General features: G+C 38.9%; 1 protein-coding gene and 1 long non-coding RNA gene across 3 annotated transcripts in view; both read right to left on the bottom strand.

The window, feature by feature from the left end:
• Positions 1-8,300, bottom strand: part of PRICKLE2 (prickle planar cell polarity protein 2) — a 353,317-nt gene extending 345,017 nt beyond the window's left edge. The window contains exons 1-2 of one of the 2 annotated variants that reach the window (XM_074284179.1): positions 8,014-8,300; positions 6,941-7,026 (exon numbers count right to left, since the gene is read on the bottom strand). In XM_074284179.1, coding sequence (XP_074140280.1) covers positions 6,941-7,026; positions 8,014-8,055 — 128 coding nt within the window. In that variant the 5' untranslated portion in view covers positions 8,056-8,300. The remainder of the gene's footprint in view (positions 1-6,940; positions 7,027-8,013) is intronic. The other variant, XM_074284180.1, reaches the window with a different exon arrangement.
• Positions 8,301-30,751: 22,451 nt separating this feature from the next.
• Positions 30,752-46,334, bottom strand: LOC141555874 (uncharacterized). The gene is made up of 3 exons (XR_012486374.1): positions 46,233-46,334; positions 45,470-45,612; positions 30,752-31,062 (listed from the first exon to the last, which is right to left on the bottom strand). It is a non-coding gene; the product is annotated as an uncharacterized LOC141555874 (long non-coding RNA).
• Between the last annotated feature and the right edge of the window lie 25,755 nt (positions 46,335-72,089).

Here is a 72,089-nt window from a genome sequence, read left to right as displayed (position 1 = left end):
AAAAGTGCTTTTCTGATGGCTGGGATCTTGAAAAGGCTCCAGGACCTGATTTTGTACAGGAATTCACAATGCGCTGAATTATAGATGCTGCAGGATTATGTCATAGATGAAGGGTTAGAAGGGACTGAGAAGCTACCCTCTAATCCACACATCCTCCACCCATTTAGTGGTGTCAAACCTGAGATCTAAAGAAAGTATATCTTTGCCCAAGGTCACATAGTTAGCTAATGATAGAACTAGGATAAGAAAAAAAAAAACAGGAACAGAAATAGATAGAGGAGGAGAAAGAGAGAGATAGACAGATAGAGACAGAGAAAATAAGGGAGAGGAAAAGAAAGGATCACTTTCAGGTTTATATCTATGATCTAATGAATCATACCCTACTGTCTTTCCTTCTCTTGCTTTGGAATTCCTAACTTTATTTATCATTAATTAATTAAAATAAATTACAAATGTATTATAATTTTATAATTATTTGAATTCATAAATTTTATTTATTTACATTTATATTTCCCTTTAGGGAAGTTGCTTTTTTTTTTTAATGCTTCCCTCACCAGCCTTCCCTTGGGCGGGTATCAACCTCCCTACCTTGGATCTGACATTTATTCCATAACCTCACATTGAGCAGTACTGATAACTTCTCTTGGTCCATAGGATCCTTAACAACAAAAGCAGTATCTCCTCTTAAGTCTCAAATAGCACTTAATATCATGCTCTGTATACAGTAGACAATTAATATATGTCCAGTATGTTATAGCAGAGGAGGTGAGGACAAATGTATAGATTGAACAACACAAAGAAAGTTATTTTCCCCCCTGATTTAATTTCTAATGTAGTGTATTTCCTAGAAATATCTTTTTTTCCCTCAGCAACCTGGCTACTGGTAAATAGATGATGGCTAATTAAGAACTTTTACTGTTGTGAACAAAACAGTGACCAGTCATTTCCCAGGGACTCATGATGAATCGTGCTTCCAATTATGAATAAGTGTTACAATGGTTTCTTTTTCTGATGGCAAGATATATGGGAGAGAAAACCAACTTATGTTAATCTATAAAATATTTTTCACTCTTCCCAAAATTTCAGAACAATTACGATGGGGATTGATCTTGTAAACTGAACAATGTGGTAGAAGGAGAGCTGAGCTTAGATTTGGTGGAGAGCAGGTATTAAGACTTGATTCTGCCACCGCCTCCTTGGTCTTGGATAAGCCAGCTCAGCTGCTTCATTGGTACAATGAGGATAATGAGACAGGTTAAACCTATCTCCAAGGATGATCAAGGGAGACAGTGGTCATAAAGTCCTTTGCCAGACTTACCCATCTCTACCCAAGTGAGTTTTTGTTGCATAATCTTGAGTGAGTCAGTAAACTTCTAAGTCGATTCCTCATGGGCAAAATGAAGAGCTTCAACTATAAAGATGATCTCTAAGGAGATTTGCCTGTGACTAATCCTAGCACCAATCTCTTTCAGACAGAAGCAAAGCAGTTAGAGATGGGCCATCCCATGGTGATTTTTTATGGAACCTCAAGAACAGTAATCCTATTCCCTCTCATTATTCTTTTTAAATTTTTTTCAATTTTTTACTTTTTTTCATTCATTATTCTTTTTATGATTCTCATTCATTTGAAAGTTAAACTATCATGGTAGCAATTTTATAGACCATTTCTTTCAAACAAGTCACATTTTAACAGCCCAACTGTCCAAAGCGATCTCACTGAGAAGTCTGATATACTGAAGAGCCCATAGATTTTGCGAGGCATTATGGACCGGTTGGAGGGCCTGCCTTGAAGACAGGCAGAGCTGGTTCAAACCCTACCTCTAACACACAAGATCATAGATTTAGAATTGGCAAGGATCCATTTTACAGATAAGGAAAGCCCAAATTAAAGAGTCTGACTTGCTCAAAGCTATAAAAGTCAAGCTTTCCAAAGTCTTGTTTCAAATAAACGTATACATTTAAACAAAAACTTATATATTTAAAAAGGAGAATTGGAGGGAGAATAAAATAGCACACAAGATAGGGGGGCTGGGGGAGAAAAATTAGCTAGCCAGTCCATTTTTTCCAAATATGCAAATTAGCTTGAGCTAAACAAACCCCAGAAACTTTCTTTGCTGTTACTAGCTTTCTAGAAACTCTGAGATCCCTGGCATAAATCAGTTTCCACTTTCGCCAGTCTATACATCTCCCTGTTTTTCCTTCTCGCGGGCACACTGGCTGCCTGACAATGAGCGACTTCATTCCCAAATCAAACTAATCGGTGGGAACCCATTTCTTAGCCAAGCTGCAGTTGACTCAAGGAAACAGAGACAGCCTTGCCCAGTTTACAATCTCAACCGTCAATGCACACAATTGCTAAGGAGACTCAGGAAAGATGCCTTTTGAGTCAGTCAATTCTGTAGCAATCTTGGCTGACCCAGGAAAAAGAAAAAAAAAAAAAAAAAAAAAAAACACAGCTTGGGCAGCGACTGAAACACAGCCCAACTCCCCTGCCTGCAAATGCAATTAAGGGGCAAATAAACATCCCTGCATAATTATAACTTCCCTACGAGGCTGCCAACAGCAATTGCGTTCCTTCAGCTTTGCGTGATTAAAAAAAAAATGGTGATATGTTCTCAAATCTCAGCTTTTAAGACCAAAGTAAAATGTGCACTCATCAGCAAAATGGCAACATTAAAGGTATCCCAAAAAGGCCTGGGGATTTACTGATCTTGTCTGCTAGTTTGAATCTATGGGTTTCTTCTTTGGTTTGATCGGCACTGCTTAAATATGGCACATGTGCCTTCATTTAAATATGGGTTCTTCTCTCTGATGCCCAGAAGGGCATCTCGCCAATCACGGATCTTCTCTAGAATGCTATCGGAAGCCACTTGCAAAAAATCCCGAGATATGTTCACAGCATGTATGGAGACATGTCCCTTAAACCAAATTTAGGCAAGCCGACAATTTCACCAGCACTTGTGTCTGAGGCTGCTTCTATACCAAAATATATTAAGTACATAATTATAAATGATTTCATCTTGGACATAATCCACAAAGATGCCTTAATCTACCTTCATGAAAATTCCCTTGCTGTCTGTTTAATGCTCCAGGGGAACCTCACCATGGGGCTCCTGCTTAAATACACAGAAAGGGACTTTTGTCAGATAAACTAAAATCTCGTCAGAAAGCCTACATAAGTAGAAATAAAACAGCCACTTGAGAGCTAGATTATACTGGATGGTAACCCAGAAAGAGCAAAATAGTCCATGAAAGTAATTCTACATGCACTCAAGAGGCAGATCTCCTTTACAGATGTAGGTAAGGAAGAGATGCTCAGATGTTCTTTGAGGTGACGACTGAACAGCTCTCTGTATCTGACAGCACAGGGCAAAAAGGTCATTTGAAATCTGGGGTATCTTGTCTCTGAACCACAATCTCCATGCAGTATACCAAAATTGACAATAGACAATGTTGTTCTATTTTAGGCTGATGTGTCTCGTGGCACAGTTCTCAGGGCTTTGCAATTATTATCTCATTTAATCCTCACAACAATCCTAGAGGTGGATGCTATTATTCCCATTTTTCAGATGAGGAAACTGAGGTAAATAGAGGCTAAGAGGTTCTGAAGGTATCACTTTTCAAAGGAGGTTTCAGGTAAAATGGTGATGAAGACAGTTTCAATTTATCACCACAATAATATTTACCATGTGCCAGGCATTGTGCTAAGTGTTTTAACGAATATTATCTCATGGGAAGTAAATGGTATTATCATGTTACCGAGGAGAGAAAACGAAGACAGTCAGAGGACTGGACTCAGACACTTACTAGCTGTATGACACAGTAAGTGTCTGAGCTCCATTCTGAAGTTAAATCTTCCTAACTCCAGGTCTGTTGCTCTATCTACAGCATCATCTAGATGTCCCAATGTCCTTAGTCACCCAGTACACTCCTACTATCCCTGGCTGTGGCTCCTCATCCTTCCTTGCTCTCCCTAGCAGAACCTTGTGATCAACCTTTAAATAGAACTAGGGATCTCTAATCCATACAGGGGGCAGAAATACAGAGACAGAGAAACAGAGAAATACAGAGAACAGAAATAGAGACCTTCTAATCCTACAGGGCCATATTGACTTGGTTTTAAAAATGTAACGTTATTTATATTTTACTGGATTTTTATTTATTTTGTTAGCTATTGCCAATTACATTTTAATCAGGTTCAGGCAGCACTCAGGAGAGCTTGAGGCCTGCAGGCAAAGGTTCCAAGCTTTCCTTTCAACTTCCTCTTCTGAGCCTTCATCAAAACTTCTCAGTCCTCTGTCCTATTTCCACCTCTCTGCCAGCTTTTCTGGTGAACCAATTCTTAACAAATTCTAACAAATAATTATTATATTGGTATAATTGACAGAGAGTGGCAGAAAGCAGCTTATTGTATCACCTCCCTGGAATATGTCTCTGGTTTGTCCAAGGCCTTCAGTGCTTTCACCTTAAGGAGGAAGAGATAATTAGAGATACAAGAGTCTTCCTACTCACCCCTTCCTCCACTCAAGTCATACTGAATAGGCCTGCTGTGCCTATGTGTGGGGCCACGCTGTTGCCCCTGTTACCGACACAACCGTGTCTCTCACAAACACATCTGTCTGGAAGCAACATGGGAAGATTGACATGATTAGGCAATTATTTTTAACCCTAGGTGAAAGGCCAGAAAAGAAGGCTCCATGGCCTCTGAGGTCCCTGCCAGGGGGCCTGATCTTATGATTCCTCTGATGCTGTGGGGAGAACTTTTGTCCCTTAATCCTCAAAATAGCCCATGAAAGCAATTCCACATGCACTCAGAGGCAGATCTCCTTTACAGCTGTAAGTAAACATGCATCTGGCCCCAAACTAAGCTTTTTTTTTTGGGGGGGGGGGGGCTTGGAACAGAGGGAGTCATAAGTAGGGAGAATTTTCATGCCATAGAAAATATACCAAGATGAGAGAACAGTTACATTTCAAAGGTGAGCATTCAACAGTATGGACTGAAAATTGAACAAGTTTTCCCCTCTTCAAAAAACACTGCCTGGTTTAAAATGGCTTATCATCCCAAACAGCCGAGTTGAAAGAGACCAACATTGGACCGAATTTCTCAACACCTCTTGTCTGGTAACTTATTTTTTTTGCACTGATGCTTGGCCCCATACTCACTCACACTCTCTCTCTCTCTCTCTCTCTCTCTCTCTCTCTCTCTCTCTCTCTCTCTCTCTCTCCCCTCTCTCTTCTCTCTTCCCTCTCTTCTCTCTCTCTCTTCCTCTCTCTGTCTCTCTTCTCTCTCTCTTCCTCTCTCTCTCTCTCTCTCTCTCTCTCTCTCTCTCTCTCTCTCTCTTCTCTCTCTCTTCCTCTCTCTCTCTCTCTCTCTCTCTCTCTCTCTGTCTCTCTCTGTCTCTCTCTCTGTCTCTCTGTCTCTCTCTCTGTCTCTCTCTCTCTCTCTCTCTCTCTCTCTCTCTCTCTCTCTCTCTCTCTCTCTCTCTATCTCTATCTCCTTTCTCTCTCTCTGTATATATACACACACACACACACACATATATATATATGGAAGATATGAAGCTTGAGGGTTAAGGTAAAGAGAAACGAATCTGATCACTTTCCCTCATCTTTCCTTAAAGGGAAAGGTCCAGAGGAGGGGGAAACTAAGGTATTAGGAGGTCTCTTAATGGGATATGAATAACACTACTGGCTGGAGCCTTTATTTTTATTCCCCAAATAGGGTCTCCCCAGCTTATTAGCATGGGACTGCTTTTGTGCCGGGGACACAAAGCCAGCCCAGTATGCAGCTATTTATGATGGGTCTTGCTAATTCCTGTCCAACGTTGATGGATGGCTATGCCTATCAATTACATATTTATAAGGTCTCCTCCCCTTGTTTCTCATATCCAGAAGTTAAGTGCTCCCGAGCTGTTTAGGTTATGCTCAGTACCATGAAACAAAGACAAGGGAGCTGCCAGACTCATCTGAACGGGGAACAAAAGCACTTAGTTTCTGAGACAGTCAGGAGTTACTATATAAATGTGTCCATGGTACACATGTCAGCTGGGGACCTGAGGGGGATGACATGAGGGGAAACACACACACACACAGAGGAGGCCAGAGCTGGCAAGAAATACCAAGGACCAGAATCCTCATTTTCCAAAGGGAAATAGAGTCCCTTAAATAAAGACTATTGGGGAGGGAAGAAAGAAAGAGATGGGAAGATGGTAGAGGAAATGGTTCCAACTAATCAGGAAAGACTCAAGTGAGAACTCAGCATTTCAGATCATCTGATAGAAGTAAAAGATGAAAGTTTGTTGATCTCCTCCCCCCCCCAAAAAAAAAAAAAAAAACTTTCCACAATTGCTGTGAGTGTCTGTCTCTCTCCAGATGCTCCGGCCTCTGACAGGACAGGAGAGGGGCTCGCTCGGCCCCACGGCATAGCAACACAGCTCCAAGCCTGGCCTCCCTGTGAAAGTCAGCGTAAAAGGCGCACTAATAAGAAACATATGGCTACTGAAGATCCTTTACACAACACAGGCAGTGGTGGATTTGTGGTCAGAACAAAACCCGTCAGAGGCTGAAATGAAAAACACAATAGGAAAACTCTCCAGCTATTCCAGTGGAGAGCAGACGTTGTGCACTGAGGCACTTGGGAAAGGCACACCAGGCTTCAGAAGCAAATTCGGGGAGGAAGGAAAGGCTGGCAGGACAGCCCAAACACACAGGGTGGAAGAGCCAAGCAGGGGAGCTCTTCTTGCATGGAGCAAGGTAAATTCTGCCCCACCGAGGCTCCAATGCATCCTCTTGTGTCTCGCCCCCTTTGATATTTGGAACAGATGTATTTCCACTCTTAAAGTAACAGCCTTTACATTCTTTCCATGTAACTCAAGGGTGTGATGCTTTTTTCGGGGTGTCAGTTTTCCCTGGTGGGAAATGAGATTCAATTGCTTCCTACCTCCATTTATGCAGAGCAAACCCAGGGCACTGGTCACCGCAGGCATTGCAAGGCTGTCCTCTTTCAGGCTCGCCCAGTCCAGACAACTTCAAAATAAACAAACCACAAATCAGACAGATGGAAACAGACAGCCTTCCTTCCAAACACTGAAGGCCGCTGGCCAGTGGACAGGACAGAATCCCGTCGGGTGCGTGGTACACAGTAGGTACTTAATAGATGCTTCTAGATGGGTTGTTGGGGGGCGATAGAAAACCCAACTCTGGTTCTCTTGGGGATGTCATCCATGCCATGGGAAATGGATGGAGGGCTCCTTGGAGAAAAACTTGGGGTGTGCCCGCTCTCTTAGAGGGAGGCTTCCTGGTAAAAGGCAGGGCCACCACCTAGGGTGGCGGGCTCCTTTCGGAGCAGCAGGCTAATAAAGGGCCAACCCTGCAGCTTTGTCTCCCTGCACACCTTAGACAAGCGTTTCTGAGAAACAAAAGCAAGACCTTTGCCTCGCCTTGCGGGATCTGGGAAAAGGGGTTCCCCGCCACAGCCCTGGTCACCCTAGCGGCGGAGGGAGCGGGGGTGTGCTGCGTGGAGGGACACATCCCCAAAGGGCTTCCCTCTCACCAGATCCTCGGACCGGTTAATGTCCTGATGCTTTTTCCTAAAGAAACCCAGGGGAGGCGGTTGGGCTCTGCTCAGAGTGGATCCACGGGGATCACTCCAAGGGAAGGGGCGTCTGGGGTCAGCGCCCCCACCGCGGGGGGCGGGGTGGGGGGAAGGCAGGATCAGGCAGTGACAGCGGTGCCCACATCTCCCCTGGGTACTGAGCAGTCCGAGACCTGGCCCCAGGAGCTCCGCCCTGGGATAGCTACCGGGGAGTGGAGGTGGGGGTGGAGAGATTTTAACCCCTAGGGCACCGGAAAGGTGGGTGCCCTCTGCCCTTCCTCTTCCCCACCCCCACCGCGGGGCTTTCACCTGGGGGCACAGGTGTTAGCCCGGGAAGGGAGGGGGGAGGGGCCGGCTCCGGGTCCAAGCCCGGTCGGACGGGGGCCGAGGGGGGCGGGTGGTGGCCGGCAGCTACTCACGGATCTGCTGGAAAGCCTTTTCCGGGAGCTCCGGCTGAACATGGCAGGGCGCCTTCCTTCCGCGGCCGAGCCTCCCTCGGGGCCGCCGCCGCTGCTGCCGCTCGGTCCCCGGGGCAGGACGAGCCCCACTCCCGCCCGCCTCGGTCCGGGGGAGAAGCCCCGCGCCGCCGCGCTCCGCGCTCCGCTCCGTCCGCGCCGCGCTCCGAGCCACTGCTCGCCTGTGCCCCGCTCGCGCTCCCGCTCCCGGCCCGCAGCTCGCTGTGCCCGGCTCGACTGGCTCTCGGGCTCTGCCGCTCTCCCTCCTGTTCGCTGCCTCCCTCCTTCCTGCCCGCCCGCCTGCCCTCCCTCTCCTCCTCGCTAGCTCTCCCAGGTCCCTCCCTCTCCCGGCATCCCCCCCGCCCTCCGGGCTCCCTCCTCTCCTCGGGCTTCCCCGGCTCCGGCTCGGGGCCGCTCCCCGCCCTGTCACTTTCCCCTGCGCTCCCTCCCCTTGCACTCCGGGGCTCCAAGCCTCCCGGAACCTGGCGGGGCCCGCCCCTCTGCGGGGGGCTCTCAGACCGCTCCCCGAGGACTCCCCTCCCGGCCTCCCTCAGGTCTCCCCTCCCGGCTCCCCGAGGACTCCCCTCTCGGCCCCCCCTCACTCCCCTCCTCGTCCCCTGCCCCTCGCGGGCAGATGGCTGGTGAAGTTTGGGCCAGTGGATGCGCCCTCCCAAGTGCCGGGCCTGAGGTGCGGAGGCAGGAGGCAGCTCTTTCACTGCCCCGCCATGGCATAAGCACTTATCCCACCGGTTCATCCATGGATCAGAAATCACAGAGCTGTCCCCCAGTCTCATCCGCACACAAAAGAAACCCCCACTTTCACACACCCAGCACCGGGGCCTGTGGTTGCAGAGGGAGGAGACCCTAGAGGTGTGAAGTGGTCATTCCAAAGCTAGCAGTGGAAGGCAAAGGATCTGAGCCCAAGCTTATTAACTGTGTGACTGTGGACAAGTCACTTCTCTTGCTGGACCTCAGTTTCCTCGGCTGTAAAATTAAGAATTTCGAAGCTTCCTGAGATTCCTCCCCAGCTTTATGATTTAGAATGCCATGAGGCTCCCTAGACCCCGGTGACACCCCTGGTTTATCAGAATGATTGAAATCTACTATGTAGAACTATAAGATAGTTCCCAAGTGAGAATAAAATTCTGGCCAAGAATACATGGTACACATGGAATTCGTGTGTGAGGGGGAAGGGACAAGAGACACCTACATATCTGAATCAACACATGGTATCCAGGGTGAGATACTTCGCCTTACTGGGAACAAACAAGGCAAGACTTGGATAGGAATATGACTGAATTTCTGTTAGAGGCAGGGGAGCTAAGGGGAAAGATCCCTGGCCCTTTGACTTGAGTTCCAATTCAGCACCAAGACACTAGCTGTGTGACCCTGGGTGAGTCACTTAACTCTGATGGCCTGATTTTTCTCATCTGTAAAATGAGCTGGGAAGGCAATGGCAAATCATTCCAGAATCTTTGCCAAGAAAACCCCAATAAGTTGGACAGGAATGAGTAACATTGCTGTGGTGACATATGGGGAAAGAAAGGGAATAAGAGTGTATGTGTGTGTGTGTATGTATGTATGTGTGTGTCCTACTATGGGCTACGCACCTTTACTGTGCCTTATGATGAATGAGGTCCTATTGCACAATGTCTTTCCAAGTTTGGAGGAATTCTAGTATTCCTGGAGGTCATGCTGCCGTCCTTGAACTAGCAAATCTTCTTCATCCACACTTTGATGAATTGATGTGAGGGCTCCTTTGTAGCCCACAAGCACCTTTTCCTCCCATACCCATACTCTCCCCTATGTTTGCCACAGGGGGCTCATGGGATGCGTTGAGATCCTTCTTCTCAATCTCTTGATGTGTGAAGACCAATAAAGCAGGTGGACTGTCCATCTGGCATCTCTCCTTCCGGCTCTCCGAAAGCTTTACCTCTTTAATCACTCATATACCTGATGATGAAAATATTCTTCCTTCAGTGTAAACAATTATACAATTCAATTCAAGAAACAGTTTTTAAGTGTCTGCTGAGTGTGCAGTACTGGGAATATACAGTGACAATAGACACAAATCCTGACCGTAAAAGGCTTGTGTTCTATTCTGATGTGAATGGATGTGCTTGGGAATACAACTTAGATAGACATATTACAAAGCAATGGGGCTGATGATCATGAAAAAACAAAAACAAAAACAAAAACAAAAACAAAAACAAAAAAAGGATGAACAGGAAAGGCTAGAGTAGGAGGGAGCACTGAACTAAACTGAAAGCTGCTTATCTCCACAGGACCCCAGACACTTTCCAGCAATTATTTTATGAATCTAATAACAAACAAAAAACCAAGCAATATCCAACTTTGGGTCAGAAATAGACAAAATCTGACCATCTCCCCAGGGTTGTTGGCCTATGAGCCCACGCTTTGACCATTGCTCATTATTGTAATCCTTGCACAGTAGGTACTTAATACATATTTGTTGAATTGAATTGAAGGAACACATGATGGTCCATTGGGATGGTGTTTTGGCTTCCCCCCTTTTAAAAAATGCATCCTTCATACAAATCAGATCTTAAACTAGGTGAAGCTTTCTTTATCCTGCACGCCCCCAGCAGATGTCTGTGATGTTGAAGACACAATACTTTCTAAAATGGGAGAAAGGAGCAATCAGTCTCAACACAGTCAGCATCAAACAAGCACCGTATCTTTCAATCACCTGGTAGCCACACATTTCAACTAGCACTTTAGAACCCCAGTGACAGCAGACAGAAAAAGGAGATTAGAAGGGAAGATACTGTTGGTATGCCAAGTATTTCACAAAGGACTGACTCACCTTAGAGCCCCGGTTAAAGAAAGACAAATACACAAAACAGGAATAAATAGAATTTGTAAAATAACCAAAGGCAATATAATATGTGAGGCAGCACATTCTATAGATTTCATCCACATCCACACACAGTGATTTAAAAACATGTAGGATGGTTTTCCCCACACTGTGGCTCTCCATCCTGGGTCAGCAGTAAGTAGATTTGGAGAGGGGAGGGAAGAAAGGGAAAGAATATCAATGTTTGAATCGTCTTTCCCTTCCTCTCTACCTCTAAAGGTCCGTTTCCATCCCATCCCCCTGCTTTATTTCTCTTTCCCCCTCCTCCCCTTCTCCCTCTTCACCTCTCCCCACCCCCTTCTCTTCTCTCCAGGCTCCTCTTCCTTCTTGGCAACCCTGTTCAGTCACTGTGACTGGTTTAGGTCATGGTTGCTGCCAGATGGATACAAGCCATGAAAACCTGAGAGAGGCTAGTTTCTTCCTTCAGTGCTTCCCCCCTTTCTCAGATCTATGAGGGACAAGTATTTATGGGAAATAAGACTTGTCACTCGGAAGTGTGCTAATTAGCTATCCGATGAGCTGGAATGGTTTGCTAGGAGGTAATACTGCCTTCTAGAAGTTCAAGTTTGATACCAGCAGAGTAACAACATTTGATATTCATAGAATGTTGGAAGAGGAAAAGACCTTTGAAATCATCCAGTCTAATCACACTCACTTTACAGATGAGGAAACTGAGGCCCACAGAGAGAAAGGACTTTCCCATGGTTAAACTACTTATTAGTGGCTGAGAAAGAACCAGACCACACATTTTCTGACTCACAGCCCAATATGGTTTCTATCATTAAAAAAATATATAACATGGAATATGCTACATGGAAAAGTCAGAGGGACATGAGAAATTTGAAGAGGGAAGTCTTATTTTTAGCTAAGGCATTAGACAAAAAAAAAAAAAAACTAATGAAAGAGATGGTGCCACCTGAACTGGTTCTCTGTGTAATTACATTTAAAATCAGTAATTAGAAATCAGCAAGTCTTAACCTCTTAATTTTGTTCATTTAACAAATAGTAACTGACATCTACATGGCACCTTACATGAACTATCTCGTCTAAACCTGTGATATCGGTAGCACAGGAATGATTGTTCCCATCTGGTAAATGAAGAAACAGAAGTTTTAAAAGAGGTCAAAGGGCTTACACATGACCACATGGATCAGAAGTATATGAGGCAGGATTTGAACTCAGGTTTCTCCAGCTCCAGAAATAACTTTATGTGATAAGTCGTTCTATTGTTAATATTTACCCAACACTTAGGAGACAAAAGGGAGTCTGTCAGATTTTAAAAATGGAGAGATGAAAGAGACAGTCCCTTCTTTCAGGAACTTAGCCAGGATGATGAGACACAAAGAAACATAAGAAATACTGTGAAGGAGCCGTAGTATCACCAACTCTTAGTGACTCTGAAGTTTTCTTGGCAAAGAAATTGGAGTGGTGTGCCATTTCCTTCTCCAGTGGATTAAGATAAACAGAGGGAAAGTGACTTCCCCAGAATCACACAGTCAGTGAGAGTCTGAGACTGACTTTGAACTCAGATCTTCCTTTTGGCCTAGTGTTCAATCCACTGAACCACCCAGCTGCTTAACCTTACTTTATAAATATTATTATTATTATTATTATTATTATTATTATTATTATTATATGTAAGTGCTTTGTAAACCTTAAGATGTTATATAAATGTTAGCTATTCTTTTTAACTTCCAATTACTTACATCTCCCACTTTTCAAACAGCACACCCCACCTCTCTCACATATACATCTGTCCATCATATTCCATTTCCCAGTTTGTTTTTGTTGATTTCTCTGTAACAGCTTAAAAAAATTGATGTTTCTAATCTCATTATAGCCTCAAGAGATGAGTTATATTCTTAAAACATAACCAGAGCTGAGCATTAGTGAGATTAATTGCAAGGTGGGAGATGGACTGGTAGAGACAGGAAGACCAATTAGGAGTTTATTCCTACACACCAGATGAGGAGCAATGGATTAGATTGGCTAAAGTGGGAGGAGAAGAAATGAACAGATGGGAAAATTATTAGATAGAATTGAGAGGGAATGTATAGAGAAAATTATTAGAAAAAATCATTAGAGATATTTAGAACAATTGAATTTGGCTATGTGAGATAATGGATAGATTTAAGTCAAAGATGACCACAAAATTTTAGACTCAAGTGACTCAGAGGGTGAAGGCACTAACACCAGGAAAGGGGATTGAAAGAAGGTTATCTAGTAGGTACTTAATGCATGTTTGTTGCATGTGGAATGAAAGAAGGAGAAAGAGGGAGGAGAGGAGAAACAAAGAAAGAGAAAGTCAGAGACAGAGATATACAGAGAGAGAGAGAGACAGACAGACAGACAGACAGAGACAGAGAGAGAAGAGAGAGAGAGAGAGAGAGAGAGAGAGAGAGAGAGAGAGAGAGAGAGAGAGAGAGAGAGAGAGAGAGAGAGAGGAGAAACAGGAAATACCAAGAAATACAGATCATCAACAAGAAGGAGGTGATTAACAAGTTAACAAGTATTTGATAAATAGTCTCTGTAGGTCAGGCATTGTGTTGTGAATTAAAAAAAAAAAAAAAGGCAACAAGGTGCTTATATTTGTAATGGGGGATAGAACATATCACAAACCTTGAAAGGGTTCTGGAAGATCAGCATTAAAACACAAATTAAGACCTGGAAGAAATCTTAAGGGCATCTAATCCTTTTTTTACGGATGAGGAAGCTGAGCCCTAAAGAAGCTGACTTGCCAAAGCCAACTAGTAACTGATTGGAATCTAGGTCTTTGTGACTACAGGACCAATATTCTGTACACTGAAAGAATATTGGATTTGTCTATTTGAACTTGGGAAGATTCATTTCAATAAAGAAGTACAAATGGAAACCAAACTATTTCAGCAATTTGATGAATTTAGAAGCTAGACAAGAAGTTATTTAAGAGTGAATAAAAAAGGTCTCATCTATGCTAAAATATATACAGAAACACATTTTGTAGTAACAAAGAACTGGAAACAAAGTAAGTGCTCATATATTGTGGGAAAAAACTTGTAACTGAATGTAACGGAATATTGCTTTACTATAAGAATAATGAATATAATTAATAGAGAATTAGGGAAAAACTTAAACTGATGCAAAGTGTGGTAAGCAGAACCAGGAAATTAATATATACAATGACCTCATGGAAAACTCCACCACTCTCATAATATAAAAATTTTTTAAATGTTTTAAAAATAAATAATCAAGTTTATTGCCAAAGGGGGAAAACAAACAAACAAACAAAAAAACTATGTGAATTGATCTCCATCCACTCATTGGTGGGGATTATGTAATACTATGCAGCATTGAGTTGGTTGATATGTTACTTGGATTTTTTGAATTTGTCTTCCCCCCCTTTTTAAAAATTTGATCTTTAAAGGGTGGCCCTAAGAGAGGGAGGCTAGGAAGGATGTGTTTAATTTGAAATAAAGGTGACAATAAAAGAAATTAAAAAAAAAAAGAGTTGAGTAGTAAAGAGAGAGGGAAGACAGCAAATGTCAACTCTTGTTTATAGAAATTTAACAGTAAATAGGAGGAAAGAAACAGTATAATAGTGATAGTAGATTCAGGGGAGGTATTTTATTTCATTTTGTTTATTTCTTTTTAGGACAGGAGAAATCTAAGGATCTTTGTAGGCAGAGTGTAAGGAGGGAGTGTAGAGAAGGGATATGAGGATGAGAGCGAATTAGAATGATCAGTGAAGACAAGAGGAAATAGAATCAGGGGGGGTCTTGGCACCTGATTTTGGCTAGGAGCAGAGAATGGCTGAAAACACCAAGATTTTAAGGCATGGAGATGGGGACATTAGAAAGATCACACAGAGTTTCCATCTTTTCAATAAAGAGTCAAAGGGTACTGTGGTTTCCTAGCTACCATACCCTAGTTACTGCTTTGGCCAAGAAGGCTTATGGGACTTTGTTGGTCCCTAGTCTCAAAGTAAGGTCTTCATTAGGATTTCTGATCATTCTTCTGCAGAGGTTAATCAAACCCAGGCTGCTGGGAGAATGGAAGGGAGTTTGTGGAGTTCTAGGGAGCAGCTCTGATGCTACTTTTCCACTCTACACCTGGCCCACAACGAGGCCAAACAAAAAGTCTGACTTCAAAGGGCCAGAATGCGGTGATTTTTTCGATAGAGAAACATATTTAATAACTCAGGGAGAGATCCAAGTGGATTTGGATTTTAAAGTTTCCACCAACTGGCTTCTCATACCTGCCATATTCACCGAGGCAGGAGGCTCTTTTAGACTTCTAGCCAAAAATAAGTTGAACCCAGTATAGCATCCTGATAAAAAAGCACTGCCAGATAGATACCAGCTGGAGAAATGTAGTGAAGCTCCTCTTTCATCTCTCCCTCTCCTTTCTGTTTGTCTCAAGCCTCCTCCCCTCCGTCTGCCTTTACTCTTCTCTCCATCATCCTTTAGTCGCAGCATTTTAGGTTTATAGCAGGAAAGATAACTTAGAGATCCACCTCCTTCATTTTACAGATTAGGAAATGGAGGCCCAAAGGAAGTACTACCACTATCCATAACTATAGAAAAACAGAGATCTGTCTACACAGTAAGAAGAGAAGTAGTTCTGTAATCTAATAGCCTCACTTCAAATGTTGCCTCTACTGGCTTTCTGGACACGAGAAATTCATATAACTGAATCTTAGTTTCCTTGTCTTTAAAATAAGATATACTAAAATCTGTAGTGCCTGTCTCAAAGGATTAATGTAAAATGCAAATGAAAAGGACAGCTAGATGCCAGAGTAGGTAGAGTACCAGGCCTGGAGTCAGGAAGATCTGAGTTCAAATGTGGCCTCAGATACTTAACATGTACTAACTGTATGACCCTAGGCAAGTCACTTAACCCCAATTGCCTCACAAAAAATTGGAAAATGTTATGGAAACAAACATGTTTCCATATGTCATGGAAATGTCATGGAAAGTGTTTTGCAAACTAAAGAGCTATTTATATGTTAGTTATGATAAATTTCCATTCCTGGAAGGAGAACCTGAATTCAAATCTGACCTCAGATATTTAACAGTAGCTGTGTGATCCTAGGCAAGTCACTTTACCCAATTGCCTCACAAAAATTGGATATTATGGAAAGTGTTTTGCAAATTTTAAAGAGCTATTCATATATTAGTTATGACTAATTTTCATGCCCAAAGGGAAACATAAAGCCAGTGAGATAATACATATAGCTAAATCTTCCTATTTTTAATTCTAGAAATCTGAGTCTTTCATCCTTTCCTGATCTCCACTGAGATAATGTTTTCATCACTGTAGTGAGCTCTGGGGCAAAGCTAATCTGGCTGAATATTAGAGGGAAAGTATCTCAAATACATGTTATAAAAATATCACCTGTACTCCATGTGCCCTGTCTTTAATATGGCACAGGATCTGGTAATTCAGAAACTCCTCTCTTGTCACTGAACACTATTTGCCCCTCTTCTCCATTTTTCTCAAGGATTAAGAAACCAGCACTTCTCTTCCCTCTCTCAAGAGTGTAACAACCAATTTCCCTGTAGAAAATCTCAAAATTTATGTACATATTTTGTATTTCATTTTCTTTGTGCAAGCCGAGAAGAAGCCATGATAGACATGGAGGCTCCAAGGCAAGAAGGATTGGTTTTAAATCTTTCTTCTGATGCATACTATTTGTGAGACCCTGATCAAGTCACTTTTCTAAGACAATGAAATCATAGGTCCAGTTCCTTAGCCCTATTTATGTTGTCCTCCTGCCCCAATAAAATATAAGATTCTTAGGGAAGGGGGCTATTTAATTTTGTCATTGTATCCTCAGTGACTAACAGGATACCTACTAAATAGTCAGTGCTTAATAAAAGCTTGATTAAAAATAATAAAATAAAAGTGCTCTAATTTAAAAAAATGAATTGAATTGCATGGTATCAAATTGGATTGAATCTATATGATCTCCACCTTTTCCTGAGCAGAAGTCTAACTGGACTCTATCAATGCTTCTTTGGATTCTTTTCATTTTATGCTAGCACATCCAATTCACAGCTACTCTTTCTTCCCCATGATCTCCAAAAGATCCTCCCCAGAGTATCCAATAATGCAATGGTTTTTCCTGGGCATTTCTTCAGTTTGGGGGTCATCGGTTAGCTTAGAGCCGCCCAGCTGTTATATCTCACTCTTGCTCCCTGTCCAGGAGGATCCTTTTCTGATCATATGTTTTCTGGATGTCGTCCTTTCTCCTGTGTGAGTCACTGTTGGAAATATGCTAAAGCCGATTTACACCCAACCTACCATATGTCTTTCCATCACCCTTTGAATCACTCACACCTTTGATTCTTTGGAGATGGTGGTGTTCCAAGGAGCCCCAAAGCATCCTCAGAGTTAACAGCCTGGCCCCAACCCAATGGAAACTGACTGAGGCAACATCTACCAGAACACTTCCAGCCGCTCACCTGAGGATTGCACACGTGTCCTTGGGTATGGATCCTTTGGGCGGCTTTGTCAAGTACATGTACTTTATTTCCTCTTCAGCTCAGAATCTGGCCTCATAAATATTAAAGCTGACTTTCTTCTTCTTGTTCTTCTCTTCTGAGCCAAAAAGAACCAGATGGCCCCTTTTCTCTGTCATGTATAGGGTATGTACAATTTAAGACTGTTGTAAAACACAATTGGAGCTCGGTTTTAAAATGAACCAAGTCTTCCAATGTCGTTTTCAGCTGGGGTCAATGAAGCCAAGATTCTGAGCTGGGTCCTTCACTCCTTGGCTCCATACAGGGCTCTGAGGAATCGTGGTCTTTTAAAATGGGAGGATATACACCATCAACTCTGTAGGTTGCTGGATCTGGATGGAGGAATATGTGATTGCCTTGGGTTTGTAAAATGATTGCCAGGTGAATATTGGAACCTAAAGGGTCGATCTTGGATGTGAGAAAACCTCAGTCCATGGCCTCCCTTTAATTGTGAAAATAACATGGACGAGTCAGTTAAAGAAGGACCAGAATTGAAGAATGCTTGGAAGAACTAAGAAATGTCAATAATAGGGTGAAAAGTTTTCCTTTCAGTTAAATCATAATATCCATTTGTATTTAAAATAATTTACACAAATAGGAGAAAAATATTTTTGAAATATATTCCCTTGTCAATTGATGTGCCTGATCCTTCTTAATCTCTCAGTGCTTTAGACAACTGTCCAAGAAAAAAGTTACAGCTAAATCAATTAGTGGAAGCAATTTTTACACTGACAACTGGGACTTCCATCTATTGATGAAAACCCAACTTTTCTGATGTGCTAGTGCCTTCTTTTTGAGGTTATCACCAGTTTTTTCTCTCTATATCTTTTTTTGTACCTTATTGTTTGCTTATTGTCTTTCCCTGTAACATTGAGAGCTTCATGAGGACCTTTCTTTGTTGCTTCACAGCTTGGCACACAGTAGGTACTTAATAAATCCTTTTTGACTGACTGACTGATTGAAATCAGATATTTAAACCACCAAAATTGCCTTTTTCAAAGATGCTTTTTTTCCAGAGAAGTTGCCATGGGTGGATTAGTACTGTCGTGTATGCTCCCATACTTCAAAAGGCCTAGATATTATTAGTCTCCATTCTATTTCGGGGCTTGAAGAGGGTCATGGCCTACAAAAAATGTGGCCCTCTCTCAATTCTGAATTTCCAGAAATACCTAACTTTGGCTGCTTGCCTTTCATAAACATCTATCTGAGAAAATCTTTTATGACATAGATCTTTTCCATGGCTGACCCACTTTGAAAAGTAATTATGCTTGCATCTTCTAGACATTTCATACCAAGGAACTTTTTCTTTGCACACTTATCTAATCCAGGAGAAGAATTGAAAATTCCTTGAGATCAGGGACTTATTTTCTTAGTGCCTATCATATTGACCAGCATCTAGAAATAAGTATTTGTCAATTGATTTATCCAGCACCTTTGATACTCTGGGCAACATTCATGTTGTCCAGAAATTTTAAAAGACATATAGTATCCTCTTGGAATCTCATCATCTAACTTTCATTTGATTGTTGGGTTTCCCAAAGTACATGATTCCAGGCTACTCGGGAAACTCTGTAGGTCTTCACTGCTAAAAATCATTGCTCGAAAGCCCCCAATGGAATCTACCTTGTTCTCTAATAACGCAGAAGAAAAAATTAGCTCAAAACAAAGGCATTTACTGAAATACTGCAGTAAGAACTATGTCAACAGAAAAATTTCCCCGTAAAACCCAGGATATAAGAGGTTAAAAAAAAATACAGAGTCTCAATGTGGAGAGTGGAGACTCAGGAGTTTACAAGTGGAGAGGCAAAAAATTAGAGCATACATTTGACAAATAGAGTCCTAGCACTACAAGGATCCCTGAAATCTTCTTATGACCTTGCATTACCTTGTGGCTCTGAGGCTTGACCATGGTCTCTACTAATTTGAATTTTGGGCTTGGCTAGTGTCTAAATCTAGGTTAATTATGCATTTTCAGGAAGAGTTAGAACTCATATTCTGGGAACAGAAAGGGTCTTGGTTCTGGGGTTCATCAGCTTCTGAGTGGGGTGCCAGGTCCATGAGCTTCTCACCAAATGAACTCAGCATAACCTTAGAGACAGATTCCTGCTTCACAGGATACTACCATAAGCTTTTGCTGGAAGATTCCATCCTCAAGAAGCATGAGGAGAAAAAAAATGAAGAACAGATTTAAGAGCTCCATTCTTCTTTCTTAGTTGGGTCTCTTAACAGCCTGACTCCAGGTTTTGATGACTGACTGCCTCAGCTTTTCCACATTTAAATTCCTAATCCCCCTATTCATCTGTGTCAGAATATGAGCAGAGAAAAGAATGTGAACAAGTCCATTATGTTTTCTAGTCATCAGGCCTTTATTGACCGTTTTCTATGCTAATGGATCCTCCATTACCAGAGTCTGGTGTCTTTTATAAGGTGTAAATGGGCCCTTCTAAGTCTGAAAGGGCCCTCTTCAAGCAATCTGTTAATTTGACCTAAATCCAAAAGTGATGCATCCCTATATCTCATTTTTTTCTTTTACCTACACTTTATATCTTTTACTTTCATCTGGTTTGGGGAAATCTTAATTGAGTGGGGCAGTCAATGTATGGGTGACCCTATCCCCCAAGCCCATTGGTATGGAACTCTTTCTTCACTGGTCAAGATCAATGCCGGAGATTTGTCTCCAGGTGCTTCTAGTGTTTGGCAACAAGACTCTCTTCAGGTGCTTTTAGCAAGAAGAAGATACTTGGGATGCCAACCTCTCTTCAGAGCCATGAAGAAAGACTGACTCTGGGAAGAAGCCAATGTATAGAATTTAAATCGTGTTCCCATTTCCAGCTTGCTACAATAGTGATATCATGGCATTTCCCTTTGGATATGATCTCATACTTGATTTCTTGGTTGAATTGAGTAACCTCCCTCCCAATGGGAAAGCTCTTTCAATCTCTATTGTCTGTTGTATATTCTCATGGGTATAATTTCTCTGATTTCTATTATGTTACTGACTTGGATAAATGGGTTTCCTTGCTATTGGTTATGTATATATTCATTGTGGAACTGGTATTTTTTGGGAAGGCAACGAAGCTTTGGATATAAAGCTTGGGGTGCCCTTTCCCCAGAGGAAAGAGCAGATTGAGAGTTTTAGCTCAACCCTCAAAGATACTTTCCCTGGACTAATAATATTTAAGGAAGCAGACATAAAATTCTAGTTTGGTACCTGTTCTCTCTGAGGAAAACAAAATGGTCAGCATCTGGGTCTTGCCTCCTGCTTGACTTCTGGCAGAAATTAATGTCTCTCTTGGATATGGATGGAGAATGAGACCCTAGAGGTATCTGTTATTGCCTCCTTGTGATACGCACACAAATATACACACTCATTTTCACACAGCATTTCACATGTAATGTGGATACATGCAAATGTAGCCTGTCTTTTCAAAATAACTCTAAGTTCTTTGAAAGTATAGTAACTGTCATACCATACCCCCAAGCACACCTAGTTAGGATTTGGGCAGCTGGGGTTCTGTTCTAAGGTGTCAGAATTTAAAGGACATTAACAACACTTGCACTCCTTGAATAGGTAGAAACAATTATTTTTAGTACCCAGTTAGCAAGAATAATTAGTTAAAATAAGAAGCTACCAGATGGCCCATTTCTTCCCCTCAGGGGCTATACCCCAGGAAAGTTCCTTCTCATTGCGTACTCCTCTGCTTCTTTCTTCTTCATCTAACCCTAATACATGAATCTCTCCTCAAAACTGCCTTCTCTCCCCTAATCTCATAAATGAGTACATAAATGGGCTAGAGGGCTGGGTAAGGAGTCAGGAAGATGTGCATTCAAATCTGGTCTCAGATACTCATTAGCTGTGTGATCTTGGGAAAGTCACTCTATCCATGTCTTCCTCAAATAAAATAGAATAGAATTATTGCTGAAGTCGGACTCCAAAAGGCTTAGATTCTCTGCTAAGTGAGTTTGTGTTAGATGCTTCTCTTCGGCCCTTCCCACGCCAGCACAACTGTGTCCTTACAAAGTTAGTTTGAGGGCAGGTTTGGGGCTACTCACACTAGGCCTGTCTTGTGATGCTTCCTCGTGAGCCAGAATTACTAGTCATGTCTCTGCCCAGAGGGCAGCATGCTTCCTTGGGTCTCTAGTGTTTTGTACTGCATTCATTGCTGCACCTGATTCCAGACTTGTAAGTTGAGTAAAGAAATTGGAGGCTCCAAGGTAATACATTTCACACCAGTCCTGTCTATGGTTAGTGCCAGTCTGCTGCCTCCAAGCCAGTGCAGTGAAATCTACAGGGCCCACTGTGGATCTCTCACGAATAACGTATACCCAAAGCATCCATGTTCACTAAAGTACCGTGTGTCCAAAAAAGAGCAGAACAAGAGGGTCCCTAAAATAAACAAGGAGGCAGCAAACCAGGAGCCCCGACAATGATGTATTCTTTTCGCTTTTCATTCTCTCCCTGAAGGACTTTCTTTGTACATTAAACTAGGTCTATGGGTCTTCTCATTTTCAGGCCTGTGGGATTCCAATGTTCCAGTGAATGCACTGAGAACTCCGATAACCCTTCTAATGGAAAAGAAAGCCTGTCAGACAAGAGGAGAAAAAAAGAGAATTGCTGGGCTCACAGCTCCATCCAGACATTCGTACTGTTGATTTTGCTGGCATGTTGCTATTGATAGAGGCTTGAAAATGGATATATAAGTTGAATTTTGAAAATCAAGACCCATTTTAGAAGTGCCTAGGAATTTCCTTTAAAGAACTTGTTAGCTAAATTCTAAATGAAATTTTCCTTTGTACTCTTCAGTAAGGACAGAACTGTAGGATCTGGATTTCAGAGCCAGTTCTGCCACTTCTTAAGGGTGTAACCTTAAGCAAAAACTTTTACGTCTCTGAATCTCAGTTTCCTCATCTGTAAAATGAGAGGGTAGGGCTAGATCATTTCTAAAGTCCCTTCAATGTTACGTAAAAATATTACACCTGTTACAATGAAAAGATGGTTTTGTACAAGACATTTTCTTCCTCCCATATTGATACCTTGTGTTACCAACTTCATTTCCCAATATGCCCCGTTCCCCCACCTAAGAAGCCATCATTTAATCAAGAAGCATTTATTAGGTACCTACTCTATATTAGACCTGGGCATATAAATAGGGAAGAAGCATTTTCATGGCACCTACTCTGTGCCAGGCACTGGGATAAGGTTTTTTTTTTATAAATATTATCTCATTTGATTTGCATAGCAGCCCCCAAGATAAATGCTATTATTAGTCTTATTTTGCAATTGAAGAAGTTGTTACATAGCTAGAAGTGTCTGAGGCTGAATTTGAAATCAGGTTTTCCTAACTCCATGTTTAATGGTCTATCTGTTGGGTTCCTAGCTTCCTACAAGTATAATGAGTGAAAAAAAAAATCCCTGTTCTTGAGGAGCTTACATTGTAATGAGAGAGAGAGAGGTCAAATTAAATGTATACATATATATATATATATATATGTATATATATATAGATAGATAGATATAGATATATATATATACATATATATATACATACATATATATATAAATTTATATACATTAATACAAATATATACATACATAAAATATACATATATGTATATATATATATACATATAATAAATTCATTGTAGTTATGGGAAAAGGGTGTTAGCAGTTGGGATGGGATGGGGAGTGAGAGTGGGAGAATGTCTTTGTAGAAGAATAGAGTCCATGAGGCAGAAATGAGGAGGGAAGATGTTTTCTACTGTGATAAAGAAGAAAAAATAACAACAAAACTAACCCATTAGCCCAGTATGTCCATATAGGTGATGTTTCACACCCATAGTCCCCCACTTCTTCAAAGCAAGGTGCTCTCTTCTGCATCTTCTCATTTCTTCTGGAGCCAAACTAATAGGAGATATTTTTTTCTGCCATATGGTCTATTGGAAACAGTCTGTACTCCAGCTAATCATGACCCAAACACACAAAGAGTCCGCATTCCTCCCGGGGTAGTAGCTTCTAAACTGCTCTGTCAGCCTTTGCAGAGTTCCCAAAGCAAGCAGATCTCCACCCTCCTGTGCATTGCCACAGGGCACTCACTCACCCTCTGGCTTCCTAGGATCTTGTCTGGCACAAACCTCCCTCTGCAACTGTCTGGCTCCTTTTAATAACAAAGGGGGAGCAGGGAAATGAGATAAATGCTCTAGCAGAAGGACCGTGGGAGGAAGGAGGAAACAAAAAAAAAAAATTTTTTTTTCTTTTGGTTTGATTTTTCTTCTTTATTCACGTGGAGTTTATTTCTTTAAGGTCAACTAGTTCATTGGTTCCTTTAGGAAACATTTGAGTACCTACTGTGTGTGCACTACTGAGCTGAGGATGCTGGGGATACAGAGACAATAACATAACAGTCCCTGCCCTAAAATAGCTTGAATTCTCTCTTTTTTTAGGGGGAGGGAAGGGAGGAATGACCATTTTATTTTTTTAAATGGACCCCAAATTAAATAAAAAGGAATGGAGTAGGGAACTACAGGAGCTGGGAAGCTGCATTTTGGTTGACTCCTCAAGGAAGCTAGGAATTCTAAAAGGGAAAAAAGAGGAGAGATGGCCTTTCAAGGGCACAGGGGATAGACAGACTGAACAAAAGTATGGAGTCAGGAAATGGAATATCTCTTGTTGTAGGAGATTCTCATGCTCCAAGTTTTGGATTTGCAGTTGTGCATTAAACACCTACAGAATGCAAGGGTATTATTTGCCCTTTGTTCTGGACTAGAGGTGAAGCTATGACATGCAAGTGAATTGGATTGATGTGAGGGAGGGGCTGTGCAAGGTCACCTGCCTCATTTTCCCCTCCAGAGCCATCTGGGTCCAGTGGCCAGATATAGATCAAGATACCTGGAGATGGGGCTGGGTGCAGTGAGAGACCTTGACCTTGATAAGGTTTTTAACAGGTCTCGGTTCGATTGAAGCTGTACCCAATCAGTGATTAAGGGTAGGTAAAAACTGAGGAAAAGAATATTCATTCTAGGGGCAGCTAGGTGGCACAGTGGATGGAGTACCAGTTCTGAAGTGAGGAGGACCTGAGTTCAAATCTACTCTCAGACACTTAACACTTCCTAGCTGTGTGACCCTGGGCAAGTCACTTAACCCCAATTGCCTCAGCAAAAATAAATAAATACTCTTTTCCCTAATCTAAATACATAAGTAAATAAATCTGGGAGGGGAAGTTCCTGTGGTAGGCACTGGGGAAAGAGAGATTTAGGACAAAGATCTCTAATGAGATCTAAGATGGGAAAGGAGAAGAATCAGGAGCATTCCCTTAGAGGCAGCTGTGGAGTTCAGGTAGCTAATCTAGGAAAGCTGCTAGTAATGTCATTAATAATGACACAAGCTAAATCTGGTAAAGGAGAGAGAGATATAAATTTAGAATCTGTATGTTATGGTGTGAACAGCTGGGATTCTGTTTGTTTTTAATTTTGACTAGTACAGTAGAAAAATCAATGTCTTTAGAATCACAGGCCCTGGATTCCGATCCTGTTTCTGATGCTTCCTACTTGTATGACTTTAGGCAAGTCATTTCACCTGTTTCAATGAGCAGCTTGGAGGAGAGCATTCCTTTTTAGCTTTAAATCTGTGATTGTAATTTCATTGTGTAGCAGTTTCCTGGTGAGGAAAGCCTTTTCCATCAACCGGCAACTGTCTCATAGTTTATAGTGACCCCTGATAGGTGGCCTAATAAATAGAGTACTGAGATTGGATGGTGTAAGACCAGAGTTCAAATCTGACACTTATCAGCTACATGACCCTGGTTTAGTCCTTTAACCTTTATATTTCCTCATGTATTTTTTTAAAAAATGGTTTGGACTTGAGGACCTTTAAAGTTCCTTTCAGTGATTAATCTATGGTTCAAGTTTTCAAGCAGCTGTAGTATACCTACAGCCTGGATAACGGTGCAGTTACCTGGGAGTCTTGTGAGGTTAAGGGACTTGGGCAAGGTCAATCAGTCATTATGTGTCACTTACAGCACTTCCTAAATCTTAAGCCCACTCTTTAGCTGTCTAGGGTGCCTCTTTATGCACCATGACATACTTCCTCACATGGTAGAGTCTAGTTAGACCAAAAATAGAGGAAGGGAAAAAAAAAAAAAAAGACAACTCTCTGAGCTCTGAGAATCACTGTCTCCTGCAAATTTCAGAAACTCACAGAGGCTGTTAAAATTCACCTTGACTAACCGTGAATGGTGATAATCAAATACGGATGCTCTCCATAGTTTAAGCAAAGAAATAACACCTTCTCCTTTCTCCATCAGAAACCTGAATGCTGAATGTTTAAAGTCTGAAATTCTTGGTCTTTTAGAGCAGGGAAGGGCCCCTGGAGACCATCTGGGTCATTCCAAAGCCACACGGGACAATGGGAAAGAGTCTCAGTGATCTGCCTTCCCTATCTGAATCAATGGGTGAAGGCAAAATGTTTAATTATCAAGTTTGTTCTTCCCCTCCTCCACCCCATCCCCCAAGAAACTAAAGTGTCATTTAAACACACTAAGTTATTTCTAAAACAAGTTTACCACCACCCAACCCAGTTAACCCCTGTGTTTTATTGTATTAGTTGCTAGGTAACTGAGGAAGATTTATAGGCATCTATTGTTAATTTCCAAGGCAGTTTTCAGTCCTGCCATAAATAGCAGTGGAAGCAGACGGGACAGCACCAGCATGTCGGAAAACCTCTACATCATCCATTTTCCTAAAGGGATAATCTGACTTTTAGAACCAAGATACATCGGTTCCTCCCACAATGATGGGATTGGCCAAGGTCCTCAAAGCCAAAGATTGGTATACATTGTATCTCACCAAAAAGATGGGGCTAGTAAGATTTCCCCAACCAAGGACCAGGATACATTGTATAATAGTAAAGTTCCAAAAGCTTAAGATCAGAATACATTGTATCCTACCAAAAAGATGGAGCTAGTAAGATTCCCTTGAAACAAGGACCAGGATACACTGTATTCCCCCAAAATGACAAATCTGGTGAAAGTCCCAAAAGCTAAAGATCAGAATACATTGTATCCCACCAAAAAGATGGGGCTAGTAAGATTCCCCTGAACCAAGGACCAGGATACACTGTATCCCTCCAAAATCTGGTAAGGTCCCAAAAGCTAAAGATCAGAAGATACTGTATCCCACAAAAAGATGAGGCTGATAAGGTCTCCAAAGCCAAGGACCAAGATGATTGGTGTGGTCCCCAAAGCCCACAAAACAAACCCATCTAGAGTGCCCTCTGCTGTCTGTCCTATTGTAGGCTTCTACTAGTTGCAATCCAAAAGGGATTTTTTGGAAATCCCTGGAACCCTTTTTCTTTTCATCCCCCTTCACCACTACTAAGGTGCAATTTTGCTATTTGTTGTACAGATCATTAGAATACAAGTCTGGAGGGTTCTGGTTTAATGGAGAGAGAGATGGGGTCTTGGAGACAAGAAAGCCATATTCAATCCTTTATCTGTTGTTGTATGGCATTAGACCAACCACTTCACCTCTGTTGGCTTCAGTTTTCCCATTTGTAAAGGAAAAGAGTGATAGCATCTATCTTATCCAGTTGTTGTGAGGGTCAAATGAGATAATGTGTATGAAGTGCTTTGGGAATCTTAAAGTGCTATTATTAGCCTAAAAGGCTTAGACTTAGCAGTTATCCTTCAAATTTGTGTCTTGATTAGCAGTGACATTTATCATTCTAAAAAGACCTTTTAGTTCAGGACTAAGTAAAATTATTCCAGTCTAGATTACAGAAGGCAATCAATCAATCAATCCTCAAAGAAGCAAAAATTTAGAGTTGAAAGTCTCTCAGAGATCTACTGATCTAACTCCTCCCTTCCTTTTTTCAGATGAAGAAACTGATACCTAAGGAAATTCAGTGATTTGTTGAAGCTCACACAAGGAGTAAGTGGCGGAAGCAGGATTTGAATTCATGATCTCTGATTTCAAATTTGACACATTTCCACTGAGCCACACAGCCTCCCTAAATCAGTGACCACCTATTGAGAGTGTGTTCTAGACATTAGAAGGCATGATAAATAATGAAACAATCCCTGTCTTCTAGGAAATTACATTCTGCTGAGTATTGCTGGGTCTTAAATTAGAGAGGTTCAAATCCTGATTTTGTGACTGGCTATCTATGAAGTGTTGAGTTATTCACTTCACTGAAAAGTAGGGGGGTTGGGCCAGAACAGTTTTAAGATTCAATGTAAATCTGCTATATGGGATTTTGTGCCATAGATGAGTAATCCAATAGGATATGCAGTGCTTTTGTTGAGAAATTTTGCAGAATTATAGAATCACAAATTTGAAAAGTACTTTAGAGTGATATGATAGAGAAATCTCTCCTGCACCTTAGACAAATAGCAGTCACCTGTCCTTGACTTGGGATATGATGCACTTCAGGTATTTAATCACTTCTGGGACTCTGAACAAATCACTTAATTTTTTCTAGGCCTCAGTTTTCTCATCTGTAAAATGAGGAGGTTGAAGTAGACATCCTCTGTTTCGTTTAGCTCTAAGCAAATGACTGAAGGTTCTCTGATTTGGTTTTGTCCTGTGACAAGGAACTCAGGAACAGATCCTACTGTTAGAAAACTCTTCCAAGCGTAGAGTTAAAATCTGCTCACAAACTTCTACCTATGGATCCTAGTTCTACAATCTGAGCTATACATAGAATCTGCCTTCTCCTTCTTCTAGTTGGCAGCCATCAAATAAGGGAAGACAGCTGTCATGTCTTTTCTCAAATGTCTTCTTCTCCAGGCAAAATACACCCAGTTCCAGCAAGCTTTCCACTCTGCCCTTTTGGAAGGCACAAACAGCCAGGTCTCCAAGATGGAGCAGCTGCACGGGCAGCATGAGTACCTAGGACATGATGAATCTCTCTAAGTTATCCATCAGTGCGTAGGCAGGTGCCTCCCAAACCCATCATTCCCTGCCTTTTTTTTGACCCTGAAACAAGTTTTTTGAGGACCCAGCAGCTCTCTATTTTCTCTTCTCAGAATTATTTTTTAAAATGACTTTCCTCAGAGCAGCTAGTTGGTGTAGTGGATAGAGCACCAGCTCTGAAGTCAGGAGAACCTGAGTTCAAATCTGGCCTCAGACAACATTTCCTGACTGTATGACCTTGGGCAAGTCACTTAACCCCAATTGCCTCAGCAAAAAACAAATAAACAAACAAACAAAAAAAGACTTTCCTTCATTCTTTCCTTTCATTCAGGGAACTTAAGGAAAGAAGAAAGATTACTATATTACACTATTCTGTAAGTAGTGAGTCAGATGTACATGTATATTTTATATACAGATACTCACATATCCATATATACACACACATATCTGTATGTGTGTGTGTGTTTGTCCCCATATATTTAATGGGACACTGAACAGAGACAGGCTAACTCATTAGAGTCTAGGGATCAAGTTCACATTATAGTTTCTGGAGGTAAAAGGTCATTCTTTATCCTCTTGGTGGATATCCTAACTATTAGGAAGTAAATATCTGCTTATTTTTCTTAGATGTTGGTGTATTTCCCTTTTTTTTCCTGCCTTGCAAAATTACATACTGGGAGTTGGACTTGTTTAAGTGTCTAGAAGCTTCTTCTCATGGCAAAGAGGGACAGAATGAAATGTGCATTTTTTAGACACCTGCAAGGTGAATTTGTCTTGCATCATGGTGTTTATTTATTCCTATAAAGGACCATTTTTTGTAAGAGGGGAGTAGTAAGTGATACTTAAAAGAAAGAAAAGAGAATCAATGATTCATTAAGAATACCCAGAAGAGAGCAGAAAGAATTTCAGAAGGAGTCACAGAAATGTAGGATATTTGGGGACCAACCATATCCAATTTGAAAAAAACTCCCCTTCCCTCAAAAACCTATACATAGAGAAGATCTGGACTTTCTCTTTTCCTGTTCTTTTTTGAATGAATGAAAAGAACAGCAGTTATTAAGTGCTCATTTTTCCAGAGTTCTGTACTAAGCACTAGAGATACAAATTGAAAATTAAAACTGTCTCCTTTCACAGAGATAACACATATGGCAGATTTCAGCTTATAAGACAAATGGAAATGTCCCATTGGTCTTAGTGTGCAACGGCAAAGCAGATGGTAATGACACCTCTTTTTGAATGTCATGCCCATTGACATAGTTATCCTTTCCACATTGAGGGGACCAGGAGTGATCTGGAAAATCCACATAAAATTTTTTGGCTCTCTGTACCAGAAAAAAAAAAGTTTGAATTTTTGTAGTATTAAGAAGATAAAATATGTTTACATCACACAACTATATATATATATATATATATATATATATATATATATGTACATATATATATATATATATATATATATATATATATATATATATATTTGCATTTCTGAATTTCCAAACTTTTCCTGTGTCATCTATTAGTCTTCACATATCATTTATGGTTTCCACAAAACTCTCCCCAAATCCCCATTTAATTGCTTGTGCCAATCTGTGTTTTATTGAAACCACAATGGGGAAGTTGTAATGTGAAAGGGATTATTTAATCTTCCCCATTTCTGATGTTGAACTATCTGAGTGTGACATAAGAATTTTCTTCTGTGAGTTTTCAGTAGCATGTTGCAAGAGTGCATCTCCATAGCGGCTACTTCCCAGGATGATGGCTATGAGCACTGGGATATGTGTTGTTATTCCCAAGGCTCTTGGGTTCAGAATTTTGGACCCATTGGGGTCTGAGGGGAGATGATAGTCAAGGTAGCCATGATGACTTGATCTGTCTGATATGTGCTGCATCCCATTTGGCTACATTGTGTTTTTTGATCTTCCACTTCAAAAGACTGAAACTGCCCACCAGTAATAATCCTTGGCTCCCCACCCAGCTACTGTGTGCCCAGACACACAAGTTAAGCCAAATCAGCATGTTCTTTTTTTTTCTAATGGGGAATGCTCATTTTTTTATGTTTGTCACATTCATGATTATAAAATTGAAAATAAGATGAAAATGTTTATATAGCGTTTATAAGCTCTGGAGATCTTTATACCATCTTCCTCTTGGATGAGTCAGCTATCTCAGAGGAAAGCTACATTTTCCCCTAAGAATTCTGGGAATATCCACTGAGAGATTGGATTGACTTTATCTAATGCCAACAGCTCAAGTTCCCATTCTTGCATGTTCTCCCCAAAGGTAACTGTCATATTTCTATTATATTATAATAATCCCAAATATCATTTAACCAATTAATATCAATTAACATTTACAAAGGAATATTTATTGAGAAGATATAGCAAGCTCAGAAATTGCAAAGTGTTTCTGCCCCTTCCCCCTGCCCTGACCTAGGAGGTACATTCTCCTCTATACTACCTTGATCCTTGGGGTCAGTAGGCTCAACCTTCAAGCAGTCACCACCTGACATTTGGTCCAAGTGAATTTTCAAATATGGCAGAGCTACTAGATGAGTTGCTGTCTCTCTACTGCCTGTTATGCTGTGTCAAACAGATCATTTAGGACTTTTCTTCTTAGATCAGCTTTCTGTGAAATCTGGCATAGCCTCCAACTCTGAAACCTCTGGCGGTTCGTTCTTCCAATCTTTATAAACTTACAAGTTATTCAGGTACTCCTGTAATCATTTACCTGGGGGGGGGGAAGAAAGAGAGAAATAAAAAAGTTTTATACTCACAGCTTATATGTAATCTGTTCCTAAAGTCTTTCCCCATCCATTCATAGCATGTCTTCCTCACTCAATCCAGCAGGCAGGAAAGAGAAATCATATTATCTGATCAGTGTTGTTTTCATAAATAATCATAATTCTAGCTCAGCAGCCAATGAACAGAACACCCTTCTACATATGCAGATAGAAACAATATCCGCAAACATGCTGGAGTCCACATGGTGATTGAATCATTCATAGTAGAATCCTGGTACTCCTAAGAATAAGGTTTGGACATTCCCCTGTAATATCTAGAAGCTGATTATTAGGATGATAAGTTTGTAAAACATGTGACCTTAAACACATAAAATATTCTTACCTTTCCTGTTCCTGATTTGTTGTGTGATCTGGAGTTGAGTTTGAGATAGGAACAAAAAAAGAATCAAAATATTTCCTTTATCCTTGGCCCTCTACTCTAACTGTCCCAGGAGATAAGGAGAGAAAAGAATAACAGACCAAATAATGACTCACATCTGTATAGTGCTTTGAGTCTTAATTTTTTTTCTTATAAAAAAATCTAAAGATCAGTGATACAGGGGAAATAATGTCCATTTTATAATTAAAGGCTAATTTGATCAGGGCAGGATTCTAAGTTGAGGAGATGACATTAGCTCTCTCCCATAAGAAAAGAGAATAGGCAAGAAGAAACAAAGAAGAGATAATAAGAACTATGGGGATGAGACATAGAAAAATTCCTTATTCATCAACTTGGTTTCATCTATCCATTAAACACTTGAACTAATCATTGCCTAGGTGTGAACATGAATTAGCAGAAGTAGCATGTTACATTAAGAGAGAGAGACAGAGAGAGAGAGAGAGAGACAGAGAGAGACAGAGAGACAGAGACAGAGAGAGAAACAGAGAGAGAGAGAGAGAGAGAGAGAGAGAGAGAGAGAGAGAGAGAGAGAGAGAGAGACAGAGAGAGACAGAGACAGAGAGTGACAGAGAGAGAAACAAAGAGAGAGAGAGACAGAGACAGAGAGTGACAGAGAGAGAAACAAAGAGAGAGAGAGAGAGAGAGAGAGAGAGAGAGAGAGAGAGAGAGAGAGAGAGAGAAGTGGGGAGGGAGGGAGTATTTTGGTTCAAATGTAGCCTCTAATATATCATTATGTCATCATCACCACCATCAACAATAACAATGTGTTTGAAGATTTTTTTTCCTAGCTCTAGAACTATGATTCTATAAAATGATCCAGTCATCCTAAAAGGGAGGATTGCTGATGGCCAAGCTTTGAAAATATTTGAAAAAGAGGTCATCCCCTCTCCCAATCTTCCCCATCACCCAGAGAATAAAAACAATCTTACTGCAACAGCCTGCTCAGCATTTGGGTGAACTTGGCTACAAGATATATTGAACCTTTAAATGTCGACTTGAGAACATCAAGTTGTTCTATTCTGAGATACTACAGGCACGAAAGCTTAGTTGGCCTGAATAAAATCTCTGAATATATCCTTTACTCTCTGTCTTTACCATTACAATGTAATCTCCCTGAGAGCAGGGCTGGCTTCATTTTTAAGTTTGTATCCCAGGTCTAGCTCAGTGTTTGGAATAGAGTTTATTGTTGTTCAGTTGTGTCTAACTGTTAATGACTTCATTTGAGCTTTTCTTAGCAGAAGTAAAGGAAAGGTTTGCCAATTCCTTCTCCACGTCATTTTACAAATGAGGAAACTGAAACCAACAGGCCTTAGTGACTAGGATCAGCTAGTGATTATCTTAGGCCAGATTTAAACCCATGAATATGAATCTTCCTGACTCATGGCCTGGTACTCTAACCAATGTGCCACCTAACTGCCCCTGGAACTTAGTAGGAAGTTAATAAATACCTAATGTATGGTTGGGGCTAAATGTTAAGGTCCCTTTCAACCTTTAAGCTCTGTGATTTGATTTTCTTTTAAAAACATATATAACATTAGCCTTTTAATTTTCAAAATACATGCAAAATAATTTTCAACATTCACCCTTACAACACTTGGTATTTTAATTTTTCTCTCTCCCTCTTCCCTTCCCTCCACCCCTAGACAAATACTCCAATATAGGTTAAACATGTGCAATTCTTCTAAACATATTTCCACATTTATCAAATTCATTGATTTTCAAAAGACAACCTTGATCTAGCATTGGTCATTCTAATAAAAAAGAAATTACTTTGTCGTCCAAGATCAGTTAAGACTGAAATAGGACTCAGAAGTGAGATTCATGGCACTGGAAGGGACCATAGAAATGATTTAATTTGGCTCCCTTACCTTATAAATGATTAGAGAAGTTGAATATAAAAGGTACATCAAGGAAGAGTCCATTCATTCTTCAAATATTTATTAAGCACCTACTGTATACCAAGCACTACATTCGGCTTTGAGGACACTATTTAGGTACTATTTAGTACCTACCCTCAAGGGGCTTAAGTTCTATTTACATAAAATAATTACAATATAATTTCCAGAGGGAAGGGTTCTACCAATAAGGAGGAGGGATCTGGTTCTCATTCCATTAATAGTATCAATCTTTTGAAGGAACATGAGCTAGTTCATACACATCTTAAGGGTCACTTTTAAGAAGGGACTAACTACAAATAGACTCCAGATTGGAGAAATTGTTAAATTAAAGAAGAAAATGAAGATAGTTTAAATAGTTGAAAATGCAAGGTATTCTAAAAGGAGATAGTGCTACTTAGTGGGTAGAGCACTAGACCTAAAATCAGAAAATCTTAAATTAATTCCTGCTTCAGACCTTTTCTGGTCTCTTTGGGACTCAATTCATTACTTGAAAATGGGCTAGAAGATTCTAAGGTCCATTCCAGAACTAAATTTCCTATGATCTATTTAGAAAGAACTTTCCACATTCTGAAGCTCTCAATAAATCTCTACAAATTTCCTAGTTGTGGCTCTGGCCATAGGCCAGCTTTGGGCAAAATGATTAAGTGAAATACGATTTCGGTGCCTCAACCTTTCTTACACATTCACTCATACATTCTTTTAGCATGCCCTTTTACCTAGGTGTCCAATTCTCATCATTATTAGTTATTCCCAGCAATATAACAATCACTAGCCAGTTCCCCAATTTCTTTTTTTTACTTGGAAACAGATATTCATCATAGGATACCCACTCAGGGGAAATCTAACCAGTATTTCTCTCAGGAATATAAAAGGGATATGTATCCCTTTTGCTAAATCTCTATGGATTAATTGAGAGGGAAACATACGATATAGCACAGAATATTGGGAGATGGATTATGAACATTAGAAAATAATAACTGCCCAGTTCACACAATTATGCATTATGGTACTTAGTGTGAAAACTACCCCTGCTCTTTTACCTTTTCTAAGCTATCTATTACAAAAAAATACTTAAATAGTACTTTACTCTGAAGTTCTGATTCCCAGTTGAATAGAAACCTTATTAGCTTTTATCAATTCTGAAATTAAAGCTGACACTGAAATCTTTTTATAACAATTCTTGTCTAATTCATTTCCCACCCTGTTCTCCAGGCCCCTGGCTCTTGGTCAGCCCAGGAAGTGCTCCTCCTTAAAGTCATTAGGATAATAACCAGACTAAGAAGAGGAAGAAGTCTGATTAACTCAAAGAATAAAACTATCTCTTCAGTACACCTTAGACCAGACAGAAAGAAATTTTTGGAAGGAGTGCTGAAAAAAGGTTTGAATGTCTTGAAGAAAATAATCCTCTAGACCGTTTTAACATTTTATTGTTCTGAAACTTCTACCTAACCTTTGAACTTTCAATTAGTCTTGAATATGGAACTTAGTCTTTGTGAATACAGTAAATTGAAACTCAAAAAATGGCTTAGGTGGGAGATTTCTCAAAGGTATGGGGAAGGCTTTTCTTACTGGACTTGTGGTGGCTTGCAACATTCCTTCCTACTTGAGGAAGAGGTGGAAGCTCTGTGGTCCTATCTGTCAAGGCGATGGGTGCGTTGGCAACCAGTGGAAACACCCAGAGGCCCAGACCATACATGCTGTGTGCATCCTTCACTAGATTAACTTTGACAAATACTGCACAGGGCATTTGCAAAAGCGGATATGAGACATTGCCACGTGAGCAATCAGAACCTTGGTAAGCTGTGGGCACTGGTCAGTGAGTGGGTGCTGCCCTGTTGTTGATGTTCTGAGCTTGCATTACTTCAGAGTAAAGGGGGACTCCTGAAGAAGACCATCATCTTGAAGACAAAATTTTCCAACAGGAAAGCAGAAAAAAATTAATATACTAATGGTATAAAATCCAATATTATTCTTTCAATAAATGCCTTTTTTTTTTTTTTTTTTTGAAAACTAAAAACTGCAGGGATAGAAGGAAACTCCATTCTTCTGTATTTCTCCCTTTGTCTATGAAGAAATACTTGGAATAAGTATACTTTAATTAATTATTTCTGGCAGACTTGTGACCAAAACAGTTTAGAATTTTCTTACTTATAAACACACTTCACAACTTATCATGTCACCTCTTAAATGAGACCTATCCTGAACACCCCCAGCTCCTAGTACCTCTCCCATTGTACTCTGCATTTACTGAATATATTTTTAATTTATTTATTTCTTTACAAGTTGTTTTCCCCAAATGAAAATAAATATCTCAAGGACAAAGACCCTTAAATTTTTATCTTTATATTCCTGAAACTTAATGTAGTGCTTAGTACAGGGTAGTCTCTTAATCATTGCTTCTTAGCCCAATGATTGGTTAATTGGTTGGTTGTGTGGGTTCTTATTTTATAATAAGCTTTCTAAACAAGAATGAAAAAGATAATCAGGTCAGAGGAGTCCCTAGCCCTGCAACTTAGAATCCCAGGCTAGCAACCTCCAAATGGGGAGGAAGCTGTGAGGTGATATCCCAGCTTTGGGGTATCCCTCTGGCTATTCTGTTTCTGTCATGTAGTGGGCGATCAAAATACTGCCTATGGTTGATGGCTTCTGTTGAGTAGGTTGGGTTTGCCTACCAGCTAGCTGCATTCCAGAAACCCTTATTTGCTTTAACTCGTTACCTGGAAAAGAATCTTCAAAAAGGGTCCCATATGTGTTCAATATCTACCTGTCACCGTTAATCAAAGATCTGGAGGAAAACCCTTAGAATTCCAGAATCTGAGAGTTGGGAAGAGTCTCCCAGGACACATGAACAAGAACCTCCTTTATAATCATTATAGCTAACATTTAGAGAGTATCTTCCAATTGGCAAACATCATCACCTTTGAGCCTCCCAATTATCCTCTGAAAGTTTGCACAGTTAATTATGATCTCCATTTTACAGATAAGAAAAACAAAGTATAAATTCTTATGCAATAAGAAGTGATGAAATGGACCATTTTAAAGGAAATTGAGCTCAACTAGAAAGAAGAACAATTTTTATCATGAAAGCAATATTCTAGAGAAAAACAACTTTGAAAGGTTTGAGAACTCTGATTAACAGTGATAAATCAGGAGTCCAGAGAACTAAATTAATCATGCACCTCATCTTCTGCCAGACAAATGATGGATTTAAAAGGCAAAATGAGATATACATTTTTAAAAACATGACCAATGCTGGAATTTGGTTTGCCAGACTATACATATCTGTTATGAGGGCCTTATTGTATTGTTCATTTTGGGGGAGAAAATACTAGATTGAAAAAAAATAAATGGGTGGATAAAGAAGGAGGGAAGAAAGGAAGACGAGGTAAAAGGGAGGAATGAAGGAAAGAAGGGAAGAAGAAAAGAAAAAAGAAGATAAAAAGGAAGGTAAGGAGAAAAAGAAGAAAAGAAGGAAAATAAAGAGGGAGAAAAGAAGAGAAAAAAGGGAGAAAAAGGAGGGAAGAGTAGATGAAAGGAAGAAGGGGGAAGGAAAGGATGGAAGTAAAGTACATTTCAGCAAGATTAAATGACCTGCCTAGGGTCACACAGCTAGTGTCAGGCTTTAGATATTTATTCCATTTTTCTAGTTATTTATGAGTATTCTTTATAATGAGTCATCAGTTCTTAGAAAGTTTGAAATAATTCACCTTTTGAAGTTTTGTAATTTCTGCACAGACTTGTTTTAATTCCACCTCAGAGGTAGATTTATTTAAATTACTCATTTTCAGTTGTGTCATTTGGGGTAATTAATATTTTTGTGCATGCTCATCATTCTCTAATTTGTTATTATATAGTTGCATGCAATATCTCCTAATGAAATCCTTAATTTCTTTCATATTCATTATAATCTTTTTTTAAATTTCTAATTGTTGATTTCCATTTTCTGTATTATTTGTTAATTTTTTTTAATTTTGGGAAAAACAACTTTGCAGCTCCTTATATTATTTATAATTTTAAGTATTCTTTCATTTTTTATTTTTGGTTTCTAAGGTACCTTAGTGGCCCAATGGATAAAGCAGTGTGCTCAGAGTCAGAAACACCTGAATTTAAATATCACCTCATAAACAACCTATTGTGTTTCAGTTTCTTTCATTTGTAAAATGAGGAAAATAATTGCACCTGTTTCCCAAGGTTATTCTGAGAATAAAAGGGGATAATATTTGTAAAACATTTTACAAATCATAAAGCATATTACTATTTATTTCTGTGCTTGGTTTTTCAATCTTTTTTCCCCAGAGTCTTTAGAAATGTATTCAAGTTTTCATCTTTTTCCCCCCTCAGTGCCATATATTTGCCTCTATGAACAACTTTAGCTGCATCTCACAGATTTTAAGATACCATGCTATCATCATCTTTTAAATATTGTTACTATTTGCCTAGTTTCTTTCAAAATCCAATTATTGATTATTACTACGACTATATATAATATTATATAGTATTATATATATTATAATATAATGTATAAATCATCATATATTATAGTATTATAGTATAATAGTATTATAGCAATAATAACTAACATTTGTATAGAGCTAAAATTTGCAAAATGCTTTTATGTATTGGTTTTTGATCACTGACAGTAGATTTGAATATTGATTTAATAAATTTCTTTTTTAGCTTTCTTGTAGTTTTAGTCTTTTAGCTCAAATTATTATTTAAATCTACTGTTATGATATTATAGGCTGGAAATAGGGTATGCAAAATTTCCGAGCATGCAAATTCTTGAATTTATTTTGAATTCTTTGTGACCTATGACTGTGTTTTGCATATGTATATTTGTGTGTGTATGTATGCATATATGTATTTGAAAAGAATGCTTTTTGCTTCTCCCTATTAGGTATTCATACATCTTATTTCTAATTTAGGAAACAAATAGTTTGAATCTTTTAAACTTTTTTTTTGTTTTTTTAAGCTGTTAACTTGTTTTAATTATATTTGTTATATTCTAATAATTATGTATTGAAGTCTCCAAGTATTATTGCATTTTGTGTACTTTTTATGTATTTCTGCTAATATTTCTACAGTAAATTTACTTATGAAATTGTTTGGTGTGTATGAACTGAGAAGTGTTGTATTTTTGTAATTTACTTGCCTTCCTTTATTCTTTCAATATTTAATTACTTTATCAGAAATTTTTATTGCCACATTTTTATTTGGAAGGGGGATATTCTGATTTCTCTCCTCCAACATTCCCTCTCCCATTCATTGATAAGGAGGAAAAAACATTATAAATATATATAGTTGAGGCAGAGTCCAGATGGTGGAGAGAAGCCAAAAGTTGCCTTAATTCTTCCCAGTTGCCCTTTGCTAAATCAAGTCTCTAACGGTTCTGGAGCAACAAAATCTAGAAAAAGTAAAACACATTTCTATCTTAAGATAGCTTAGAAGGACTTCAGGAAAGGTCTGTCTTACTTTGATAAGAGGGGAGTACATCCCAATGCAGATGATGTCTTAGCAGGAGGTTCTAGGCCCCAATACAGATCGGCAATTGAAACTCTTCAGTCTTGGTGCAATAGGTTAGTGGTACAGCAAGCCAGTCATGAAGCCTCCAGCCTCAGAACAAAAAGCAAATTGCCAACCCCCAAAATCAGGCACCAAAATGTGCAACTGGGTCTGCTTATCCCAGCATACTGAGAAATCCCCCAGCATCTGAGACCAAAGCCAGTGCCCCTCCCTGTGGTCCCCAGCACAGGAAGCTTGAGAAGATAGAAAGGAGGACAGAAATAGAAAGTGAAACAGGAAAGAAAAGTGAGGGGGTTTAAGAGGGAAGGTCAGATTGAGAGAGACAGTGGTCAGAAGTAAAATACTGGTAAGAAAGGATGGGTGGAAAGAGAGAGAAAAGTATAAACAAGGGAAAATAAGATATTGGGAATGTCTGCATATGTGAATGGGATCAATTCTCCCATAAAATGGAAGCAGTTAACAGAGTGGATTAAAAATCAGAATCCTACAATATGTTGTTTACAAAAAACACCTTTGAAACAGAAATAAACACACAGAGTAAAGGTAAAAGACCGGAACAGAATATATTATGTTTCAGCTGAAGTAAAACAAACAAATAAATAGAGACAGCAATGCTGATTTAAGACAAAGCAAAAGCAAAAATAGATCTGGTTAAAAGAGAGAAGTAACTGCACCTTGCTAAAAGGTACTATAGACAATGAAGTAATAACAATACCAAACTTATATGCATCAAATGGTATAGCATCCATTTCTTAGAGAAGTTGTTAGTTACAGGAAAAAATGGACAGCAAAAATTATATTCACAAGGAACCTCAACCTCTCCTCAGAACTTGATAAATGTAACCATAAAATAAACAATAAAGAAGTGAAGGAGGCTTGTAGAATTTTAGAAAACATATATAATAGTCCTCTGGAGAAAACTGAATGGGAATAGAAAGGAATATATCTTTTTTCTTTCAGTAGTATATTGTACCTATACAAACATTGACCATCTATTAGGTCATAAAAACCTTACAATCAAGTGCAGAAAGGCACACATATTAAATGCATTCTTTTCACATCACGATACAATAAAAGTTACATGAAATAAAGAACCATGGAAAGATAAACAAGTTGGAAATTAAATAATCTAATCCTAAAGAATGAGTGGATCAAAGAACAATCATAGAAATAATAATTTCATCAAAGCAAATGACAATAATGAGATGACCTTCCCAAATTTACAAGATGCAGTGAAAGCAGTTCTTAGGGGAAATTTTATATTTCTAAATGCTTACATGAATAAAAAAGAAGTAGGAGATCAGTGAATTTGGTCTACAACTAAAAACGCTTGGCAAAAAAATTAAATATTCCCAATTAAATAGCAAATAAGAAATTTTGAAACTCAAAGGAGAAAATAATAAAACTAAGAGAAAGAAAACTCTTCAAACTAAGAAATAAAACTAAGAGCTAGTTTTATGAAAAAAAAAAAAAAAACAACAACCCACAAAGTAGATAAACCCTTGGTTAATTTGTTTTAAAAAATGAAAACCAAATTAAAAGCATCAAAAATGGAAATGATGGATTCATCACCAATGAAGAGGAAATGAAAACAACAATTAGAGAGACATTTACCCAACTGTATGCTAGTAAATCTGACAATCTAAGTGAAATAGATGAATATTTACAAAAATATAAACTGCCCAGATTAAAAGAAGAGGAAACATATGAATGTTGAGTGAAATGAGTAGAACCTGAAGAACATTGTACACAGTAACAACAAGGTTATGTGATGAAAAACTGTGATGGACTTCTCTCTTCTCAACTATGCAGCATTTCAAGGTAATTCTAATAGACTTGGGATGGAAAATGCCAATCACATCCACAGAGAGAGAGAAGCAGGGGGACTGTGGATCAAAGCAAAGTATTTTTACTTTTTTTTGTTTTTTTTTTTTTCTTTCTCATGTTTTCTTTTTTGGTCTGTTTTTTTCCTGCCCAATATGATAAATATGGACCTATATTGAAAATAATTGCATATATTTAGCTTTTATCAGATTGCTTGCTCTCTTGAGGGAGGGGAAAAATGGGGCAGGGAAGGAGAAAAATTTGGAACACAAAGTTTTACAAAAATGAATGTTGAAAACTATCTTCCCATGTATTTGAAAAAACAAAATACTACTGAGAAAAAAGAAGAGGAAATAAAATACTTAAATAAATCCATTTCAGAAAAAGAAATTGAACAACCAATGAATTCCCTAAGAAAAAATTTCCAGGACCAAATGGATTTACAAGTGAATTCCAACAAACATTTAAAGAATTAATTCTAATGCTATATAAACTATTTGAAAAATAGGCAATAGGTTTTTACTGATACCTAAACCAGGAAAAGCCATAACAGAGAAATATAGACCTATCTCCCAAATGAATATTGATGTAAAACTTTTAAATAAAATATTAGCAAAGATATTATGGCAATTTATCACTAGGATAAGACACTATGTTCAGATGGGATTTATACCAGGAATGCAGGGTTGGTTCAATACTAAGAAAATTATTAATATAATTGACCATATCAGTAGCAAAACCAACAGAAATAATATGATTTTCTCAATAGATGCACAAAAAGCTTTTGACAAAATACACCACCCATTCCTATTAAAAACATTAGAGAGCAAAGGAATAAATGTTTTTTTTCCTTAAAATGATGAATAGTATCTATCTAAAATCATTTTAGATAATGGGGATAAACTGGACTCATTCCCAGTAAGATGAAGGATGAAGCAAGGATGCCCATTATCATCACTATTACTCAATTCGGTACTGGAAATGTTGCCTTAAACAATAAAAGAAGAAAAAAATTGAAAGAATTAGAATAGGTAGTGAGGAAACAAAACTATGACTCTTTGCAGATGATATGATGGTATGCATAGAGAATTCTAGAGAATCAATTTGAAATAATAGACAACTTTAGTAAAATTGCAGAATATAAAATAAACTCACTGAAGTCATCTGCATTTCTATATATTACTAGCAAAGTTTAGAAGCAAGAGAATAGAAAGAGAAATTCCATCTAAAATAGCTGTAGACAATATAAAATATTTGTGGAGCCTACTTGCCAAAACAAACCTAAGGACTATATGAACACAATTATGCAAATAAAGTCAAATCCAAATAACTGGAAAAACATCAATTGCTCATAGGTAGGGAAAATTAATATAATAAAATGACAATTCTACATAAATTAATTTACTTATTTAGTGCCACATCAAACTATCAAAAATTATTTTATAGAGCTAGAAAAAAAATCACAAAATTCATCTGAAGTAATAAAAATAATACGAAGGAAAGTGGCTTAGCCACACCTGTCCTAAAACTAAGTCATAATCACCAAAACTACTTGGTACTGGCTAAGAAATAGAGTGGTTGATCAGTGGAAGGGATTAGGTACATAAGACACATTAGTCAATGAATATAGTAACCTACTGTTTGATAAATTCAGGTTCTCCAACTTTTATTTTAAAATTTTTATTTTTTTTTCCAAATCACTATTGATCAGAGAAATGCAAATTAAGACAACTCTGAGATATCATTACACACCTGTCAGATTGGCTAAGATGACAGGAACAAATAACAATGAATTTTGGAGGGGCTGTGGGAAAACTGGGACCCTGATGCATTGTTGGTGGAGTTGTGAAAGAATCCAATCATTCTGGAGAGCAATCTGGAATTATGCCCAAAAAGTTATCAAAATGTGCATACCCTTTGACCCAGCAGTGCTACTACTGGGCTTATATCCCAAGGAAATACTAAAGAAGGGAAAGGGACCTGTATGTGCCAAAATGTTTGTGGCAGCCCTTTTATAGTGGCTAGAAACTGGAAAATGAATGGATGCCCATCAATTGGAGAATGGTTGGGTAAATTATGGTATATGAATGTTATGGAATATTATTGTTCTGTAAGAAATGAGCAACAGGAGGAATACAGAGAGGCTTGGAGAGACTTACATCAACTGATGCTGAGTGAAACGAGCAGAACTAGGGGATCATTATACACTTCAACAATGATACTGTATGAGGATGTATTCTGATGGAAGTGGATATCTTCAATGTAGAGAAGAGCTAATCCAATTCCAATTGATCAATGATGGACAGAATCAGCTACATCCAGAAAAGGAACACTGGGAAATGAGTGTAAACTGTGAGCATTGTTTTTTTTTTTTGTTTGTTTGTTTTGTTTTGTTTCTCTTCCCAGATTATTTTTGTCTTGTGAATACAATCCTTCCTTTGCAACAACAACAACAAAATTCAGTTCTGCACATATATATTGTACCTAGAATATACTATAAGATATTTAATATGTATGGGAATGCCTGCCATCTAGGGGAGGGGGTGGAGGGAAGGAGGGGAAAAACTTGGAACAGAAGGGAGTACAAGGGATAATGTTGTAAAAAAAAAATTACCTATGCATATGTACTGTCAAAGAAAATGTTATAATTATAAAAATTAATAAAAAAACAAAATAAAACAAATTTTTTTTTAAATTTAAAAAAAAAGAGAGAAGGAACCTGTTAAAATTTATTTTTTATTAAAGCTGTTTATTTTCAAAGCATATGCATAGATAATTTTCAACATTTGCGTTTGCAAAATCTTTTATTCCAAAATTTTTCCTTCTCTTCCCCCATCACCTCCCCAAGACAGCAAATAATTCAATATGTTAAACACGTGCAATAATTTTATACATATTTCCACAATTATTATGGTGTACAAGAAAAATCAGATCAAAAAGGGAAAAAATGAGGAAAAAAACAAAAAGCAAGCAAACAATAATAAAAAGGTAAAAATATTATGTTATGATCCACACTCAGTCCCTACAGTTCTCTCTCTGGATGTAGATGTCTTTCTTCATCACAAGACTAATCACTCTCAGAATTGATCATCATTTAATATTCTTATTGTAGTATACAATATTCTCATGGTTCTACTCACTTCACTCAGCATCAGTTCATGTAAGTCTCTCCAGGCCACTCTGAAATCATCCTGCTGAACAATAATATTCTATAACATTCATATCCCATAACTTATTCAGCCAACTGATGGGCATCCATTCAGTTTCCAGTTTCTTGCCATTCCAAAAAGGGCTGCCACAAACATTTTTATACATTTGGGTCCCTTTCTCTCCTTTATGATTTCTTTGGGATATAAACTCAGTAGAAACACTGCTGGATCAAAGGGTATTCACATTTTGATAATCCTTTGGACATAGTTCCAAATTGCTCTCCAAAATGGTTGAATCAGTTCACAATTCCACCAACAATGTGTTAATATCTCAGTTTTCTCACATCCCCTTCAACATTCCTCATTTTCTTTTCCTATCATCTTAGCCAATCTGAGAAGTATATAATGGTATCTCAGAACTGTCTTAATTTGTAAATACTAATTATAAAGATAAAAGTAAAAATTTTTTTTCTTTGAGGAATTGATGTTATACTAGGGGTCTTGGTGGAATAGAGGGCCACCATGTTCACAGACAAGTAAATATAAAGTAGGAAATAATTGCTGGACCTCTTCAGTGAGGAAACTCCCTCTTTGGAACTTAATAATTCAGAGGGTTACTCTTCAGTGTTAAGAAATAAAATGATTTGCCCAAGCTTCATATGGTCAATGTGTGTCTGGCTTCAAGACTAACTCTTCATCCATGGCTATTTCTGCCTCCACAGGCACATGTGGACAGAGAACCAGCTTTGAAGTCAGAAAGAACAGAGATCCAGCCTTGCATTTAACACATACTTGGCAAGCCCCTGGACCTCAACTCCTCATCTGTTAAATGAAGAATTTGATAAATTGCTTCTAGTTTCCAAATCTGTGCGATAAAAAATTTGTTTTTTAGAGCAGGATAGGAAAGTAAAAGGAGGGTGTATGGAAGATTTGTAAAGGCATCGTGTAGGAGATAATGCTTTAGCTGAACATAAGATGTCAGGGAGCCAGGGATGCCAAAAAATGAAAATGGGGAACAAAAGTTTTCTAACCATGGGCCAAAGCAATGAGGTGGGAGATGAAATATTGAGAATGGGGAAAGACAAACAGGCCACAAATACTTTAAGATGTTGGGTCAGTGTGTTTTTTCTGGTCTTTTTCTACCAACATGGAGAATAACTCTTCTATAACTAATTAATTTTTTTTTTGAGAAGACCTTTAGTAATTCTCCCTGAATTTATTTAGGCTGACTTTACATTCAGGACTTTTTGAATAGAGATTATTATTCTGGAGTCCATGGATAGAATTTAGAGACACCCATGAACTTGAATGAAAAAAAATGATATTTTCATTTTTACTAATCTCTAAGTGAAATTTAGCATCTCCTTCAATTATTTTAGAATATTTTTCTGAAAAGGAATTCATAGACTTCACCATGTTCCCAAAGGGGTCCATGACACAAAGAATAAAAATGTTTCCCCTCGAGGTTCTGCTCCTCTGGCCTAGCTGGCCTTTGAGAGTCGAGTCTCTTCCAAACCACAATATGGCACTGGAGAAGCACAAGAACAGTACACATACTTACAAATAAGGCAGACCCAACTGGAGCATGTCTTACACGCTGAATAAATGCTCAGCCACTCTGCCTCCCTTCCGCTAGTCCTGCCAAGGTGGATGGGTTTGGCTGGAGGTCTCCCTTTTGGTGGTCTGCTCTCTTGAAAGCTTAACCTTAAGGAGAAGAGCCAGGGCAGGATTTAGAGTGTACACCCACGTGGAAACTATTAGTAGAATCCATTGCTCTCCAGGCCCCATTCTTTAGCTGCCATTCATGGGGTTTTAATCTCCCCTGGGATTAATGCCTTGATGCTCTCTGCCTCTGAGAGGAAACTGGTCCCCAAATGAAAAATATTCCATGCAATACACAGAGCCACTTTTCCCTGCTTCATGGCTAAATTGAACTTCCAGCTAGCTGAATATAATTTCAGATTTGGGTTTTAATAAAAGCTGCCCCATCACCTTCATGTTTTAAATCCCCCTCCTCCTTCCCCTGACCTTTTCTTCATTATGTGATTCAGCAGCTGTGTTTGGGCACGAGGTTTGCTGCTCACCCTCTCCAAGATATTAAATGGGGCATTTGGATTGGAAGGATTTCTGGGGGGAAAGCCTGCTACTTTGTTCTGTGGATATTGCCACCTGCTGCCCACCCACCCCCATCTTTGGGCCCAAAGTCAGTTCACTGAATGTTTCCCTTTTTGTCTCCTGGGCCACAGACAGTGGAAGCGAAGAGAAATAAAGAAATGGCATGAATTGCCTTCAGTCTCCTGGGGCAGCCAGTCGCTCCTGCTTACCTCCACGTGTTTGGTTTCCTCTGTGGGGAGAGGAAATGGTGGCCACAGGCAGGGGCTGGGGACACTCGAGTAAATTTGTTCTCTCAGGTTACACTATTGTGTAGAAGACAATAGTCGCTAGGAACACACCCAAGACAAGCTGAAATCACTTTGGAGTGAAACCAGGACTTGGCTTTCTCTCTTCTTTGAGGGTGTGTGTATATGTGTGTGTGTGTGTGTGTGTGTGTGTGTGTGTGTGTGTGTGTGTGTGTGTGTAGTCACGTAGTTCATAAAGAATTTCCCTCTTTTAGGGGAGGAGGTGGGCGTGATGTAACATAAATAGAGAGCCAGTCTTGAAGTCAGCAAGAACTGGGCTCAGTTTTACCTCGGAAATCCTGCCTGTATGATCTGTCCCTTCCTTTTTCCCTTCCCTTTTCCCTTCCCCCTTTCCTTCTTCTTTCGATTCTCTTCTTCCATCCCTTCTCCTTTTCCTTCTCCCGTGCCTCCTCCCTTCTCCCTTTATCCTTTCTCTTCTTCCATCTATTTTCCTTTCTCCCATCCTTTCTGCCTTTCCTTCTCCCTTCCCTTCTTCCTTCTTCCATTTTTCTCCCATTCCTTCTCTTTTCCCTTCTCCCACTCTTTCTCCTTTCTCCCATCCCTTTCCCCTTCTCTTCTCCCTTCTCCTATTCTTTCTCCCTTTCCTTTTTCCTTCCCTTCCCATATCCTTTCCCTTTCCCCTCTCTCAGCTCTCTCCTCTTCCCTTCTCCCTCCCCTTCCCCCTTATGCCTCCCCTTTTCCCTTCCCTTCTCTTCTCCTTTCCCTTTCCTTTCCCTTCCACCTCTTCTTCCCTTTCCCCTTTCCCTCCTTCTTCCCCTTCCCTCTTCTCTCTACTCTTCCTCCTCTCCCCCTTCCCCTTTCTCCCTCTCCTCCCCCACTCCATTCTCTAAATAACTCTCCCAAGACTCTAAATTTCAGGTAAACATATTTGTTTATATACATACACACTCATATATATATATATATATATATATATATATATATATATATATACACATATATATATATATGTATAAAGTGTCCCAAAAGTTTGAGTATAGTTTTAAGCTTTAATTATTAAACAGTTCTAATGAATGATTTAGGTTTGTTAATAATCAATAATAAATTAAAATTATTAAAACATTCTTTTTAATTGTTAATTAATGATTTAGCTTAAAACTATACAGGGAAACCATATTCATAAATGTGTTGAATGTAAATTTTGGACTCAGTATCCCAGAGCCAGGTAAATTCTCTGCCTTTATTCCTATGCTAGTTGTTTTCCCTTCATGGTTAGTTGCTAGTGACTAGCAGCCAGGTTCCACATAACCAATTTACTTCTACAAAAGGATATTTCCATCAAAGACATGGCAAGAAAAGAAATATCAACATTTCCTTTGAACATTTCAGGGGTACAAGAAGCTCCCCTTTATGGATTGTTTTTTATTATTAGAATGTTACTTTCTGGAGAGCAGAGACTGTCTTGCCTATGATTGTATTCCCAGTCTGATATATGTAGTATAGACTTCATAAATCATCCACTGTCTGTCTGTCTATATCTATCTATCTATCTCCTCTCTCTCTCTCTCTCTCTGTCTCTCTCTCTCTCTCTCTCTGTCTCTGTCTCTCTCTCTCTCTCTCTCTCTGTCTCTCTCTCTCTCTCTCTCTCTCTCTCTCTCTCTCTCTGTCTCTCTGTCTCTCTGTCTCTCTGTCTCTCTCTCTCTGTCTCTCTGTCTCTCTGTCTCTCTCTCTCTCTCTGTGTCTGTCTCTTCTCTCTCTCTCTCTCTCTCTCTCTCTCTCTCTCTCTCTCTCTCTCTCTCTCTCTCTCTCTCTCTCTTCTCTCTCTCTCTCTCTCTCTCTCTCTCTCTCTCTCTCTCTCTCTCTCTCTCTCTCTCCCAATGCAGTGAAGGCTTTCCTCTAGATAATTTTGTATTTTGTGAATATCTCTATAACACTCAGGCTACTCAGCTGTTGTTTCTTGTTCTGGCTACATGACCAGCCCTTATTCCTTCTTGGCCATATGGTTCTTAATGATGGGTCAGACACATTTCTTTCATGCAAGTCACAGAACTTGTAATGGGGAGGGCCCTCAGAGACCTTCTAGACCAAGTCATCATTGTCACCAAGTCACCACTACAAATGAGTTTATTGGTAGCAATGGGGCAGTTGCTCAGAATGTATTTCATTTAGTCTCTGTGGGAGTCCTTTGCAACATTAACAACTGTCATATTCAGCAGTATTTCTACAAAGATAAATGACTTTCTTGAAAAATCTATCTGTGGTTTATCACCTGTGACAACCATTTTCACTAGTGTGTATAATCCCCCTAAAATGGGTTTGTTCTGATGCTCAAAATCTTCTCATAACAGTCATTGAAGTTTCTGGGAAGAGGTACTTGTTCTCGAGAGACTAAACTTTGCTTTGCTTTCTGATGCTGAGACATTGCAGTTTGCCTTTCCAGAGAAATGGCAACAATTTCATTTACTCTTTCAAACTAAGTCATCTCAAAGACAAAGATTCTTATAAATCTTCTTGGCCCACTGCTTTCTTCCTGGGCAGTCATTTCCACTGAGGTTAATTCCTTCACTGCAATCCTGGAAGTCCCTTACAAACATTATGGGGGGAATCTCCTCTGGGAGAAAGGAAAAGGGCTATCAGAGATAATGGGGTGGAGACTATGAGGACCTTCCTCAGCACTGTGCACCATGAGAGAAGTGGGATAAAGAATAAGAGAAGTGGATTTTAAACATCAAATATGCTACCTCCAAAGCTGCTCTGCTTGTTGATTGCTCTCTCAATTTTCTTCCAGATTTTTTTAAGAAAACACTCAAATGAAACTCTCTTTCCTCCTCCTCCTTCCTTCCTTCCTTCCTTTTTTCCTTCTTTCCTTGTTTTTTTCCTTCCTTCCTTCCTTCCTTCCTTTTTTCCTTCTTTCCTTCCTTCCTTCCTTTCTTCCTTCCTTCCTTCCTTCCTTCCTTCCTTCCTTCCTTCCTTCCTTCCTTCCTTCCTTCCTTCCTTCCTTCCTTCCTTCCTTCCTTCCTTCCTTCCTTCCTTCCTTCACCATGTCTGAACAAGTATGTGTCCATCCACCAATTAGGTCTATTATCCTTTTGTTGGGAGGTGGGTAGCATTTTTATTATCAATCATTTGGGACATTGTATTGGTGAGAATTCTTTATTAGATATTTGCTATTATATAAATCATTTTCCTCTCCTGTCACTTTACATCAGTTCATGAAAGTTTTCCCCCAGTTTTCCAGAAACTGCTCTTTTTAGTTATTTCTTATAGTGAAATAATATTCTATTATTGAATCATAATTTCTTCAGCCATTTCCTTTCTTTTGAATTAAAAAAAAATCAGCATGAGGTAGCTATAGTTTATTTTGCATTAAATAATCTCTTCCTAATCTCCTACATAGAGACATCTAGGTAATGCAGTTGATAGAGCAATAGGCCCAGAATCGGGAAGACTGAGGTTAAATTCAGCTGTCTAAACTTGGGGAAGTCTCAGTTTAGTAATTTGAAAAATAAGAATTATAATAGTGGTGGAGTATGGGAGTACAGAGGTGCTGAACCCCCAAATATATTGGGGTTAAATATTCTCCATATGGACCAACATATGTTGGGGAACAGGGATGTTGGATCCCAAAATATATTGGGGTCTTGGGCTGGTGTCCTAAGGTGTCTCAAAAGAATCTATAGGCTTAGACCTTGGCAACAAAAGCTCAATTAAATTTGGCAAAAGCCTTGTCCTATCAATGCCCTTCCCTAAGGCTCACTTAGAACTGGGTTGTGAGGATTGAATGAAATATTTGTAAAAGTACCTTAATTCAGTGTTTTGAATATCAACAATGCTTAATAAATGCTTGTTTCCTTTTTCCCTCTGGGACATGCTCCCTTTTCTCCTTTCCTCTTCTCTCCTTTCGTCTCCCAACTCAGTAACAAATCATAGAATCTTTTTTTCTTGGTCTGTCTCTGTGATTTCATTGTTATTGGTTATTGTTCTTTGTACTCAAAAGGGACCAAAATGACATCATCATGTTAGAGTCCTGTTACAGTGTATCCAACTATGGCTGATCAGACCAATACAAGCTTGGAATGCTCTGCCATGGGTGGCATACAATAGTCCTTATGAACATTTGAGGGGGGAGGCTTCTCTAATTTTGAGCATCTCATGTTTCTTTTGGGCTAATTCAATTCTGCTTGAAGCACAGCACCTTCTCTGGTGAGAGCACATCATGCTGGGGGATCCTGTACCAGTGTCTCCCATATCATGCAACCAATTCTAAATTTCTTAAGAGAGACCTTGAGAGTGTCTTTATATCGATTTTTCTGACCACCCTGTGAACACTTGCTCTGTGTGAGTTCTCCATAAAATAATTTTCTTGTCAAGTGGCCATTTGACATTTGAACAATGTGGCCAGCCCAATGGAGTTGTGCTTTCTGCAGTCGAGTAGGAGTGCTTTGTTGTTATTAAGAGCTCCCTGATAAGGAAGTTCCTCCCACTAAAGTGGACCAACTGTCATAGCTCAGGAAAATCTAAGAGAGTTGCCTTGGATCTGGATAAATAACTTTTTTAAGGCTACAAATTAACCTAGATCAGATTTGAACCCAACTTGTTTTGAATGAATTCAATTCTCTATTAAGAGACTCAGATAGAGATGGAGAATTAAGAGCTGAAACTTAGTTTACTCAAAGTAATTTCTTTCCTGATTCTGGATGGCAAACATACCTTCTCAACCTCCCCAGTCTCTCCACAGTCTGGCACTCACTTTATTCTACTTCAGCTGCCATAATCTTTTGTACAAGTCTCTTTCCAAGCCCAGATAAGAGGGTTTTATGAACCCTGCTCTTTCTCAATCCCACCCCTTTGTTTGAATGACCTTCACCTGTGATAACTTGAGTTGAAAAAGTCTTTTCCTGCTCTACAACTCACCTTGTCTCTTTTAAGGCCCCTGCTTCTTAAATTGTGGTTTATGACCCTATGTGGGGTTTTATAACTGAATGTGAGGGTTACAAATTATGATTTGTTATCAGTAATATAGCAATTTCATATATCTATATACCCAAGGTCATATAAAATTTTCTCAAAAAAAAAAGTTGCCTGTGGAAAAAATTTAAGAAACCCTGCTCTAGGGTATTTATCTCCCCTCCTCCCCATGGCCTGTAGAAAGATGGAATTCCCAAGATGCAACAAAAGCATGTGACCATGCAGCACTTTTAAGATTTTTGGATTCCTTTCCCTTTCTTAGTTTTCTTTTGTCTATGTTTGCATTTCAAAAAGTCAACTTTAGTTTTCTCCAAAGGGTTGCTTAGAAGTCATTAAAGCTTTTGAAAATTCTCTTATTTTCCTTCTAGGAATAAGCTCAGCTTGGCAATAAATTATTTTTATCTTAGCTATTTTCTTTGGCTTTTTAATGTATCATAGTTCCTTCTTTTATTTCCTATTAGTGATGCTGTGCTTCTAGGCAAGTCAGAATAATCTCCTTTAGTAAATGAGTTGTCTGTCTCCTTTTGATAATTCCTTTTTAAAATATTAACCTGAAAGTTCTGGAACTTGATGAATACAGTTCAGGTTAGAATTATAGGATGATAGACTTGGTGTTAAAAGGGACCACAGTCATTTTATTGGCACATTGCCTTCTAGTTCTAATACTCAGGATTTTTACATTTTCCAGAAATACGGAATTCAAAATTACTATTATTTATTTTCATTGTTTTTTCCTGGGAAGCCAATGTTTCTTAGGTCTACTCAATCTTTGTCTTCAAGGTCTAGAACTTTGGTTAAAAACATCTCAAATTTTATTGTCTTGTGACTGTCCTCAAATATTTCTTGCTGTAATTCTCTATTTTTAGTTCCTTAGCATCCATTCACTTTTTAAGGTTCTACATCTCTATTAACATGTTTCCATTTCTGTGAACAGCCATTGATTCAAATTTTCACATTTTGATTTAGGAGATAAGCTCTTCATTTCTTTCTCAAATTCTGGGGAATCCCCCCTTTTTTATAGGTTCCTATTGGTAGACTGTGTTTAGAAAAGAGAGGCTGAGGACACTGAAGGTGATGTAGGTCTGTGAGATGGTGAGCCCTAGCTAATTTGCTTACAGAGGTCACATGAGGTAAGGCAGAAGATCCCAAATTTTCTTGGTTGATGGTGTCCTCAGTAATTATTTCACATTAACCTTAGACCAAAATAAATGCCCAACAGCTATTAAGTAGTTAGGCTAAATTTTCTATATTTCCCATGGTGTCCCTATAAGTTTGATGTAGGGCCTTAAGGGTTTATATTTTGGGAAGCATAAGATGTTAAAAAAAAACAAGATCTTGGGAGTCAAAAGACCTGGTTTTAAATTCCCTCCCTACCTGTCTACTTGTATAAACATTAAGCAAACTCACAACCTCTTTTGGCCTCAATTTTCTTATTGGGAAAACTTGAAGACAGGAATAAATGGTGATAGGATCATTGACTTAGTGCTGGAAGAGATCTCAATGACTATCTCTAATTTTATGGATGAGGAAATTGAGTTGTAAATTGGTTAAGTGACCTAAATTGTTAATGGTTAAAATGGTTAAAAGACCTAATGTCATGTAGCTAGAAAATGACAAAGCTGGGATTTAAACCCAAATCCTCTGCCTCCAAATCCAACAATCTTTCCAACTCTTAATCCAATGGTCCATTAGGTGATGGCAGAGAGGCTGAAGAATTGTGTGTTCCATGTGTTAACACGAATACTAAAGTTCCTCCAGAATGATAGGAAGAGATAGAGATGGAAAGAAAGACTAGCTATGGTATTGTCACATGTAAGGAGCATTGTCCCATGTTCCTTGAGGGAAGGAACTATTTTCGATTTCTATTTACTAATACAAATTGGACTTTAAATTTGTTAAAAGTACACAACTAATTTGAACCCAACTCCTTACTTATGTTGTCCTTTAATCAATTCCCTGTTTATTTTCTAATGGTCTTATACTTCTTGGATCCTTCATTTTTTTCAATGTAGCTAAAAACAAATAAACAATAACAACAACAACAACAACAACAACAACAACAACAACAACAACAACAACAACAAGAAGCAAAACCTCCCCCAGCCTTTTTTTTTTTTTTCTTGTAAACTTTCTTTACAAGCCTCAACTCATTCTAAGCATTGGAATTTCTCACCTAGTTTTGGCAAGCCCTTTCCCCATATTTCTTATTTGGCCAAGTTTCCATCTTTCACACAACTTTTTATTAAAATCTAAAGTAGTTATAGAGTTCCTTAGGGATCCAAATCAGTCTCTTCTGACAAATTCCATTTCCCTTCTTTAATGGAATTGTTTTCCTTTGCATGTTTAGAATTTTTTTTGTGAACATCTCTCTTCCTTCCCAGACTGAAGTTCTCTGAAATATTTTAGTTCCTAGATTCCTTTCTACCTTTATTCTCTACACTTTAAAAATCTACTTTTCTAAAATCTAAGGTATATGTGAGACTGCCAAAATATCCTCTCTTTTCCTCCCTTCTAGAATTTATGATAGAGATAAGTTTGTCTCCCCCTCTTCTCCCTAGGGTTTTCATCATTTCTGCTCCAATATCCAATTCTTCCCTATTAGTGAGAATAAGATTCAGAGTGGAACTATTGGTCCCTTCACCTTTTGAGGGATGTAATTATCACAAAGACAAGTTAAGAAGTTATTAGCTATTTTGGTGGAGGGAAAGACAGTGATGTCAGAAAGGGAGAGAGAGGACAGATGGAGAAAGAGCTATATATTAGATATCTAAGTGGTCCATCATAATTGCATCTATTTCAGACTTATGTTCTACTTCTCCAAGCTCCTTATCCACCTTCTCTTGCCCTGATATATCAATTCACAGTTGCACAAATACTGTGATTTTGTGTGTTTTTGCCCCATGTTGATGGAGGACATAGGACTTCCAATTGGAGAGAGTCACCGGTTTGAAACTGAAGTGAAATATTACAATGTTGGCAGTGAAGAGACAGAATCATATAAAAGATACTGAGTCTATGCAGTCCAGCCTGGGAGAAGATTGATGGCCATTAGGATCAGTCCAAGGTTGGGTATGAAGAGAAACTTCTCTCCTTTGTCCCAAACATACTCACAGACAGTGGCTTCCTGGACTCCCTCCCAGATTTGCTTGCTCCAACTAAATCTTGCTTTTCAGGTTTCTTTTGCTATTGACTCCATGTGGGAGGCCCAAGGAATTAGGTAACTAAGGAACCCTTCTTAGTGTAGCTACAACCTGCCCCAGAGAGTATTCTGGGAACCATTGTTCCAAGTCTCATTTGTCAACCTTTGTTTCCTTGAGAGGTTGACTTTAGAATTGCCACTCATGTTTTTTAAACATTCTTGATATGAACCGAACCGTTGCCAATTCAGTGACAAGGAGAAGCATTCCATACTTTCCTCAACCCTACTTTCTGTATTTCTCACCAAACACCAGTCACTGGGATGAAAATGAAATCAAATTTTTTTCTGAAGGTTTTCATTTTATCCAGACAGCCTGTCTAGTTTTTAATCGATATCAAACAAAATTACTTGTATGTCTTTGTTGACATTCACAGAGCAATTATTGACCAAAAGACCAATAGGAACAAATTCAGTTGAATTAGAAGGGGTGTGTGTGTGTGTGTGTGTGTGTGTGTGTGTGTGTGTGTGTGTGTGTTTATAGATGGGTGCTTAGTGTGAAAAACTACAGTCTTCCATTTGACTAGTATCCAAAGCTTGGCAAGACTTTTGCTTGACCTTACACTCTGATGGCTAGATTTCAAGAATGAAAGGTCATCTTCACATCACAATAATGCATCAGAGGGTGCCATCTTAATGCATTACATTTAATATAGCTATTAAAACCTCTTACATGGTATTGAGGTAATGGTTAAATTTCAAGTAAAAGTCTGAAAATGATGAAGGAGAAGCTGGTACTTGGAACACTTGCTCTATCACTGAAAGATTTCTCGCCCAGCAAAAGGTTATTCTAGTGGATTTGTTCAAAAATGTTCACCTGAGTTTAAAAAGAGGCACAAGGAATAGATTGTTGGAGCTGGAGTCAGGAAGCCCTGAATTCAAATTCAGCCTCAAGCTTTTTACTAGTTGTGAGACCCTGAACAAGTCATTTAACTTCTGGTTACCTCAGTTTCCTTGACTATAAAATGGAGTTGATGATAATTGTGGCTAACTTTCCAGGCTGTTATTGTGAGAATCAGATGAAATATTTATAGAATGCTTTGCAAACTATAAAGCATTATTAATATCACCTAATATATGATAATAATTCTTCTATCATATCAAGTACTGGGATTTTGCCCCTTTCCTCTTCATGTGGAGAAAAGCAATTATCAGGTTAATTCCATTCATGGTCACATAAACTAGAATCCCATAGATTAATAGGTAGCAAGGACTTTAAAATTCATCTAGTCAAACCTCCCCATTTTATACAAGAAACTAAAGGGTAGGGAAATTAATTTGCCAACACTATCCTAAGGGAATGGCACAAAGTCACTAACAAAATTTTTCTAAGTTTTTTTGTTTTTTTGGGTGTAACTCTACAGTCCTCTTTCCCTCATCCTTCACCACAGGGCCATGAAGTCCCTTGGTGCTTGAGGCGCTAATGTTTCATGTACATTTCCCAATTATATATGTGTGGGCCCTGCCATATGCCCAAGAATAAAATATCTAGAATGACCCATGTCTGGCTTGGCTGCTATGGTTCTAACTTCTGTTCCTGTGTATCCTTTAAAACTGTTTTATTTTATCCTTTTCATTTAGCAAGCATCTGTTTACATTTCCCTTACCTCATCCTCCCAGGGAGATGATAAAAAAAATAAAAAGAAAAAACCAAACTCATACAATTATATTGGCAAACAATAAAGCCAAACAAACTTCTGAACTGGCCAAGTCCAAAAATGTAAATCTTGGTCTGTACCCTCAGTACATCACCTTTCTGTCAAAAAATAGGATCAATGTGCAAAAATCTTAAATAAAATATTGACAAAGAGATTACAGAAAGTCATCTCCAGGATAATACACTATGACCAAGGAGGATTTATACCAGGAATGCAGGGCTAGTTCAATATTAGGAAAACTATTAGCATAATTGACTATATCAATAACCAAACTAACAAAAATCATATGATTATCTCAATAGATGCAAAAAAAGCATTTGATAAAATCCAACATCCATTCCTATAAAAAACACTAGTGAGTAAGAATAAATGGAGTTTTCCTTAAAATGATCAATAGCATTTACTTAAAACCATAGCAAGCTTTATATGTAATAGGGACAAACTAGAACTATTCTCAATAAGATCAGGGGTGAAATAAGGTTGCCCACTATCATTATTACTATTCAATATTGTATTAGAAATGTTAGCTTTGGCAATAGGAGAAGAAAAAAGATTAAAGGAATTAGAGTAGGTAATGAGGAAACCAAAAAATCACTCTTCGCAGATGATATGATGGTATACTTAGAGAATCCTAGAGAAACAATTAACAAACTACTAGAAATAATATATAACTTTATCAAAGTTGCAGAATACAAAATAAGTCTGCATAAATCATCAGCATTTTTATTTATTACTAACAAAGTCCAGCAGCAAGAGATACACAGAGAAATTCTATTTAAAGTAACTGATGATAATATAAAATATTTGGGAGTCTACCTGCCAAGGCAAAGTCAGGATGGCAGAAACAAGGCATTGACCCACACCTAACATCTTATACCAAGATAAGGTTGAAATGGATTCATGATTTTGCCATAAGGAATAATATTATCAACAAACTAGAACAACAAAACATAGTTTACCTCTCAGATCTGTGGAGAAGGAATGAATTTGTGGCCAAAGAAGAAATGGAAGTCATTATTGAACATCAGATAGATAATTTTGATTACATTAAGTTAAAAAGATTTTGTACAAATAAAAACTAATGAAGAAAAGATTAAAAGGGAAATGATAAATTGGGAAAATATTTTTGCATTCAAAAGTTCTGATCAAGGCCTCATTTCTAAAATATAGAGAGAATTGACTCAAATTTATAATAATTCAAGCCACTCTCTGATTGATAAATGGTCAAAGGATATGAACAGATAATTCAGATGAGGAACTTAAAACCATTTCAAGGCATATGAAAAGGTGCTCCAAATGACTATTGATCAGAGAAATGCAAATTAAGACAACTCTAAGGTATCACTACACACCTCTCAGATTGGCTAAGATGACAGGAAAGGACAATGAAGAATGTCAGAGAGGATGTGGGAAAACTGGGACTCTAATACCTTGTTGGTGGAGTTGTGAATGGATTCAACCATTCTGAAGAGCAATTTGGAACTATGACCAAACTGCTATCAAACTGTGCATACCCTTTGAGCCAGCAGTGTCTCTATGAGAGGTATGTATCACAAAGAGTTATAAAGGAAGGAAAGGGAATGATATGTGTAAAAATGTTTGTGGCAGCCCTTTTTGTGGTGACAAGGAACTAGAAACTTAGTGAATGTCCATCAGTTGGAGAATGGCTGAATAAGTTATGGTATATCAATATTATGGAATATTATTGTTCTATAAGAAATGACCAGCAGAATGATTTCAGGGAGGCCAAGAGACTTACATGAACTGATGCTAAATGACATGAGAAGAACTAAGAAGTCATTGTCTGATGATCAATTCTGATGGACATGGCTCTTTTCAACAATGAGACAATTCAGAGCAGTTTCAAAGACCTTGTGATATAGAAAGCCATCTACACCCAGAGAGAGGACTGTGGGAATTGAGTGTGGATCACAGCATAGTATTTTCACATTTTTTGTTATTTGCTTGCATTTTATTTTCTTTCTCATTTTTTCCTGTCTGATTTGATCTTTCTTGTGCAACAAGATAATTGTATAAAGATGTATACCTATATTGGATTTACCATATATATTTAACATGTTTAACATATATTAGATTACTTGCCATCTAGGGGAGAGAGTGGGGAGAAGGCAGGGAAATTGGAATCCAGGATTTTGCAAGGGTTAATGTTGAAAAATTATCAATGCATATCTTTTGAAAATTAAAAAGCTTTAATTTAAAAAATTATGTTCCTGGGGGATGGAAAAAGAAGTAACATCAATGGTTTTCTTGAATCATGATAGGTTAGTACTTGGATCAGAATTCTTAAGTCTTTCAAAGTTGTTTATCTTTGCAATCTTGTTCTTATTATAGAATGTTCTCTTGGTTCTGTTCATTTCACTATGCATTAATTATTATTAAATTCTTCTCATTTCACAGAAGCCATCTTTCTTTATTTCTTGTACCAGAATGATATTCAATTATATTCCTATATCATAAGTATTCATTTATTCCCATATTCTCTTGGTTTCCAGTTCTTTGATTGTAGAGATTCTACCAGAAAATCCCCTTCATAACAAAATATCCTAAAGACTTTCTAGGCTTTGTCACCCCCTGCAACTGATTTCTCCAATTTGCCTGGTCTTTTCTTATTAGAATGTGAGCCTTTTAAGAGAAAGGAACATCTTACTTTTTTTATTTGGTTTCTAAGTATGTGGCGCACAGTAAATATTTAATAAATACTTTTCTATTCCATTTGTGGCAATGCCAAATCTAGAATCCAGGTGGTCTGAAACCAGCTTCTACATACACAGAACCACAACTAGTTTTCAATTTTGAGCCTTAACGAGTTGCCTGGGGAAATCGAGAGCTTGTGATTTACTCAGGGTTACACATGCTTAGTTTGTGTCAGGGGCAGGCCTTGAACCCCTATAATTCCAACTGCAGTCAGCTGCTATGTATATTTCCAAATAAATAAAAATTTTTGTTAAAACTTTTCTCTTTTGCATTTATAAGGAAAGGGGAAAAATCTTCCCCCAAATTTTCAGTGTTTTATGTTTTCTTTTGTTTCAACCATCCCTTAAATTAGTGATGAGTTAGTAGATGGCATTTTTTTTTCTAGAAGGGGGTTTGGAAAGAAAGGATAAATGTCCTTGTCTGATTACCAAGGATGTGCCAGGAACATAGGAGAGCCATCATCTTGCAGGGGACAAGTTTAAGGCGTTGACACAGTGAAAAAACTTTAGTTCATCCATGGTTGGGTCCTGGCTTACTCATACTTAGAAGTCGTGATAGCTTTGTCAACTTTGATTAGTAATAAAATGGAAAATCAAAGACTCTATTCTGATGTTACTTTTAATGTAGTTGTCAGTGCTTAGATGTGTGTATGTGTGTATGTGTGTGTGTTTTGAAGACAGCATCTGGTTTTGTTTTTACAAATACTGTTAAAAGCAAAATGAGATGGAGAGACAGCAGTGCATAAACTGCTATTTTGGGGACTCTTGAGAGAGTTGAAACATGAAATAATGGAGATGAGCATTGTGAAAGTGAAATAGGCTATGGCCCCTTTGGAACTGGAGCCAAGACTCTTTCCCTGGGTGAATTTCATGCAAACACCTCCCTCCTGCACCATTTGCTCCATTGTCAGAAGCTTGATGTGAAGAATTAGACCAATGGGGAGAGGGTGAAGGATGAAGGAAAAAGAATGTAGCTTATAAGTCAATAATACTTTATATTTTCCTTTTCTGCAAAACAGCTTTTTATACCTAAACTTTCATTTCATATTAGAAATCTCACTAAATAAATTTGAGAGTGGGTTTTTTTTTTGGGGGGGATATTGGGAAGACGTGTTGGGAATGGTGGGATGATGCACTGGGGGCTATTGAGTCAGTGCTGTAAGATTCCACTCTCTTGTTAGTCAGGTCTCAGATTTGCAAGAAACCTGAAAATTAAACTCCAAAATGAACAAAGAATAATTTTACTCGATGACCCCTCTATTGAGTAGACAGCCCCCTGGAGGTCAAAGACCATAAGGGAAAGGTCACATAAGTATAATAATATTTACAGTTGTACTTTCTTCTTGCTAGAAAAGAACAGGAAACAAAGTGGGTGTCCAGCCATTGGGAAATGGCCAAACTATAGTATGTGAATGTAATGGAATGAGAAGAAAACTATTATGAAAAATTCATGGAAACATGAGAAGACCTGTATGATCTGGTGTAAAGTAAAGTAAGTAGAGTCAGGAAAGAACTACCCATGAGAATATATGCAAAATGATTTGTAAGACAGCCAAATCCTGTATAATTACAGGGGCAATTCCTGATTCCTGAAGGAAAGACTTCATTCCCTTTTTGCAGAAGACTATGGGTGTAGAATGTTGTATGGATTACCATATTATTTGGCTTTGCTGAAGTGGTGATTTTTTTCCCCCCATAAAGGAAGACTTACTTGGGGGAAGATTAGTAATCCAGAAATAATGGATGTAAAGATAAAAGGCATCAATAAAACATTTTTAAAAAAGAAAGCATAAGAAGCAAGGAATCTAAAAGATTCAGAAAAAAATGAGATTTGCAGAAACGAATGTAGAACAAAATGTTAGTTCATATTTCACTTGTTCCTGTCTCTGTGACTTTTCTTGTCAGAGATGTTTGTTAGTCGTTTTCTTCTCCAACTCATTTTAGAGATGAGGAAACTGAAGCCAACAGGGTAAGTCACTTGCCCAGGATCATACAGCTATTAAGTATCTGAGGTTGAATTTGAATTCAGGTCTTCCTGGGGACACCAGGTCTGATGCACTCTCACTATGCCACTGAGTGCCCAAACAAGTAAAAACAAAGCAAGTAGCACCCGTTGGAATCTAGATAATGTCTATGCCTAATTTCCTGGATTTCTAATTTTTTAATACCTTACTAACAACAAATAAGTGAACTTGGCAAGTTTCTATTTTATCTCCATTCTTTTCTCCTCTTCCTTTTGTGAGGGTAAGTAAAGAAATGGTTAAATATTAGCAAAACGTACCCAAATATGATAAGTGGAGACACTTTAATGGACCAGGATAATCCATAGATTGATAATTTGACCAGGAATAATTGGGACATAATGGCATTTTGAAGGGGATTTTTAGTTTTCTTCTCTTTTAAAATGACATGCTATGTAGATGGAGACGACTTTTGGATCATGGTGCATGTATGATGGGCACCTAGGTGGCCTTGTAGTGCACAGTGCATGGAGCTTAGCGTCAAGAAGATTCATGTTCGTGAGTTCAAATCCAACCTCAGACACTTACTAGCTGTGTAGTCCGGGCAAGTCACTTAATGTTATTTGCCTCAGTTTCCTCTTTTGTCAAATGACTTAGTGCAGAAAATGGCAAATCATTCTAATGTCTTTGATAAAAAGGGTCACAAAGATTCGGACATGACTAAAGAACAAAAGTGGAAGACATTACATAGTGATTCATGAGTGTGTTATTCATGATAAAGGTGGAAATATGTATAGAAGAATTATACATGTTTAATATATATTGGATTACTTGCTAGCTAGGGGAGGGGATGAGTGGAAGGAAAGAAGAAAAATGGAATGCAAAGTTTTGCAAGGGTGAATATTGAAAACTATCTTTACACATATTTTGAAAATAAAAAGCTATTCTTAGTATTTAAAAAATATTGCATTTAAAAAAAATATTGTGTGCTACACGTGTAAGATACATATGTTCCCATGAGCTAATTAAATATGGCTTGTAAGGAGACATTTGCAAGAGGGGCTTTTATTCCTGCTGAGAGGGGAGCAGGAGAAAGGTCCACAAGAAAGATCTTCGAGAGGGGATTCCAAACTAAAATTATATCTGCCCTCCTTCCTGATCATCTAGGGTCACAATTTTTGGTCTCAAGACACTGGATACTTAAAGGTGCAGGGTATCCCTGAGGTTTCCCCTATAGACTAAATACCTTCCCACCAAATGTTAATTACATAAAACAGCAATGAAAATAATGAATAGCAGATAAACCTAAGTAGAAAATGGAATTTACCAATGTATACCAGAAAATGCACAGAACGAGATAACTCTCCTATAAAGATTGAGCCATTTCCCTTCAGGCAAAGAGAAGCTCTGATCTCCTCCAAGGAGAAATTCCCTGAGGACTTTAGAGGAGCAAGTTGGAAATCAGGCACATATTGAAAAGACAGCTTCCCCTACATGTGTGATGTATCCAAAGGCTTCTTTTTGTCTTTTCACAGGTCACTCCCTAAAGAGAATCTGTGTGTGTGTGTGTGTGTGTGAGTGTGTGTGTGTGTGTGTGTGTGTGTGTGTGTGTGTGTGTGTCTTGCTCTTCTAAAGCACCAGCTCCACTCCTCACATAGTCATACATTGTCACCATTTTTACCCATTTGGAATTGTTCCAAAGGAACATCATGTTAAATGTCTCAGGCTTAAAACTCAGATCATAGTAGAAAGGAGGCTACTGGCTAGTCCCTGGGCCATTCTACTTCCCATTAGGGTGCTTTCCCCCACGCTACCCACCCCCCCCAAACTGCAATGGATTCCTTTCCCACTACCACATTTTAGAAGCCATCCTTAGCTATCTCCAAAAAAGAGCTCAGCTGCCTCTTCCTTCATGAGATCTGTCCCAGTTGTCCCCAGTTGCTTCCTTAGCAGAACATCTCAAAGTGGTATACATTCAAAGAAGGATCCGTGGAGTCTGTTCAGAGGGAAAAATAACAAGCGCGTTTTCGGCATAGTGCTTTTTCCCCCTCCAACACAAAACACTCTTATCAGTGGAATCTTGGCAGGCAGAGCGGTATGCAAATGATGGAGTGGTAATATAGTTAAGTTTCCTAAAGGAAATAATTTCAATTTCTATCACTGCTTTTAAGTTGCAATATGGGGTGTGGGGGGGGAAGGCTTCTTCTCCTTCTAAGCCCATTTTCCATAGAAGAGTATTTTCTTTTTTCCCTTTATGTCTCACTCTACCGCATTTTGTGATACACTGTCCTCCTTGAGAGTCGTTAAAAAAAAACTCTTGTGTGTTGTAATCTACCAGTAACCAGGATACTGTGTAAGCCTAATGGCAGGTACCAGAGATGAATTTGATTTCTGAATATCATGGGATCCATAGCATTTTTAATATTTCTGCAGTAGTAAAAACACACACATAAAAGCAGTGTCATGCCAGGGTCATGGAAAGCAAAAAGGCAAGGAGTGTCACGTAAACCTAAAGATTTGAACTCTAAGGCCCACAGATTTAAAGCTATAAAGGACCTTTGAGGTCATTTAGTCTTGACTCTCCTCTCCCTCATTTTACAGATGAGTAAACCAAGTCATAGAGAGGCAATAGACATGGCCAGAGTCAAATAAATAATAAATATCTCCAGATTCAATGATCTTGCTTTTTTTTTTTTGTTATCGTTGCAATTATGTAAAATATTTCAGATTAATCATTTTATACAAGAAGATTCAAAGAAAAAAAGAAAGAAAGTGGAAAAATAGCATGCTTCAGTCTGTGTTAAAAGAATATCAGTTCTTTCTCTGGAGGCAGATAATCTGCTTCATCGGTTGTCTTTTGGGATTGTCTTGGACCTTTGTATTGCTGAGAATAGTTAAGTCCTTCACAATTCTTCATTGGACGATATTGCTGTTACTGAGTATGATATTCTCTTGTTTCTGTTCCCTTCACTATGCATCGGTTCATGTAAGTCCAGGTTTTTCTGAAATCATCCTTCTTGTCATTTCTTACATTACAATAATGTTCCATTACAACCATATACCACAGCTTGGTTAGCCATTCTCCAATTGATGGGCATCCCTTTGATTTCTAATTCTTAGCTGCCACAAAAGACCTGCTATAAATATTTTTGTACAACTAGGTCACTCCCCCCTTTTTTGGATGTCTTTGGAATATGGATCTAGCAGTGATATTACTGGATCAAAAGGGTATGCACTTTTATAGCCCTTTGGTCAAAAGTCCAGATTGGTTGGATCAGTTAAAAACTCCCCAAACAATGCATCAGTGTCCCAGTTTTCCCTATCCTTTCCAACGTTTTCCTTCTTTGTCATCCTGATAGGTGTCCAATGATCTTTCTATTATGACACCTACTGTTTTTAACCATCCCCACAAGCCCAACAGTTTCCTTCTCAATATTCATCTGATATCTTGATTAATGCTACCTCCCACTTCACTGCCCCAAATAACAAGAAATCAAAGACAGGAAGTCAGGAATTCAAGTAGAAAGACAGATAATGTTTGAAATGGAAAGGAATTATCAGCAAAAGGTCAGGAATCTTGGCAATAAGGGTAGTTTCAAATGAATAAGAATTGATTAGAGATTGGGTAAAAGCAAGTTATTACAAAAATCTAGACCAAATTATCAGTAAATTATCAGTAGTATAGTAGGATAAGACTGATACTGAAATGGAGATTGTCAGAATATGGGATTCCCTAATTTCCTACCAACATGGGAAGAGATTCTGACTATCAGGTATCACTCAGGCAGCATTTCCCCCCTTTTCTCAATAGTATTTTATTTTTCCAATTACATGTAAAGATGGTTTTCACCATTTATCTGTAAATTTTTGAGTTTCAAATTTTTCCTTCCTCCTTCCATTTCCTTCCCCTTCTCCAAGACACCAAGCAATCTGATCTAGTCAACTAGCATTTATTAAACATCTACTGGAAAGGGGAAAAAGTACTCAAATAGGAGCAGACTCCAGAAAGTCAGTGCAGATCTTGAAGAATAAAATCTGGGTGAAAAGTTAGGTTAGGTGAAGCTGAGAGAATTAAAAGAGGTTATTTAATAGAACTCATTCATTTCATAGATGAGGAAACTGAAGTAAACAAAGATTTAAGAGATTGCTTGGTTCGCATAAGTGTCCGAGGTGGAATTTGAACACAGGACTTCCTCACCATAAATCCAATATCCTTTCCACTCTATGACATCCATGGTTTCTTTATCCAGTGCCTCAAGAACTTAAGAAATAATAACAGCTAGCATTTACAGAGTACATTAGAGTTTCTAAAGGTCTTTACTCATTTGGTCCTCATGACAGTCTCGGAGAAGGTGTTATTATTATTTCCATTTAATGAATGCAGAAATTGAAACTCAGAAAAATCACATGACTTGCCCAGAATCACATTGATAGTATCTTAAATGGGACTTAGGACTTCTTCATTATACATTGAGCCATCTAGCTGCCATTGAAAGCATTCTGGGTACCTGAAGGATGTGCCAGTAAATAAAATCTAGAATGTTCTATCAAGCTGGGAAAAGCTTGGACTATGGTCCTAGTCACAGGACAAGTCAGCTACCTGAGAATTGACGTTGTCATGTGCACGGAAGTTGGTCATCTTTAAGATTCTTCCTCATTAGTGCAGTCACCAGGTAAGGAATTCTTTGTCCCTGTTAATTCATAATCTGCCTTCACCTACTTTCCAACCCCAAACAGGTGTTCTCTCTCATTTTAGAAAATACTGGATACTCCCTAATCTTTTCCATCCCTCTTCACAAAATCACAACCATTTTGCAGAAGATATAACCCTTTAAAGGTGTGATAGTTTGGCACACAGGTGAACGGTGCTGCTTCCATCCTGATTCTCTATTCTTCTGACTCCCAAATCAAGGTTTACTCATAAACTCCTGAAATACACTGAGTTTCAGAATTAGAATGGAACTCAGAAAGCATATTTAATTCCATTCACATCTTGTAGAGAATTCCTCTCTACTACAAGATGTCTGAAGCTGAGGTCCACTCTAAGAAGTCTCTGTAAATTTCTGGTTGACCATGAACTTGAATAGGAAATTATCTTTTGTTTTCACTTACCTTTGGTTTCTTTTGTATTTTATTTTATGCTTAAAAGTATGGTTCTGAGAAGGAATTCATCGATTTCATCAGATTTCTGGAGGGTTCCATAACACACAAAATAGGGAAAGAACCTTAATGTGAAATATTCCCAACAAGTCAGCCCAGCCTTTATTTGGAACCTGCAATGAACTCACTCCTTGAGGAGGTCAGTTCCATTCTGGGACAGCACAACTGTTGAAAAAATTCTTCCTCGCATCAAACCTTATCTGTCTGTCTATGACTTCTAGCTGTTGTTTTTTGGACTTTCCCTTGGAGGCTAAGCAATCTAATCCCTATTATATCTGATAGGCCTTTAAATAATTGAAGACAGACTATGTATCCTCCCCATGCCCAGACTATGGCTAAATATCCCCTCAATTCTTTCTGCTAATACTCATATGATATGATGTTAAAGCCCTCCTCCTTTGGACACTCTTGACAGTTTTCAGTGTCTTTTTCAGACAATGCTCTTCATGCTAAACTGGTGCTTTATTATAGTCCTCATCTAACTATTTATTAAATTGTTGGGTGAATTTAATGGACACACCCTAGGTACTTTGCCCTACTCCCAGCTCTCTTATGGGACAATGCCCTTAATCCAATGAGGGAGGGGGCATGCCACTGGAGCCAGACTAATTCTAAACTGATCCTAGGACACAAGTCACCTCACCCAGTGGTTAGTTCCATGTCTAGAGGTCAAATTCACATGTCTGACACAGAAAGAAAGGAAGAAAGAAAGAAAGAAAGAAAGAAAGAAAGAAAGAAAGAAAGAAAGAAAGAAAGAAAGAGAGAGAGAGAAAGAAAGAAAGAGAGAAAGAAAGAAAAAGAAAGAAAGAGAGAGAGAAAGAAAGAAAGAGAGAGAGAAAGAAAGAAAGAAAGAGAGAGAGAAAGAAAGAAAGAGAGAAAGAAAGAAAAAGAAAGAAAGAAAGAAAGAAAGAAAGAAAGAAAGAAAGAAAGAAAGAAAGAAAGAAAGAAAGAAAGAAAGAAGAGGAAGGAAGGAAGGAAGGAAGGAAGGAAGGAAGGAAGGAAGGAAGGAAGGAAGGAAGGAAGGAAGAAAGGAAGGAAGGAAGGAAAGAAGGAAGGAAGGGAGAGAGAGAGAGAGAAAGAGAGAGAGAGAGAGAAAGAGAGAGAGAGAGAGAGAGAAAGAGAGAGAGAGAGAAAGAGAGAGAGAGAGAGAGAGAGAGAGAGAGAGAGAGAGAGAGAGAGAGAGAGAGAGAGAGAGGGAGGGAGGGAGGGAGGGAGAGGGAGGGAAGGAGGGAGAGGGAGGGAAGGAAGGAGGGAGAGGGAGGGAAGGAGGGAGGGAGAAAAGAAGGAAGGAAGGGAGAAAGAAAGAAGGAAGGAAGGAAGGAAGGAAGGAAGGAAGGAAGGAAGGAAGGAAGGAAGGAAGGAAGGAAGGAAGGAAGGAAGGAAGACATATGCCCAGGTCCAGAGATAGCCCAAGGAAGAAAGAAAAAAAAAAAAAAAAGATAGCCTTTGTGTTCCCAGATAGCTATCCTAGAGGAATAGCAACTAGCCATTTATACACAGCTATACAAAAGGAAATTTTTCAGGAATCCTGTGTCCATATACAATGTAGAGGACCACAGAGAGTGGGGGAACTCTGAATGAGGGACAAGATCCTTCAGCCCAGAGGGAACCTGCTGACAATTTCTGTTCAGCTGCCATCTCCCTTTGGGGGTATCTCAGTCTTTCTGAGAAGTAGGAGGAAGGGGTGTATGTGACAACTTGTGTTCTACTTAGAGTAGAGATAGTTGCAGCAAAGAGACATTTACATAATAATAGCAGGGTGCTTATAGTTAGTACATGCACAGTGTGCTGTGGTGGTGTGAAGTTATTAAGGTATTTAAGGCTGAGAGAACTTGACATCAACGGACTCCATATTTGACCATCCACATAGGCCTCGCCTCATCACTCCTCCAAGACCAAGGACTTGGGCTGGTACCGAGATCCTCCAGGGAGCTAGTCCGGATGGTACATTTGGCATCCCAACATGGGGCTCTAGAAAGCATAGTACAATATAGTGTCTTCCTTTCATATTTCATAGTTTCCTGCTAAAACTCTTTTTGTATTAGCACTTACCAAACCCTAGGTTATTCTGAGTTAATGAGTTAACCAAATCAAATGCCCTACTTTTACGTGCTTTTCTTTCTCCCAGTGTCTTCTTCTGCTAACTATTTCCAATTCATCCTGTATGTAGCTTACTTTGTATATATTTGTTTGCATGCTGTCTTTCCCGTTAGATTGTAAGCTACTTGAAGGCAGGGACTATCATTTGCCTCTTTTTGTATTCCAAGCATTTAAGATGGACTAGTAAGCACTGAAAAAGTGTCACTTGATCACAGGTAGCCCTGGCTCCACAAAGAAACTACTATAACTAATCAGGACTATTGACTGCAGCTGTTTCATTGTGACTTCTACAGCCTGGTTGCCCTGCCTTCCCTGTCATGCTAACAATAATCAGTTCTCCATCTCAACTGAGTTCATGTTTCAGCCTCTCCTCCTTAGGGATATATCCTGAAGACAACATGTTTCTTCCATAAAGACAAATGCAAATGCTTGAGCACATAGCAATATCAGCTTATTGTCCCTTCCCTATTCCCTTTTCTCAGTAATTGGATAGGGCATTTTCTTTGCAAAAAATAGAGTAGGCAATCTGTCACTCAAAAGAATGAGTTCCAAGAAGGCACATAATTAAATCCAAGGAGAGGTAATTAGAAAGGAACACATAGGAAAGAGGCTGAACAGGATGGAAATAGCAGGATTTTCTACAGATGACTATGATACCATGTTTAGATGAAAAATGAAAATTCAGTCCCTCCTCAGTCAAACCATTCAAAGGCAGGCAGAACCCAAAATTTAAGCAAACAATCGGAAGTCAGATATTCCCATGCCTTCTAGCATGTATGTATCCACCAAAGGCTTGCTTTGGGGGCTGAGCAGGGTGTGGAGGTCTTCAAGTCAACAAGCATTTATACAGGACCAATTATTTGCCAAGCACCATACTAAGTTCTGTGGATACAAAAACAGGCAAAAGTAGAATTTGTCCCCAGGGAGCTGCCAATCTAATACTCCATGTAAAGACTATGGACCAGGGAGAAATGGAAAGGGTAAAATGGACAATCTCAGAGGGAAGACACTAGCATCAAGGAGTACTGGGAAAGGCTTCTTGCAGAAGGTGGGACTTAGCTGAAACCTAGGGGAACCAGCAATAGAAGGCAGAGGATTCTAGGGGAGTGGGGAATGGCGGATGAAGATGCTCAGAGCTGGAAGATGGAGTGTCCTGTGAGAGGAACAGTAAGGCGGTCAGAGTCACCTGGTTGTGGGGAAAGGGAGTTGGCATTGTGGAAGGGGTCAGAAGGCCAGAAGGTCTCCAGATTAGGAAGAAGAGCCAAACAGAGGGTTTAAATGTGATCCTGAGAGTCACCAGAGTTAATTGAAGAGAGAGCACCAGCTGTGCTTTAGGAAGGAAGATCAGCTTGACAGCTGAGGATGGATCAGAGGCAGGGAGACCAAGCAGAAGCTGTCTAGGACTAAAATGACAGGGGCCTGAGCCAAGGCACCTGGCCTCCAAAAGAATGACAAAAGCTGGAAGGTTTACAAAGCCCTTCACATATATTCTCATTTGATCTTGACCACAATCCCACAAAATAAGTATTATCACTCTTTTATAGATGAGAAAATAAAAGCTGGCAGAGGTTGTCACTTATCCACAGTCGCACAATAGAGTCTATAGCAAGATTTGAACTCAGGTCCTCTTCTCTCTAAGTCCGACACTCTGTGTGCTTTGCCACCTGGATTCCAGGTCATGTCTGTGGAGCACTGAATTGGCGAACTATCAAGCAGAGGGCCCAGGGCCAGAGCCATTATCATAGCTGTCTTGAGCCAAAATTTAGCACCAGATATTGTCTGTTTGGGGCTGTGTGTGTGTGTGTGTGTGTGTGTGTGTGTGTGTGTTATTTTGACATACAATTCATGAAAACTAAGGAGTGCCTGTACTAGTTCAAACATAACTGTTCTAAGTTACTAATAATAATCAGCATTTCTATACTACTTTAGGATTAGCAAAGTACTAGAATGATTTATTTCCCTTGATTCTCAATAACCCTGGGAGGTAGGCAGGGGGATATTACTATCCCCATTTGACAGAAGTGAAAACTGAGACCCAGAGAAGTTAAATAGCTTACCAAAGTCCTTATGGCTATTAGTATCAGAAGGAGATTTAAATCCAGGTTCTTTGGTTCAGGTTAAGCTTTCTCTCCTCTCACCAGGATTACTTATAAGAAACATGGCAGATGCAAAATCTTCTGGATTAATGGGGACAGCACAGTTCCCGTGTGAACACCATCCTGTGGATCAGCTGCACTGGCAAAGTCCTGCTTCAACTCATCCATCAATTTATTGGACGGCGATATTCTCCTTTAAGAAAGGAATTTATGTCCTCTGTCTGCATTTTAATACTCAGGCAGTCAATTGTTATTAATAAAATTTGACAATAATAATAATAACTGACATTTATAAAGGGCTTACAATTTTGCAAAGTGCTTTTCCCACATAATCTCAAATTAACCCTGTGAGACAGGGATGGAAAATGTTATGGGATGCAGTAGGGCATAAAGGATTTGAATAAAGATCTTTATTCAGATGCTTACCAGCTATGTAACTGAGGTAAGTCATTTTACCTCTGCTTGCCTCAGTTTCCTCATTTGTAAAATGGAGGTAATAATAGCATCTCCCTCCCAAAGATTGTTGTCAGGATTAAGTGAGATAATTTTTATAAAGTACTTAGCACATCTTAAATGCTATCTATCATCTATCAAATGTTATATATCATCATCTTCCATTGTAAAAAATGAAGAAAATGTAAACAGAATTTAGAGATTGTTCAGGGTTACACAGTTAGTATAGGTAAGGGATGGGATTTGAACTCAGACCTTCTTGCCCCCATTTCCAATACATCCTCTTCCTCATCTTTCTCTGAGGTTTAAAAAAAAGTTGAGCTGGCAATAGTATGGAATAAGACGGCAGAGATTATTGAATGCAACTTGTTAGTCTGGGGTGACAAAGATTGATTTCTAGGGAATTGTGGGCCTGCTGGTTGCTGGGAAGCAGAATTAGTTAGGGGTGTCTTAGGAAGAGTGGGTTGGGAATCTAGACTCTGGTGGGAAGGGAAGGGAAGGGGGTCCAGGGGGCAGATTCATTCCTCTGAAGGTCAGAGCAGCAGTGTCTCCCAGCACCTACCATAGGGATTTGACCTAAATGTACATATTCCATCAAGTACACACTGTAGATGTGGTTGGATGGCCTGAGAGTTCCTACTTTTTCCTGAATGTTTTAGCTCCAAGAAAACAGAGCTTGAAGAACTCTGGATCCCCAGCGGGGACCCCTCTGAGTGACCAGTGATTGGGACATTCAAGGTCAAATCCAATAGTGTGTTATGGAGTTTAGAAGAGGAAACTTAAGATTTCAATTTGGGAACCCAAACTTCTCAGTCTTGTACTCCCTCTGCTGGCCCCGTGGAGCAAAATCACAAGGAATCCCATTCTCCCCAGAATGGGTTGTTTAGAATGCCCTGTTCTAGAATGGAAGCATGAGGAACCCAAAGGGAGACTTCCCAAGAGAACAGAGGAGAAAACTCTGGCCTCTGCTGCTGAACTAATGAGGAAGAGAGACCCCAGGGTCTGACCCTCCTCCTTGTTTCTGTGAAGGTGCACGCTAGAAACCATCCAGGTGGAGAGAGAAGAATTTCCCATCAGTCCCAAGTCCTTTTTTGAGAGAGACAGTTTCCTGAAAACTGAGAAACTTACAGTTGGAATGGACCATCAAATACTACAGAGAGGCAGTGTGGGGTGATGGTTACTATATTGAGCCTAGATTCACCAGCCCCAAGTCCTTTTCTGAGATGGACAGTTTCACGAAAACTGAGAAACTTACAGTTGGAAAGGACCACCAAAAACTACTGGGAAGCAATATGGGGTAATGGTTACCATATTGAGCCTAGATTCAAATTCTGCTTCAGTAAGGCATTAGCAAATCCACTAACTTTTCTGGCCCTCTTTCCTCATCTGTAAAACCAGAGGATTGAGGTGCTGATCCCTTTAAAATTTTTATTTTTATTGTTATTATTTTTTTATGGCAATTGGGGTGAAGTGCCTATAGTCACATACCCATTATGTGTCTTATGTGTCTGTGGT

Source organism: Sminthopsis crassicaudata, chromosome 1 (genome assembly GCF_048593235.1).
Source record: "Sminthopsis crassicaudata isolate SCR6 chromosome 1, ASM4859323v1, whole genome shotgun sequence".
NCBI classification, from domain to species: domain Eukaryota; kingdom Metazoa; phylum Chordata; class Mammalia; order Dasyuromorphia; family Dasyuridae; genus Sminthopsis; species Sminthopsis crassicaudata.
This window is presented reverse-complemented; position numbering and strand designations above follow the sequence as displayed.